The sequence below is a fragment of the Haemaphysalis longicornis genome, unplaced genomic scaffold (assembly GCF_048455015.1).
Source record: "Haemaphysalis longicornis isolate Haplotype H1 unplaced genomic scaffold, Haemaphysalis longicornis Haplotype H1 scaffold_8, whole genome shotgun sequence".
NCBI classification, from domain to species: Eukaryota; Metazoa; Arthropoda; class Arachnida; order Ixodida; family Ixodidae; genus Haemaphysalis; species Haemaphysalis longicornis.
Genome location: NW_027526445.1, coordinates 105,012,252 through 105,083,982, shown reverse-complemented (window position 1 = coordinate 105,083,982; position 71,731 = coordinate 105,012,252). Strand labels below are relative to the sequence as shown.

Below are 71,731 nucleotides of genomic sequence, written 5' to 3'. Positions count from 1 at the left end.
TCTTGGTTGGCCTGGAGTAGCCTGAATAGCCATTCTAGAAAAAGCAGCTACAGCGGGTCTGATGCCGAGGTTGTACGGTATAGTCGACTTAGGCAGGAGTTGACTTGCTGAGAAATCATGGGACAAGAAACGCTTTCGCAAATACATTTGCTGTCAGATCGTGCAACAGTTTAGGGGCGAAGCTCCTAAAGCCATGGGTCTGTCCATCCCTTGTGTCTCGTGGTACGTGACCGCCGCATGCTTTCGGAGATGTCGCAAAGTGGGCCGCGTTGCACGCGCAAGAACCAGCTGCAACCGGCAGCGCAAACTTGGCACCGGGAGCGCGAGCTTGTCTGTGTTCGCCAACGGAAGCGCGAGCGCACGTGCACTGCGAGGGGGAGATCACGCAAGAGATCACGCCACGAACGCAGGCAGTCGTTCTCGGAGATCGAACGAGACGCAAGGACCTTTGCTCGTTTCCTCTCGTCTTGTTCGGGCACAAGTTCGCCCTAAATAGACTTAGTGTTTGCAAGCTTCCCATTGAAGCCAGTACAAGAACCTCTCTCGCTTCATTTCACAGATCATAAAGCCGTCGTAATGAAGGGACTTCGCAATCCAGTCATGACAATGACGAAATGAAAAGAACAAACGAAGAAACGAAACAACAAACGAACAAGAACAAAATAAAAGAACAAAATAAAAGTTTATTTGTACAATGTTCGCACACAGTGTTACGTCTTTCTTAATGATGTAATGGGTGAACTTTCACGGGAGAGTTACGGTTACCGATGATCTCCCCCTCTCGAGCTTTGCCCCACTTATCATCATTCATTCCGTGGATATGGCGTGATTTTTTTGCATGGTACTCTCAGTGAAGATATCTCACGCGATGCAATTTGTGGCGTACCGAAGGGAAAGGCCGGCAGGCGAACGGTATGGCCAATTCGTTTTCACCAGGTTCTGATTGCTTCGGAACGGGGGCAGTTTCTCAAAACGATCTTCCCAACATAGATATGGTGGTCATTTCAAGCATTTACCATGTACTGCTGACATAAGAAACTTTGCCCTTTGTTGGGAATGTAAGCCACCGCGACGGAGCTCGTACAAGCGCGGCGCTCCAGTTTGGTGAAAATTGCGCGCCCGCTGAAAAGGCTGCCCCAAATTAGCGCTCCCTTCGCTAAAAAAGTCAATACTTTCCCGCAAGAATTACGGCGCTTCCACGCACAGAATGACGCTGTAGGCGTGTTTATACAAATTCGAAGCGTCCCTATGACCTTTCGTACGTGCATAGACGACCTTCACCATGAACGCAGGCTCATCGACGAAAAGCGAAAGTCAACGAAGTTTCCACATGTTTACATGAATAAAATGCTGGAAAATAAATCATGGTAGTTGAAAGGGCGAATCTAGTAGCAGTGTGGCTTGCTCTGTACGTTACCGTCCGTATATCTAAGAAACGTGTCTCGACTTAGCCGTGAATTCTGGTTGCTGGCCCTTATTATAGGTAGGGATCGTTGCAATTGGCATTAATTGGGTCTCCGATGGGCTCAAGTGTTACTCCGCTTGTGGTCAATACTGTCAAATTACAATCCTACTTTTTAAAACGAAAACATTGAGCTTGGACACCTCCCACCGTAGTTAGCATGGAGTCCATTTATGATTTCTTACACCTACATTAGCAACAACCGGATGTTAAAATTGCCAACTGATTATAAAACTTTTTTACTCGTATCGCATCCTAGTGGCTGCATTTTAAGTTTCTGTCTGTATGCTAGTTCAGCCTTGTCAATAATTTAACATACTTCTCCAACTACCGCCGCAGGATCCGCGCTACTGCAGTGTACCTGCCCACCGTCGTTCTGGAGAAAACCTTGGCGGTATGCATATAGCGCGAATAAAGTATCACACAGAAAGGCAAAGTCAAGGTTTACGCCCGTATCACCATGGTAGTCGCTTCTTTTGGTGAGCTATAAGCTGAGAGCTGACCACATCAAGAGGAAAAATATTTTGCACACGATAGTTGCTTATGCACTCACCTGGATAGCAACTGGGATGTATCTCTGCGGGGAAGTGCACGTTCACCTTTCCGCTTCTGCGTCGAGGATGAAGCAATATTCACGCATAAAGGTAGAGGACGGCCGCTGCTAGGCACATGTGTGCGGAGTCAGGTTTGAAATGTAGCCTGTCACGGGATGTTTGCTGCCAGCACGAACAAACGCACGTACACATTCCACAAAAAGTCCTACGCATGAAAAGCCAGATTGGATAACACCGGGGGGAAAAGCCAACAGCAACACACTCACCAACGACCGAAATAAGCGAAGCTTGACAGAGTATAGAAGGAATGCACTTGACTGCAGAAAACGATACATTCCTTCCCTTTGTGGCCCAGTTGAATTGTTGAAGCCCCTATTCCAGGAATACTGAGAAGGTAGCACCTCCAGAAGCTCCTCAGTATAGCCAGGTGTATACAAGGTAATTTTATATTCACAGGGTTTCTTTGATCAGTTTTAGAATAAGCTGTACGTCGTGCGCTTTCACAGGGCAAGCCAACTGAGGTAGGTAATAACAGTATAGGCACATAAGGAACAAGACTGCCAAATCTCCAATCAAGCAATGGGCATGTCAATTTTCTGCACATTCATAGGTATGAAGCAACGCCCACTACAACCTATAATTTAAATGGAAACACCTTTCTAAAAATTCGCAACAGTCATTGCGGTCAAGTAGCGTCAACGCAGCGACGCAGTGTCGTCTGTCGTATTACCCTCCGTTGAATAACAGCTATGCCACGAGTGGTGTAATTAGCTTTCTCCTTTCGCCAATTATTTGGGCCTCGCTGTTTTGAGAGCAAAGCGCTGAAAGTAGACTCCCTATATCAGACCACTCGTCTTCTGCAGTGCTTTACAGGGATCTCGCTGCTTCCCTGCGCATAATTATGTTGCGGCCCTACCATGGCCTTCGCATGCTCTAAATTGTTCATTTTGTACAAGACAGATGAAGGCCGTAAATCACCACGTCTCTACGTTATTAGCAAGAAAAGAATGCATCCGAGAACATCAATGAGGCATCGTAGTATAGAAGCGCTCATATTATGTGCTGAGGGAGCTGAAATGGAGAACGCTTTTGACGCTTTCAAGCGTAATTATTTCATCGGCTCATTGATATAGGACAAACTTTAAGATATTAACGAACATGCACAAGTTACTTTGATGATGTCTCTTATTGCCTTATTCTGATGATATTGCATGGTAGTTTTCGTTGCGATCGACAATTATTTCCTTGCCGTGGTCGTAGCTTGGCTGCGTACGGCGCCAGCAGGTTGCGACGCACGCCTTTTTACTTGTTTTCCGCGCATTCCTATCAGTGCACGAACAATACCACTTCGCTATGGGCTATGTAGGGCACAACATGATGCTAGAGATATGCTTTTCTTGAATAAACCACACCGAGTAACGCAAATTCAAACGCCGAACGCCGATGTAGCGCAGCACCAGCTTCACAATCGCCGCTTGTGTAGCTCACTTGATGTTCATTCAGTATATTTTTAATTCTTCGGAGACGAGGCGGAGACGCTAAGACGTTCAACGAAGTAACCGGAGTAGTCTTAAGATCTTGCGTGCAGGTGTCCACAAACATCAACTCCGTGCAGGTGCTCGGGCGAAACGTGGACAGTGCAGGGATTGCAAATACGGTGTAGCCCACACTTTGAATTTCGTTGAGTAGCCACGAGTTCTTCCTTTGAGACAATGTCGCGAACAGTAGATGAAACACCAAAAAAGTAAGGAGACGAGGTAAAAGAAATACAGGAAAGTTACCCAGGCTATTGAGCATTTCAATGTCTCTATGAGACTCCGCGAGCAGATGTAGGGCGTAGAGAGAGTAAGCACGACGGGAACATTCCTCTTGTACCACTAGCTTCGTGTATAGACACAACCAATGGATGGCTTGTGGAGAGAGCAAATTCAGAAATGGCGACCTGCCTTGCAAGCTTTGGGCAATAAAAATGTGGGTCGCAACTAAGAATCTGCGGTTTAAACTAAACGTAGCCCATGTATGCTCGTAGGCATTCGTAATCAGTTGTGTTAGGACTTCCACTTGAGTCGGACTTCCAGTCCTTTGTATGCCTAAGAGTAAGTCAATGTCACTACTATTTCGTTCGAAAAGTTAGTAAAACAATAGTCACTCTTCCCAATATTTCCAGTGGTCCTTGCTTCTATACCCATAGTGTAGGCAGTTTTGTAAAAGCAGCCCTTCACTTTTTACGCAAGCAAGTGTTGAAATAGCAAGCATAAAGCGGGACGGTAAATTTCGCTTCAATCAGTTTTCTTTGATATTTACCATAGTTCTCACAAGTTATTCTTTCAACAAAAACAGAACTGGTCACAGCACGTTTATAATGCCTGAAGTTGGTACCAGCGTAGAAGTTATGGCGGCAGAATATTCCACGATTCTTATTTCAGTGTTTCCTTCACAACAATTCTTAGTAAGTGTTGAGGACTCTGGCTATATGAAGTTGGCTTCGTCACTGATGACGTGGGAAGTCAAGGGAAGGATTTAGCACCTCCGTAACATAACGCTGTATTTCTGGAATATTTCCAATAAACAAGGTACAGGATGGGGATCTTACAAGTATGAAAGGGCGGAATGCTGAAACCTAGGATTAAGCCCAAAATGATATTCATTCTCTATACACTTCGGACATAGCCCACGGTAGCCACAACCATTCTAGATGGATACCACCAAATCACCGACAACTGAAGTTGCCCGCAGTGTGAATGGGTGATGGGGATTACTTTATGTATATTATTTTAGTCTTTATTTTTTATAAATATCACGACTAAACTTTTATTTGTTTATGAATGTGTGGCCATACCCCAATGCATGTATCGTGGTGTTGTAGATTCAGGCCGTCCGTAATTGTTTCAGTTTAAGGATCAATGAAGTTCAGTTAATCAGTTCAGTTAATCAGTTCAGTTAATCAGTTCAGTTAATCAATGAAGTGTTTTGAAGACAGTAGTCAGCATCCCGCTGTCACTGCGAGAATATACATCACAGTTACATTGAGCCCCCAATGGTGCACATGGGGGCTTTCATTATGTGCAGTAATGCCGGCACAAATACATATAATCCCTCAAAATGACAGCAGAAAAAAACGTTCAGCGGTGAACGAACGAGGCGACATGACATTGAAGACATCGACACAGCTGCTACCACATAGGATCCACGTAGGTGCTAATACTTTATTTCTTCGAAGTTCCAATTAGCCTGAACGTTGGTCAAGACAGATTTTAAAAACGCTGATACAGTGATCGTGTATTTGTACGCTGGTACACATATTTATTCTAACGTAAAAAATGGTGCCCGTCCACTGCTGAGAAGACATACGAACACGGCGGAAGGGGCATTCGGGGATAACTATAGATTTTCGTATGGTGAGTTACTGTGACTGACTCAGTAGGCGCTTGACTGACACAGGCGCCTATATTCGTAAAACTTAGTACGAAGCTAATTACAATGCACAATTTGTTTCGGGATAGTTTCAATTAAACAAGACTCACACCAATTTTCTGTAGCAATTTTGCTCCCGTTGGCGGCCATGCGTTGAGAGCAGACAGGGCTTCTCAGTCGTTTGCTATTTCACTGCGGAGTAAATATTTAAGCCGCGTGAATAAAAGTCGGCTTAATCATAATTTCATCGCAGTGACAAAATGCTTTATTGTGTTTCGGAATATTTTTTGGCAAAACAAGAGTTACACTCTGTGTTTCTCATCGCACTCCCTGTGTACACGGCCATGTTTTGACAGCAAATGGGAGTGCTGCCACGTTGTAACAGTGCTGTAACAACGTTGCACATTGTAACAGTGTTACAGCACACAGTGCTGTAACATAGTGGGCTAATTACGACAGCCAACCTGCCGCCGTGGCTCAGTGGCGATGGCATTGTTCTGCTGAGCCCAAGGACGCGGGTTCGATTCCCGGCCGCGGCTGCTGCTTTTCTGATTGAGGCGAAGAACGGGAGCTCCCGTGTGTTCAAGATTTCAGCGCAAGTTTAACATCCCCACGTGGTCACAATTAACCCGCAATCCTCCACTACGGCGCGCCTCATAACCAGTGGCGTTTCAATGCGTTAAACCCCATTATCAGTCAATCAAATTATTGCAACATTTAAATAAAACTCGGCGTATTGACCAAGTCTTCCTCGCGACCAGTTCCAGTACACTGGAGAAACCTTATGCAATTATACCTCATTATGCGCTTCAGCAGCATATAAAATGCAAAAGAATTAGGCTTATAGAAATGTCGGCTACTCTTATTAAAAATATTGATGGACTTGTTTACTGATATACGGCTTACACACATCCATCGTTGAGTGTACCCAACATATGCTTGCATGAAAAGCAACGTAAAGGGGGATGTTTGAAAGAGACACCAGGCACAAAATTATGTACTCGAAGTCGAACCATTACGCGTAAAGGTCACCCCACTTCATTCATCATTATCACCGACAGCCCGTACTGCGGGAACACGTCCTCCGCCATTCACCTCCCCCGCTTCTCTCCTGCGTATAGAGGGGAAATCAAAGCCAGTAAAAGCAGAGGCAATGCAAAATAAACCGAACATCAATTTAGGGGTCAGCTATACCACTGCCATCTATTTTCCCGTACCTAGCGTTCTTTATTCGTCTTTTTATTATGTATTAAGCTTTGAATTTCCGCCACGCATTTTTTGTGCTTATAGGCCCAAGGAAATTCTGTACTTCATGGATGCTGCGAGTTTTTTGTTGTTCGCCACAAAGCGCGACAAATTACGGCTGCTGGTTACGTTTTCTTTTTTACGTTATAGCAATTATTACCTACTTTCCTCTACAGTCTGTGTATGCATGATAAAGACAGATTTTATTTTGCAGCGATCCTATTTTTGTGATTCTCGGCGCCAGTTTTATGAGTTACCACTTGCTGCCATATTAATCAACAGGGACGTTGACTGGAGAAACGCTCTAATGCAGTGTTTTTGCATAGTTTCTTCCCGTATATTGCTCGAGCAAATAACCAAATATTAAGATTTTAAATTGCTTGAAACTACGAAATAAAATGTTTTGTGGGTATAATTTGAACAAAACAAGATGCTGCTATAAATCATAGGGTTAGCAATGCGTCTTTATCATCAAAATCTGATGGTTAGGACCCATTTCGGCGTCGTTCGCTTGTCGGACGAGGCTCACGACGTGCGACTGGCAGGCCAGATGCAGTCGTGCCATCGTTGCCATCCTCGTGAGGCCACAGCCAATGACAGCCCGCTGAACCCGCAACCGGCTTGTGTTGCTCGGGTCGGCTCGGGTATTGGGAACTTTAGGCTTAGCATCCTGGCGGATTTTCGATCGCCGCTGTGTAACTGCGAATGACAATGCGTAACACAACTTTTCACCACACTATCATCCCCTTTATAGAATGTGGAACTTTGTGTCAGCTATAACTGCCGTTTGAACTATCGGTGACCAAGAAATCTGCGTAGCCTGTTTTGATGCTTCTATGCAGGTAGCGCCATCTCTCGGCCGCTCGGCGCACAGCGCACCGCGGCGAACGGTCGGCCGTGCAACCTCCGCGGCCAGTCAGCGTACGCTTAGCATCGCAGCAGATATTTGATCGCCGCTTTTAATATAAGCCCTGACAACAATCCCTAGCACAATTTTTCACCACACTAACGACACGTGCTCGCACGTGGAACTTCGTTTTAGCAATCAGATTGATTGGGAAGAGCAGCGACAAGCGGTTGCTACCGTGGTCTGCGCCGGTTCGAGCCGCTGAGTGTGCCGGGCTAGCAGGAGCGGCCGGCGTGTGCGCGGACTGATTCCGAAGGCAGAAAACGCTTCATGATTGCCTGCTTTATCAATTTCTTGCGAACGAGGCGCGGAGTCTACAAATTCAGCTCAGCGATCGTCGTAGTTGATTGGGTGAGTCGATGAACGAGCCGGAGGTTTCGCTTCAGCCATGGTCACCCGCAGTCTCGCTGGCTGCGAGGCGCCGACGACGCGACGACGTATCGCACGCGCGAATCGGACCATGCGTCTCAAATTCACGCGTACTACTAGTCGTGGCGACAGTCATAACGATCAGTCGCATGCGATTCACATGCACCAATCGTCTTTGTGTCTCCCGCTTAAACCGACTGAGCGGACGCCAGACGCCCTGCAGTGGAATTGCCGGTCACTCAAGTTCTGCGCTGGCGAGCTTGGAGCCCTTTTCAGACACGTAGAGCAACCGGCGGCCGTTCTTGTACAGGAGGAAAGAAGTACTAATTTATGCATCCAGAGATACGAAGGGCAGTTTCAACTTACGATTGTGCACACATAGACAAACAAGAAGCAAGGTCAGCAGCAAGACGAGGTAGTCGAAGCACAGGCGGCAATCTTCATACGTCGAGATGTTCCGCATGTCAAACGCGCACTGGGAAGTACTGCAACACAATACAAGAGGTGGTTGCCGGGAGATGTGAGCTTGGCGGTTGCCAGGCCATCCTGGTGTCTGCCTACCAACGTCCCGAGAGCAGCTGCTACAGAAAGGGTAATTCGGAGACTGCAAATTTCGCTTGGCTACGCGAACTCCGGCATCAGTACACCAAAGACTGATTCCTCGCCGGGGGGGGGGGGAGGGGTTAGCGGAGGCTTCAACGTTCGACACAACAGCTGGGGATGCGACAAGGAATCACAGAGGGGGCGCCGCCGACATTACGAATAGGCTGAAGCGGCAGGACTTACCTCGGCCAACCAAACAGACCATCCTACTCGTCACGCACTTCACTTTAGGGAGAGCGAAACTATACCACATCTGATTTGGACAACGTCCAGGCTTGTAAAGGACTGGAGGTTCGGTCCCGACGGAATGGGTAGCGACCATTAACCCATCTGAATTGAACATGAAGTACGAGCCACCTTGCGGAAAAAACGGACGACCGCAGCTGTCGACGGGGACAGATTTCGATCCGGCTTTGACGCTTACGACAAAAACGTCCCGTTTATTCAGAAGCTTTCCAGAGCTGCCCTGGAAGCCACTAGAGAGATTGAGATGGATGAACATCTTCCTACACCAGACAAGCACCTTCTCAACCTTTGGGACACCCGAAGCCACGTGCATCGAGTTTACCTCGAAAGAGGGAAACGGCATGTTGACCATGTAAACGTGCGCAATAAGACCGCACAAGCGCGCCGTTACGCCAGAATCCTCTCGCGGGAACTATGGCACAACCACTGCGCCTCGTTGAATGAACGGACTGGCGGGCGCAATGTCTGGCAGACCTACAAGGCTATGTCAGGCAACCGCAAGACTGGGAACACCGTCAAAAACGTCACGCGCGCGACCGGCGACTCGGCGTCCGACTTCAAAGAAAAAAATCCCGCCATCTCCACGAAGTGAATGATGATGAGAGGGGCGAAGCTAAAATGCTTATCGGTAAAACCGTGAAACATTCGCCCACACTTCATATAAAGACTCGACACTTCAAGCTTTCCACCGCTCCGATGACAAGACCGTCGACGACATCGATGTTTGTGGTGATTATATAGGGCCTGTTTGGGACGATGAGAATCTTCATGGGTAAGTTGGCGAATTCGGTGTGTGACATTTTAGACACCTTGGCCGTCGCCTTCTGCAGAGCGTCTTGTGTCGCGTACTTCAGCTCGCAGGCAACGAACGACAACCTCCTCTTCTTCATCACCTCCTTGCTGGGCAGCCACGAATGCGTTGAACGTTTTGACCTCTTCGGCCAATCTTTGGTTGGCCAATCCCTAGGGGAATCCTGCCACAATCATCATCATTCCGGCGTGTATGGCAGCAACGAGGGACTGGGCCGGGCCCGAGCAAGAGTCTTGAGCTCGCAGGTGACGAACGACAACCTCTTTTTCCTCTCCTCCTTGTTGGGTGGCAACGAACACGTTGAACGTTATGACCTCTTCGGCCAATCTTTGGTTGGCCAATCCCTAGGGGGATCCTGCCACAATCATCATCAATGTGCCGTGTACGGCCGGGACAGGGCCCGAGCAAGAGGAGCTTCGCCCCTAAAAAGGCAGCAGAGACGCTCTTCCCACCGCCAGCAGTGCCACCAGACCCCAGCATTTATCAACGCACAGCACCTACTTCCTACAAAGATACTGAGTCGCCTTTCACAATGCAAGAACTAGTGATAGCTCTCGAATCCGTCAACACCAAGATCACCCCAGGAAGGATGGCATCACCTGGCAGATGGTGAGCAACCTTAACGAAGACGGGAAAATGCAGTTACTCAAAGAAATTAACAAGGTGTGGCTGTCCGGCAAAATTCCTGCTGAATGGAAGCACTCCATGGTGAGCCCCATTCCCAAACCAGGGAAGCCAGCCATTAGCATCAGTAGCTTGAGACCCATCTCGCTTACCTCAACACTCACCAAGCTCTTAGAGCGGATGGTTCTTACCCGGCTTAATTACCACCTTGAAGAGGCACAGAAAGAACCCAACTTCGACCTGGGCCAGACAGGATTCCGACCAGGCCTCTGCGCACAGGACAGGCTTTTCGTGTTCCGTCGTCGTCGTCTTAAAAAGCGTAGAGGAGGCTTCCGCGGATCTGCGGAAGCCGTTCGATACCGTAATGCACGATGCAGTAATCTCCGCACTCGAAGACACGAAGCCAGGAGCCCGCATCGTCAGCATCGTCAGGTCATTCCTGGAGGGATGCACCTTTGAGATTCAGAGTGAGAATAGGAACCCTAAGATTTACAGCACCAGCATTGGCTTTCCCCAGGGGGCCATACTGTCGCCCACACAATTTAAACTGGTGAGGCGAGGGCTGGCTACACGTCTGCGGCGGCGAATTCATGGTGTGCGCCTCACCATGCACGCCGACGATGTGACGCTGTGGACGGAGCCCGGTGACCCTCTCAGAACAACAGGCCAATGCTATACAAGACGCCCTCAATACTTTAGGTGACTAATTGAATATCACGGGAATGAAAGTGTCTCCGGAAAAAAACAAAATACATTCTCCAGGGCGGCTCCACGGCTGAAAACGGAAAGTTCAAGCGCTGCCTCGGCGGCCAGACACTCGAGAGGGCTCCAGGCTGGCACATCAAGATTCTTGGCATCCCGATACATGAAAGCGGAGGTGCGGCAACGCGGCTGCGGCAGTTAGAGGCTAATTGAAAACAGCTTCTGCATCTTGTAAGACGCATAGGCCACAAATCCGGAGGTGCCAGCACACGCAGAGCTCGTACCCTCACAATGTCAATACTAAGGTCAAAGCTTGCTATGGAGCTCAGTATTTTTACCTGACAAAATCGCAATACAACAAGCTGGAAAGTGTACACCGGGAATGTCTTCGGGTGATAACGGGCCTGCCTCGCCATGCCCGGGTCGAGGAGCTGCACCGCTACTCTCACATTCCGCCGCTCAGAGACATCATGGCAAAACACAAGGCAGGACATGATCGCCGCCGTGTCTCCACGCGAGCGGGTCAGTCCCTGCTAGAGCTGAACGGGGAACACCTGGGTGAACAGATAGAAGTGCTCCGCGGGATCGCTCCCTGGGATGACGTCCAGATTCGTGTCACGAAGCCAGTCACGCGCCGACGCACGCAAGAGGATCACACGGCCCAACGAACAGTCCTTGCTCAGAGGGCTGACTTCAAGGACAACGCCACCTTCACGGACGCCGCCTGGGATCCAGGTACCTTCCGGAGAGCGGTCGCTGCCGTCCTAGGACTGCAGCGGGATGCGCAGGCATTTCAATACTGCCAAGAGCCACCTGTGAGGTCACTTGAACTGCAGGCCATCCTTTATGCACTAGAGACGTTGACTGAATGGGCAAGGACCATCCTACTTTCTGTGCGAGGACAAACCTTCACTGTTTTTACCGAGTCATTGGACGTCCTCAAAATCAGACGAAGACACCTAGAGCCGGCACTTCGGCGCACAGCGTGAAAGTCGCTTGCGCAACCCTTCACGAGCTCTACGGCGAGACGGTGCGGGTGGACTGTGTCCCGGGGCATGCGGGCAGCATCGGTAACGGCGCCGCCCATGTCGTGGCGAGCGACCTGGTACGTCTCCGCTTGCCCCCCTCCCCCCCCCTCCCCTGACGTAGTCCCTCAGGCTCCGCTGCTCTTTTACCCGGACGAGGAATGCGAGCGGATAAAGGTGCAAGTTAAATGAGCACGGAGGGCGAAGGGGCCGCCCAATCACAACCCACTTCCCAAAGGGCTTCCGCGCGGTGCGGAAGTGCTAATCTAGAAGGCTAGGACAGGTGCTGCCCTTACGCAAGATGTTCTGGCAAAGTGGCGAGCACACGCTGCATCCAAAAGAACTCGTGGCGGTGACCCACAGCCGGACATCACCGATCAGAACGCAGAGGGCGACCAGGCAGCCTCTGCGACGTGCTGCACGTGCAATACCGGTGCCTCTCCAACGTTAAGGCATCTACTGTGGGTCTGCCCCGGCCTTTCACCGCTGAGGAACAGGCACAAGGGCGCCGGCGTTACCTCATTGGTGTTATGGACAACCCAGCCCCCTCACTTGGACGCCGCGAGCACGATTCTTTCCTTGTGGGAGTTCGTGCGAGCGGCACACCTGACCGGACGACTCTGAAGGCCGTTCTACATGGTGCGTTTTTCGCCTGCGAATTCGGTGGAACGAACATTCGCACTTGCGAAGTTCGCAGTCTCTAGAAATGTCGTCTACATGGCCTGCGAGCGTCGCGATTTTCGCACTTTAGAAACACATTGTTTGCAGAACGAATTAGGTCTGCCACGGGCAAAGCTTTCGGGATGTCAAAAAATTAGTTTTATTTTACTTTCTGGGGAAGCTGTTTCAGATTGTTTTGCAGTAAATATGAGTTTATCAGCGGTTTCATTTAACAATCGCCAATTATTTTTCAATATAAGCACGCATAGCAGAGAAGACAAACGCAGCAAGCAACCCTGGGTTCGCTTGTTGTGCGTTCCTAGCACATTTTGGTGTACCTCGGACGGGACTTCTTCGGTTCTTATGTACTTTTTCCGAACTGCTGTGATGTCCGCGACATGCGCGGACACCGATTAAGCATTCGTTGAAAACGGCTCGCGACACCGCGTTGTGAACGCGCGTACGTTTGTGTTGGTCCGCCCACGCTTACGCCGTGCGTATCCAAGCAACGCTATCTGGTTGCTAAGCATGCAAATGATGATGACGTGACGTGGCCGTGACGTTCACCTAGCTGTGTTCCTATTGGCCGCAAGTTCCGGCCTCTCTACCGCCTCCACGCAGCACGAGCGGCGTTCGCCAGGGATGCTCGATCGTTCCAAACATTTGGCACTTTGCCGCAGTAACAAAAAAAGGTAGTTTTGCCGCACGAGCGGCGCCGCATCTGCGAATTCGCAAGAAAAATCGCATCATGTAGAACGGGCTTGACGGGCATCGCACTCCCTTTCCCGTCTTCCCTCTTCTTCAACTAAGCTACCGAGCCCCTCGTATCGTTAATAAAGTTTCATTCATTGCTCCCACACTCTAAGGCAAAAAGTACTAAAATAGAGACCAAAATGCAGCTGTTAGTCTTCGCGGGCAACAGTTCATCTTCAAGGGGAGTATCTGTAGCAGAGTGTGTGCCGTTGTCACAAATGCGGACTAACTGTGAATCCCCCCCGATCTATATGAGTAACGGGAACACGCAACGCATGCATTTATTCTCGTTGCTACGTCGTTAATCCCCTGTAATGGCGTCGTCGTTGCCCTTTCGCGCACGTGTCTATGGCCACTGGACAGTTTCAGATTTAAACAACACAAGTCATTGCAGTCAGTGGGTTCTTTACATGGTACCACTGCAGAAATATCCACGTTATTTATTAAAAAAGCACCTAGCATCAATCGAGCGGCTGGTAATAGCAAGAAGCGGCGGAGTGCGATTGACAGACGCTTCTCGGTGAGGTCATGGTTATACGCTGCGTTGCATACGATTCGGGCGAGGTAATAAAGGCCAATGAAAGATTTAAAGCCCGTCAACAATAACACAAATATTATTGATAATAGCAAACGTTGGCCCGCAAGCTAAATGAATATGTACACGTTTAACAGACGAGAAAAAAACGCATTAGGTGCTGATGACAACTGCAAAATAAAAAGCTCACTACAGGTGCGCGTCTTGAAGTTATCTTTTACATTCGGTACGTAATTGCCTTGTGCACCAAAGCTATGACAATGCCGCAGCTGCTGTAAACCCCAGTCGCATTTCCCAGTCCCGATCATCAAGAGACGCTAACATAAAGAATTCAGGCAAAGCAAGACCGAATTTGATTTCGCCGGCGCAGGAAAATATGGTCTGTTTCCCTGTTCTGACACTCACATAGACGACCGCTTTCACCCACAATACCTGGAGCACTTAACACATGTATCGAACATTAGGAATACAGTTACTTTGCGCTAATTTAAGAGGAAAAAATGAGTCGTCCGATAACCCTGCCATCTATCTCCACTAGGCGACGAGTTGATTCCTCTTTACGAGAAAACAACTATGATTGTGAAACTGGACATAGAATGGAACGGAGCAATAGTCCCTAAAGTTAGCAAAGCACAAAGCGTGGTGACGGTCGCTTGCACGGATAGAAATTCTGGAACCAGTTGCAATGAATCCATCACCTGCCACAGCACTACACGCTATACACTTGAAAGTTATCTACCCGCGCCTGCTCCGGCGGTGTAGTGTAATGAGCATATACGGAGGTATAAGCTGGGAACAGACGCCTCCGAAGTATCTCGGTGTGCCACTAGAAAACTACCGCGATAGCGATCCTTACTGGCGAAGGCAGGTGACAGAGCTGCGCAATAGGACGGAAAAGTGGGAAGGGAAAGGAAAAATGCTGTCAATGTTCGCTCGCGCTACAGCGTGTAATCTGTTTTTCGCGGCTAGAGTGTGGTACGTGATGCAAGTGCTCCACTGTGCGCGAGCAAATGTGCAAAGGCTGCACCGCGTGTTTGCCGTATTTATTTGGGGGTCTACTTGGGAGCGGACGAGTCGCACGAACTTGTTTCGACGTGTCCGCTCCGGGGGTCTGTCACTGGCACATCTTTTTTTGCGTCAAGTTGTAAACCGCCTTTTTTTTCTGCGCGAGGTGCAAGATCCTTTCTTACGCACCGTTATTCAGGTACGCTTGGGCAGGGTCTTACCACAGTATGTTGTTAGTTCAACCCAACCATTAGCCGGCGGTATTCATGGGTATTTGCGTGAAGTTGTCCAAGCGGCTCAATTTTTGTGCACACGATTTTCCATGGAATACTTGTGCAATGTAAAGAAGAAAAAGTTGTATAGAGATCTCCTTGATGTTTGTTTGCCAGTTCCACTGTATAGAACGTTGTACCGTGCAGGAACTGGCCAAGATGTACTGAAACGGGTCAAAGCAATGGCGGTTCCACCTGGTGTCAAATCCTTTTTCTTTAAATTGCACGCCGGTGTTTTACCTGTGAAAACGTGGATGCAGGAGAAGGGCCTATTTGTCCCGTGGGGTGTGGACTGTACCCTGTGTAAGAAGCCCGAAACAATTGAACATGTGTTCCTGGATTTCTGGGACGCGGTCTTTCTTTGGGACGTGCTACAGCGTACCCTGAAAAAGGATTTCCCTCTTGATTGTCACGGCATACGTTTCCTGTGTGTAGAAGACTGTAATGGTGTACCTTATGATTTGTTAATGCTTTTGGTCTTGCACGGCATATGGAGGTCTCGCATGGCTTTCCGCAACAGTGATATCGATGCCAGGCCACCGAGGCAGTACTTCTGCGAGAACGTCAGACGGATAGTAGAAGTGCGGAAGGTCCAGCCGTGTGTACCGGACTGGATTTTGGAGGTGGAAAAAGTATTGAACATGCCGCGTTTTTAATTTGAGCTACGCTAGCGACCATAGCGTTAGCGGTTTTACCTTTGTTGTTCATGCCTTTTTGTTTTAGTTGATGTCCAAACCCGGCAATAAAGAAAAAAAAAAAAAAAAGGTGTAGTGTAATGGTAGCGCGTCGGGTGTCTTTTGTATAATTGCGGGCGTCGGTGGTTCGATCCCTCGTGGTGACAATCTTTTCTTTTCTGAACTCTAGCAGTTGGTTGTTGGGGAGTATCGGAACGGACCAACCGGGTGGCGGATAACCGTTCGTCCCCGCACATTTAGTCCGCAAAGGGAGTAATGATTGTGGCAAAGGCCGTTAGACCCCCAAAGGACGAACTTTTAGTCCTTTTTGCCTAGAAGTGCACCCGGCGCGTCGGTTGTCAAGCTCGGGCGCGGACCGGAAGCGGCCGGTAGTAAATCGCTGGGCAGAGTCGGCGCAAAGGCGCGAATTGTCAAACTGGTGGCGGCCCCTTTGTTTAAACAAATTACGACAATGTGCAGGTCTGTTTGGAAATGGGGAATTCTGGTAATGACCGTAACATCTGCAGTTGGCAGCTGGGAAGCGGGGATGAAGCGATGGCGGCAATATCCTGTAAATACACTGCGCCAGCACGACACCAATGTGAATTGGAACGACGGTTGGGGATCTATTGCTTTTGGGCCCTGTGAGGCTCCTCCTAAATCCTACTAAACCCGTCAGACTTGGGCAGTTTGTTGGTTTTCAGTGTCGCGGCTTCCGGTGGGAATCTTTTTTGAGTATTCATGGCTAGTTTGCGTTAGAATGGGAAAGTAGTTTAGGACAAGGGGTGGGGCGTTTGCGTAATTATGAGCTCCGCCTGTTGGTGGCTGTGCGGCCTATAAACGGCCAGAACTGTTAAGTATGCGTCCTTCTCTCTTTCGTGGGTTCCGCCCTCTTTGTGGACGGGTTTTTCTCAATAAAATCATGGTTTGGGGGGATGTTAAGGGGCTACTGAACGGACAACGTGGAGCCCGCCAGCTAACTTACCATGCCTTCTAAACTGCAACTGTAAACTAATTGTAAATAGTCGTCGGTTATGTGCCTCTGATCATCGAGCCGTCTTCAACATCTTTAATCCATCGACCGATCCTCCGCTAGCGTCCAGACTAGTGGGAACCTTAACTGACGCCTTCGACGTATGAGCAGGGGCACGTCCACTGTTTACACGGTGTCGCGCCATAGAGCGACGCTCGCTTGTAGAGGATTTATGCCACCTCTGGAAACACTGGCGATTATTACATCCCTGGATAGGCGCTGTTCCTGGGGATTTTCTTGTAGGTGGGCGTCCTTTCTATTCTAGAGGTACTGCCATGTTGAATTCTAGTAGCTATAAGAGCATGCCGTGAAGGGGTTTAGTCGCGCAAGTGGGTGACGGCTTCTGACATGGTGACTTAGTAGCCAGCCTTCATCATCTTCATACTCCTCCGGTGAGATGCCGTCTCCTACCAGTTTTGCATTATTTGTGTGTACCTCTGCCGATCTCGCATGGGCATACGAGAGCGCATTCTGTTGCGCAACTGCTTTTGCCGTTCCTTCGGTGCCAGTTGTCACCATCCGTCATCGCTGGCAAGGCGACGACGTTACGGCTGCGCTTAGGCTGAGCGCAACCTCAGAAAACCATTCTTTGAGGCCACAAAAAATCAGATCTGGTTTACACGATACATACAAGAACGTAGCCTGTGCGACTGATATTAGAGAGACAGCTCCGCTGAAAGTTTCAAGGTCATTCATGACGTCGCGAGAGACCTTTAGCCCACGAGCACAAGCTGCTACTTTTTTGTTTATCGCTTCACTCCCACGAGGCTTCGCCGCTGCGGCTCCGAGTGACGGAAAGTTGGGCAATTTTTTCATAAAATACCACTTGACTAAGCGATAGTAAAATAGCCGCATTGCTTACAGTGAGTCACTTAGCGCCGGATTCGATCTCTATGCATGCGCTTCAGCCCATGCGAATCACTTGACGAGCCAAGGGTGTGACGCCTGCTCTCACGATACTTTCTCCCTCAGCGGTGCCATAGATTCCGTTCCGGCTTGGCTCTCTGTGCGTGCGCGTCAACGGAAGCGAAAGGTTCAATCCATTAATATAGTAGGTTGCAGCTAGATGACAGGCTGCGAAATCTGAAGCAAAAGATACTTTGAAACAAAACTGCGTGCATAGTATTTTCTTTTGATACCGATAACTTAAAGCTCAGACATTTTTCTTACTATACACAGTATGAAACTGGCATCCTTAGGAAAGCACAACTTTGATACGCAGCCTTTTTTATCGGAGAATAAAAAGAAGTATTAAACTACATTAGGCAACTATCTTTAAAGTTCTGAAGTGAAATGTTGGGTTTTTTACAAGGGATTCTTGTTTGCATATGCGGTGTCCTCACCAAAGGATAAGCAGACTAGCGCCGCCCAATAACAAGCGGGTCAAACTAATTTTCTTGCTAATGAAGCAATGAATACTAAAAAACCTTATTACGTTCCTATACTAACAGCCTATAAAAGATTCGCGGATGGGCTTCTTTCTGCCAAAATATAAGTGCTTCCCTTTGACGGTTTCGACCCTCAAACCTTTGGATCATGCTGGCAGCACGTTACCTCCGGTGGCACCTATGGACAATGGTGCCACTGGACATAATGGTTGGGTTGGTGAAACGATGCTCGGGATGGCTGCTAGTGGCTGTGGCCACCTTAGTTCTATGATGCCTTGCACGTGAGGCCGCATCGTTGCTGGGGGGAGTTCTATCCACATCTCGCCTTGTCGTGGATGTCGCTTTTGCAAGGACGCGCCGAATGCGGAATGATGAGAACATTGTTTCCTTGGACTGAACTGCATTGGATTCAGACAGCAACTGCTGCGACATTATAACAATGAAAAACTAAACGTAGCTTTGGTCGCATGTGCATTTCTGCGCTCCATAGATATGAAGCCCAGTTGACAAGCGGTAATTAGCCCTCACTTTTTTGACCTACTCGAGAAGCAGATCAGTTAAATGTCCTGAAGCCCAAGCTTTGCACTAAAGCTTTAAACGTGTCTTTACAGGATGCACTATGACACTTATTTGAAACAGGTGCTAACATGAGGAAGTAGAGGTCAAATCTCTTAGAAAACACAAATTTCACAGCTGTGTGCAGCTAAATCATCAATAAACAGAATCGGACCAAGTGGGTTTCTTTATTAAAAATTTAACGCGCCAATTTGTAACGTATAGATACACACTAATCAAATGTATGCGTGTTACAGAAATGGCTCTAGTGTTAACTGAGAAAAGCCGGTCTCTTTTGTTTTTCACTTGCACAGCATTTGCGGTATTTTATCAGCGGCGGATAGTTCTGTAAAACACGAAGTGAAACATCATGCAAAGCCAGGAATGCAGGGCGAATATTTGCAGTTAGTCTACCCGTCTGTGGGGCAGTTTAGCGCATCGTAGCAAAGCAAAATATTATTCCCATTTCGCTTTTCCAAATCTGTCGCAAAGCCTTGAGGATTCAATCGCGCGCCAGTTCCCTTTGAAAAACACTACAATCAAAGATCAAATAGTTCCCGACTAACTCCTGGAGATAACTAGCACTCTAGCTTATAATGTTTATCCAGAACGTCCGTGTTTGTACTCGGAAACTGAATTTATAAATGAGAAAAACACTAGCAGATTGTCGTTTTCAAAGACTGGAGCCTTGGTGGCGGCTTTTATGAGAACGACATTGATCCACTAATAAAAGATTAAGGGAGGTCGATACTACTCCAAAGGTTCATCACGTCACTGCCTCTGGTATTTTCTGCAATCCACTTTTTGGTGCGTGTAATCTGGTCAGGAGTGAAGGAGTTTTGCCAGTCTCCAACGATTCCCTTTCGCACAAAGCCAGAGCCTTCATGCGTTTCCCGCGCCACTCTTAGGGGGCTTTCCACCGGCTCCTTGGAGTCTCCCGACAATTTGGAGGCACGCTGAAGCATTTTCTCTAGCCTCTCTTGGAGACTCTCCTTGAAGAAAATTCTCATGCTTTCGCGGCTGCATGCGTCCAGGACTCGCTTGAGAAGTTGTCTGTCTTCGCGCAGAGGTTTTCCGTGTTCCTCCCCGAGGAAGTCCGCAACCCTGATCACTTGCGCTGCAGTGTCCGCCTTTAGCTCTTCGTACGTGACGAACAGTACGTTGACATCGTGTCGGCGTTCGTACCACGGAAGGAGATGGTCGAAGTAGTTGCCATAAATTACCTGCAAAGTACAGAAATTTTGTCACTAGAGTATTTTAATAGAAATCAATGGAAATGCGCGAAGCTTCGTGTAAATGGCAAACCATATAGCTTTGATACCTTCAGTCATCAAAACGCCGGGCACTGCCACATTAGGTCGCTCTCTGGTGCATTCACGTGAGCTCATCTTTTGACACCGTTATACAGCAGGAACGGTGTTTTCGTGAAATAGCTGATATCAAGCTAGTAGAATTATTGCGCTGTGAGAAGTCGAATTCACACGGGCGCTCAAATTCACACCAGCTTACACCACACCCCGTATCCCGTGTGTGCCCGCTACGGATTTGTGAATAAGCATGAAAGGCAGGCGTGAATAGCTGAGTGGTTTTTTTCATGCTCAAAGATCACTGGTTCGGTGCGCTGTTGGAGAATTTTGTTATATCGCAAAAAGCCGGTGGTTGGTTGTACAAAGACTCGGTGCCTAACAGAAGCCAACCAATGCCAGCCATTAAGTTTCCCCGCCATGTTCACCACCTCCGTCATCAACAGGAGCTCAGGTAACAGCGAGCAAAAGAAAGCCACGAACCCATAGGAAAACACGAGGAGCAGACAACACAAGAAGAGAAAGAGAACGCTTAGTCCAAGCTGCAGAAACCACTCTCACCTTGCTAGGGATTTCTCTAACACTGCCGAAATATTTCTATGCCGTTCGGCTTTTTTGCAGGCAGTGCTCTGCGGAATAGACTATGGCGGTCACACTTAGCGGGAGAACGCGGTCGCGTGGCGCGATCTGCTACTAGAGCTTCTTAACGGCGCCGCACGGAAACGGCGCGCGTGGGCGTTGTGAGGGTCGGGGGAGTACAGAGCGCATCACGCGCATCGCGTCACCGCACGGCAGCGCGTCGTCTGCCGCACGAGTGCGGCCGGCGCTAAACAAGTACCCGACGTTGCTAGTGGCCGTGAACATAAAATAAATACTGCGTGGTAGAAGAAGTTCAGTGCTTCTTTTTTTTGTGCATAGATGCAACTATTAATACTGGAGCTCAAGAACATATCACGCCTTTTTCCTCGGAGGAAAGCCATTCCGTCACCTTGGCGTTCCACAGCAAGAACCGTCACTGCGAGCTGATGAATCTTTCATTTGTGACTACGCACTGCCACTTCAAGCATTATCAGTGGGGGTGTCATCTATGAGGGAGGTTTTACCTTTGTGTGTGTAAATATGCATGAAACACCGGTGATGTTTAACTACGTTTTACGCCAGTCGAGTGGGGATGCGCGCTGCCTCCGTTTTCTGGAAGTTAATTGGGTGGAAAGACGCCATAAAAGGGCCACAATATTGCCCCAGCAACACAAAGGCCGTATCATCTCAAATGTCAAGAGTTCCTGAAGGAGACAGGTGCCAGATTGTCGAACTGTCGGAGAAGGACTACTCCCGGCGATAAATCAAAGAACCCATGAGTAGTCCCCGGAAAACGGTGAATAGTATTGCCCAATAATGTACTGTTGGGTAGGCAAAAAAAAAACAGCGCAATTTTCGTCAACAGTTACGGTTTCATATCTGGGATGGCGAAAGAATATGAAAATTAGAAAAAAATTAGTTGGTACCTTTCCAGAGATGAAGATGTCCAAAAAACTCTCGAATGAAACATCAGTAGCTGACTTCGGCGTCATTCCCAAGGCGAAGTGGTAGTAGGACACTGCGCAATCGTACGGGTTTCTTGTTACGTAAACGTACTTTGCCCTTTCCACTGGCTTGAACACAGACGGGGGCAGATGCGTAGTGATGGGACCCGTTCTCGATGGAATTTCGGCGGCTTTGGCACCCGTCATGTCAATGTATGGTGCCATAATGCTGAATTCGCCGATGTCTGTGGGGGGAATACCACGGGTCAGGATGTTCGAAATGATGTGCTGCATCCACGTGGTGCCGCATTTGGGGTACGTAACGAGAAAGACGTCTCCGTCTCGGGGCTTGTAGTTTATAGCCGAACGCACATTTTCCTCCTTGAAGAACTTGTTCAACCACACGCCCTCGATGTACCGACAGGACTCGTCATACACGCTTATTTCGCGTGGGTCTGAAAGAAACGAGAAGGAAAAGAAATAATTCCTGAGAAGACACGTTTGTCAGTGTGAAAAAATTGGGACTCAAATATCATCCCACAACGGCTGAAACAAAGACACTATAGACGACTACACAAAAGGCCAAATAATTACAGCACCGTTTTGCCTTGTATTTGGATGGGGATAGAGATTACGACACGTAAACAGACCCCCATCAAAAGCGGTGTAATATGATCACTGTCAACCGTCAACGATCTCTATGTCTGAGGAACCTTGCAAAATGAATTTCAAATTGCCCCAGATTTAGGCTTCTTTCGCTGAATTACATACACCCAGGAGGCTTACCTTCTGCCTTAGTTTTCCATCTCTGTCAGAAATGCAGTGCGAACTAAGTCACTTACGTGATTCCTTAATAGGGACAGTTAATTTCAGAAAAATAGCGATCATTATCAAATTCAGGAATGGCAACTAGGCCTTTTTAGCAGCTCTACAACCACCGCAATATAGCAGTAAGAATGCCTACTTTACTATACAAACACAAGAAACCCTGGTAGGCAGATTTCAACAACTATTCAGTTTAGTACACTGGAATGGCATACAGCTCCCGCTTGCCTGCTGCCATTTGTATATCTCAATATCAATTCTAATAATGACGATTATTATAGTAATGTAAAATGGTATTTATAAAATTATCTCTCATTGAGTAGGACACCCGGAAAGTCCTTGAGCGAATCCCGCTTGCTGCGCCCATTGAAAGCAAATATTCTGGATCTCTAATAAGCAGACTAATACAGCAAAACAGGAGGCTAATACAGCATATTTCTGGGAAACAGTGAGTGAAAAAGTAAATTATGTGTAATGAAACTGAATTTAACGGTGTCAAAACAAATAACTAAACTAAAATGCTCTGAGAAATTATCGAGGAAGACGAAGAAAATTAGGCGAAATTAAGGGTAATATAAAATAATGTGAAATATTTTAAATCAAAGTTAATTAAATGAGAAGAGAAAGTTCATTTGGTATATCAAATTGAATTAGGTCGAATAGGAGTGAAATAATTTGGATTAGGAATAAACTGAATAAAGTGACTAAATAATTCGTTTTGTAGTAATAAAAATGAGTGAAGTACGAATTAAGTGAAGCACCGGGTGCTAGGACGAACAATGGAAATTCGAGTATTCGGCCAATTAAGATTAAAGAATAAGCGAATAAAGTAAATGATTCGGCCAATTAACACACAGTGGCAAAGGAGAGGCATCAACAGTAAAAATAAGCAATCGCTACGTGAAATAACCCAATAGAAATGCGTATATGTTAATACTGAATAAGAACGTATAATTAGGCTGAAGAACTACTTTGTGGAAATATGGATGACAAGGGACTATTTTTGCGGACTTCAAGTGTTGGTAGCAAATTTGTCACATCGGAAGGGAAAAAAACATGAGTCGACAGTGGATCTGAACTTGAAAAAGGAGACTAGGAAAAAAGTAAACCACATGTGTGTATTTCAGTTATTGCCACTCAGGGTTTCGCGTTAGGTCTTCTAAGGAAGAACATAAGATTCTCTGCGAACTTTCAAAATATCGCTCATCAACATATACCGCAAAGCCACTACCTTTTTCTTGATGCTCCAAAATAATTGTACGTATTGTTACCGCAGCAAACTCGTAAGGATCAGGGCCAAACTGTTTAAAAAAGCAGTACGTCAGTATCACAGGGCTGTGAGGTAAACATAAATCATCCAGTGTCATTTGTTTGTGATGCTTCGGATACCGTTGAAAGTAGGAAATTATTCATTCCAGTTACTGGGAGCTATATTAAAAATTATAAGTATCTCAGGCAGTCACTACAGTTGAACAAAGCGTTATGAAAACATCGAATGATGAGCTGGTTGTAGAAGTAATGCTGTTATCTACGCATGAAGACCTGATCTGATGCTCTTAATATCTTTAGAGCGTCCACGGGTTCGTCTTTCCATGCAAAGACATTGCCTTCCTGAGTTAAGACAACCATTCATGGCATCCTGCAAATGCGGCACAAAGCAGCTGTTTGCTAGTCAAGGTAAAATGTTCATTGATGTGTAAAAGGTGTCAGCCCCAGATGAGAGAAGCCGGTCATTTGTGACCTTGCTGTCTAGTGTTAGAAAGAAACGCCTTGCGCTTATCCCTACAGATAAGGCGAACAAACAAACTTTATTCTGCCTAAAATCCGCGTCAGACTCCTATGCCCCTAATCGATATCGTGGTTTGAAACCGCTATTTCGACAAAGCGTCTAATGTTCTTGGCAATGTCAACATAATCCTCATTTGGCTTGATACATATTATTTCCAGTGTATTTAACCAGCAGACTGTTCGAGTTCTTAACGTTGCCTAGCTAAGGCTATGTTTTAGTAAGTCGAAGTGTTTTTACGTGTTCTCACTTATGGCGTCTGTAACGTGAAAACGCCGCGTGAAGTGAAAGACAAAACAATTGCACCATCTCCCCGAAGGGAACTATGTGGGGATGCAAAGCATGGGGGTTCCCTGCAGGTTCCACATCGGAGCAGAACCGGCGCAGCCGATGTCTCGGAGCAGGCTGAACGCCACGCAGCGCGCGCACCTGCTTTTATACAGCTGGAGGAGAGGAGAATGGAATAGAGACGCGCATGCGCAGTGGGGGTGTGGACGGCGCAAGAAGGGAGGGACATAGCCCCCACCATGAGATGGCTCCTAGAGCGACAGTGTTGCCAGTTTCTTCCTGAGCCGGCACGAGACGAGCCGAGGGGCGAGGGGGAGAGCAGCGTTATCACAGCTGGTTAGGGCTCCTGGCGCGACCGTGTCTCCGGTGTCTTCCTGAGCCGGCATGAGACCAGCCGAGCGGCGAGGAGGAGAGCGGCGCTATCACAGCTGGCGTGGTGAGGGGGACGACTAGGAGAGGTGCGGACGCCGGACGACGGAGGGTCGACTAAGAGATGTTCTGCATCTAAAAATTACACCATCTTCCCACGTGGGAACCCTGAGGGGATGCGAAGCCGTGGAGTAGTAGCGGGGTAATTGGTTGTTAGAGTAAAGACACGTGTAGTAGCGTATTATGTCTTCTTTATTTATCGAGTAGTGAGGAACGTTTTGCGGCTTCTTGTTCTCGAGGCGAGGAATCCGCTGTTAGACGCTGGCGTTTCGAAGCGTTGTCACGTTGCCGAACGCCATTTGGATCAGCTACTCGCCGCTGGCGTTTCAAAACGGCTTCTCGTTCTCGAAGCGAGGAATCCGCTGCTCGACGCTGCCGTTTACGTTCGGCGTCGCGAGCTCTCCTCTGTGCAGCCTTGTCTTCGGAGGTGCTCGCGATTCTGACAGTGTGCTGGCTGGCGCTAGTTCAAGGTTTGCCAGCCAGTTCGCTGACGGAATCGTTGGCGTCCATTTGCAGTCATCGGATAGCGCAGTACCGAAGAAGCAACTGAGCGGAGTGCGGACGGGTTTATTTGCAGAGCAGAGAGAGTGGAGCGGAGGACCAGCGCGCATGCGCGGGAATAGAGAGCTGGGGTGCAGAGGGGAGAGGATGAGCAGGTGGTGTGGAGAGGAGGAGAGGTGCGGACGCCGGACGACGAAGGGTCGACTACGAGATGGTTGGCATCTAAAACCACATCCAGTAGACGGAATCGAACCTGAGTGCCTCACGTTATGAATCCGGCGTCTACATAATTGCTCCATTTCGATATGGCCGAAACTCAGTCCAACCTAAGACAAACCCAAAGAATCCGTCACGAGAAAGCCTTGCGCTCAACAGTCGTTGTCGTTAAACGAAGGGGTGCAAGATTTTTCAATGTTTTACTGATCTTTATCACCTCGGCCATTGCCTGTCGAAGTTCCGCCACATCAGCACAAAGTGCAGTTGTTTTTCCGCAGGCATTCCGACAAAATACCTCCAGCACTGCTCCTCGTATTACGCACGTTACGCGCCCCTAGCCTCGTTTCCTGCTTGAGATCTTCAAGAGCCTTTATATGGTCCCTCGGTTTTCAAGCCCCGGTAGAAGGTGTCATCTAGAAACGCACACCCACTTTTGCAGCAGTGCGCAAAAATGGAACGAGTTAGTTCTTTAAGAATACGCAAACCTCTCCTGCACACAAACGGCTGAGTGAGCGAAGTTCTCGAGCGGTTCCAAACCAAACCGCTGCAGGTTGCGCTGTGACGCGTGGTGGCGACGTCTATAATGACAGACGAAGCGAGCTTTCACGCCCACTTGTGGCCTTGGAACACGATGCACCGAGTAGCTTGGTATCCATTCCGCTGAACCGGCGTCAGGGGTCAAGGTTTGCGCTGCGTCGGACGATATGAATGCTCAGTTTGTACGCAAATGAAGCTGCGCCAATTTCTCGGCGTAGACGGTGTGGTCAGTAATCCCACAGCTGCTTGTTTATGTGCGAAAGATGAAGCGTCCCCACAAAACAGGTATCGTAAGCGATGTTTTCGACTCTTGCGGACCGCTGCTACCAACACGCACTTCCTCACGTTTGTAGTACACACGCTATCAACCGATTATTGAAAACCGATTTCTATAGCGCGCGAGGCAGTCGTGGGGACGTAAATGATTCGGACGTATGGCGCTTGAAAAAGAGGCTAGGGGACCGTATCTGTGGCGGAGGTTTCGGCCGTCGTTTCGGGTTTCGCAAACAACCGCCACCCTGGGGAGAGCAGCTCCTTGAAAGAAAACAGCCTCGTGCAGCTGCCGAGTTTCGCCGATAGGAAAAGGAGGCTAGTGAAGATAGGCAGCGGCGGCTGGGAAATCTGGCTTGTTTATGCGGGTGACGCCGATTATCGTCCTGCAGAACGCGTCGCACTTTCACACAGCCTGCATATTTCCTTCTGCTCGCCTTTTTTTTTAAATGCAGAGCATTTCTTTAAAGGAGCCATGAAGAGAAAACACAAGTTTGGTTCATTCAAAAGATCGTCTTGTTAGAATCAGACTGACACCACTTTTAACGTAAACTTCGCTCAAATTTTAACATAAACGTAAACTTTTAACGTAAACTTCGCTCAATAGGAAAAACGGGAATGGTCATGCGACCCACCACCTCATTTCCCGCAGCAAAACCTATGATGTCACATGAGCTAAGCTCTACGATTGGCGGAGGCTGGCAGAAGCAGACGCAAATTAGGTAGAGCTTACAAACTAGACGAACGAGCGATTTGCGCTTAAATTTAGGGCACATTCTTTACAAAGCAATAAGAATGATGGGGAAAACAGTGGAAGTTACGAAAGCACATGTAAACATAGAAGCACTGATGTGTTCTGCTGTTCGTACTGCGCACAGCATGCTTGGTGTAGCTGCACAGCACTACGGGGCTTGGGGTTGTCTCAGACGGCACTGGCCGATTGACGCAAGCAACGGTGTCTTACGTGACCCCATTTGTCGAGCGAGCACTGTTTCAGGGAACGAATATTTTCTCCCAGAACAAAAACAAGCCAGGTTTAAATGCGGGCAAAAACAAACCAAACGCTTGCAACGGTATGGTGGCGCCATCTAGGTTACGGAACGTAAAGAAACGCGGGAACAAACAAACACCGCTGTACAGGGTGGAGACAACCTTTGAACCGTCCCGTGCCGCCGAAATTGGGCCAACGGGCTCAACGCGTTATTCTTTTCGTTTCCCACGAGACCTAGCAACGCGAAACAGACAATATGATTCAAACTTCTTCAGTAAACCGCGTTGCGGCCATAATTTTAGCGCGGTTTTGACACAATGACTTGCTTCGGCGGCGAGCGAGCAACCGAAAATGGCGGCGCCAGCGTATACGTGTCTCTACCCTGTACGGCGGATGCGTGAATGAAGTTACTCTAGGCTGCAGAGCGGTCGGTTCCTGTGATGTCATTTGGGACCACGAAAACGCATGATTGAGCGGGAAAATCAAAATTTTTAAACTAAATTGTTTAATTTCTCAGTGAATAAAGAACCGTCTGTATCCGGACAAGCGCTGGGGGCACCATAAAACACGAAATCTTTCGAATAAAACCAACTTGCATTTTCTCTTCACGGCTCCTTTAACTCACGATGTCACCCGTTCTAGTTGTCCGTAGTGGTCCGCACCCCTCCCCCTACACTATATAAAAAAATAATTCTTACCAGCGCCTGGTTCCGATCCCACGACCCTGCGGGCGGAACGCAAGGTACATGGTGCTCTACCCACTGCGCCACAAAGCCGACACAGAATGGAGGGCTACGAACGCGCCTTATATCCTTGACTCATTCAAACTACGTCAAGAAGCTGCTGATACAACGCATTCACTACCTGTGGGCGGAACGCAAGGTACATGGTGCTCTTCCCACTGCGCCACAATAATCATACCGACCTGCTAATAAATGATGTCACGTGACCACGTAATTACGTCTCCTCATTTAATTAAAATACAACAACCAACAGCAACAAGTGCAACAACATTAACGTAACGCAAACTACTTAACGCCTTGCACCCCCGGAAATGGTCTGCATTTGATCGTGCCCCTCGCGAGGGAGATGTTTAGTTTCCTGCCGCAGCAAGAACCAGGCGGCCTCCTGCGCAGATATTTCCACGCCCCTGAGCACGTTCACTTGCAGCTTGCAGAGCAATTCCTTGTAGTCGTCGTTGGGGTTCTCCTTGAGCATTTGTGATTTTTTTTTCTTATACTCCAATCAGATAATTCCTCCATTAGAGCAGTAAATACTATGGGAATCGTTTTGACAAGCTTTTTGGCCCTACGTTGGGCTTCATGTGGCCATCGTGTCTGAATGACAACGAGTTTTATGGATAGCGACCTGTCAATTCTCCCCGATTCCGCGTGCCTAATTTGTTATTTCTTGTATGGCGATGTTAGTTCTTTTTGGCGCCACTAAACCAGCTGGCGCTGCAGTTTATCCCGATTTCTCCGCTACATACGCGTTTGCACCACCTGTTCTCGTTCTTATTTTGTCTGTTCCACGATCCGCGTTGCTCAGTGTTTGTCGATTCACACTGGAAGAAGTGCACCACTTCTGTCGGCTCGAAGGTGCACCCAAATAAGAATTTTGTCACGCGAAATTGTTACTTGACTAGAATGGCGAAAGCATGCACCAGGCCGGCGTGCACTGTACGCGCACGTACCGAGATATCGTCCTCAAGAAAGTGCCCACAGCTCACAACCCTTTGCTGACGAGTACCATGGCATTCCACTGGTTCGATAGCGCCCGTACATACGAAAAAATAAAACCCCTACAAATAATCAGGGCTCGTTGTTCAATAACATAATTAAGAAAAAAAAGAACAGGAGAAGACGTTTGTGCACACTGTTTCATATAGTGAATTATAAGAAAAATGAAAAACAGAAAGAAACCCCCCGGCGCACTGTGAATTTCCGTTGGCTAACGACGCATATCCCGGGTACAACAACAACAACAACAGCAGCAACTCAACAACAACAACAGGGACAACAAAAATACGTTCCGTGTGGGAGAAATTTCCCGGCAGTCTTGGTTGGCCTGGAGTAGCCTGAATAGCCATTCTAGAAAAAGCAGCTACAGCGGGTCTGATGCCGAGGTTGTACGGTATAGTCGACTTAGGCAGGAGTTGACTTGCTGAGAAATCATGGGACAAGAAACGCTTTCGCAAATACATTTGCTGTCAGATCGTGCAACAGTTTAGGGGCGAAGCTCCTAAAGCCATGGGTCTGTCCATCCCTTGTGTCTCGTGGTACGTGACCGCCGCATGCTTTCGGAGATGTCGCAAAGTGGGCCGCGTTGCACGCGCAAGAACCAGCTGCAACCGGCAGCGCAAACTTGGCACCGGGAGCGCGAGCTTGTCTGTGTTCGCCAACGGAAGCGCGAGCGCACGTGCACTGCGAGGGGGAGATCACGCAAGAGATCACGCCACGAACGCAGGCAGTCGTTCTCGGAGATCGAACGAGACGCAAGGACCTTTGCTCGTTTCCTCTCGTCTTGTTCGGGCACAAGTTCGCCCTAAATAGACTTAGTGTTTGCAAGCTTCCCATTGAAGCCAGTACAAGAACCTCTCTCGCTTCATTTCACAGATCATAAAGCCGTCGTAATGAAGGGACCTCGCAATCCAGTCATGACAATGACGAAATGAAAAGAACAAACGAAGAAACGAAACAACAAACGAACAAGAACAAAATAAAAGAACAAAATAAAAGTTTATTTGTACAATGTTCGCACACAGTGTTACGTCTTTCTTAATGATGTAATGGGTGAACTTTCACGGGAGAGTTACGGTTACCGATGATCTCCCCCTCTCGAGCTTTGCCCCACTTATCATCATTCATTCCGTGGATATGGCGTGATTTTTTTGCATGGTACTCTCAGTGAAGATATCTCACGCGATGCAATTTGTGGCGTACCGAAGGGAAAGGCCGGCAGGCGAACGGTATGGCCAATTCGTTTTCACCAGGTTCTGATTGCTTCGGAACGGGGGCAGTTTTTCAAAACGATCTTCCCAACATAGATATGGTGGTCATTTCAAGCATTTACCATGTACTGCTGACATAAGAAACTTTGCCCTTTGTTGGGAATGTAAGCCAACGCGACGGAGCTCGTACAAGCGCGGCGCTCCAGTTTGGTGAAAATTGCGCGCCCGCTGAAAAGGCTGCCCCAAATTAGCGCTCCCTTCGCTAAAAAAGTCAATACTTTCCCGCAAGAATTACGGCGCTTCCACGCACAGAATGACGCTGTAGGCGTGTTTATACAAATTCGAAGCGTCCCTATGACCTTTCGTACGTGCATAGACGACCTTCACCATGAACGCAGGCTCATCGACGAAAAGCGAAAGTCAACGAAGTTTCCACATGTTTACATGAATAAAATGCTGGAAAATAAATCATGGTAGTTGAAAGGGCGAATCTAGTAGCAGTGTGGCTTGCTCTGTACGTTGCCGTTCGTATATCTAAGAAACGTGTCTCGACTTAGCCGTGAATTTTGGTTGCTGGCCCTTATTATAGGTAGGGATCGTTGCAATTGGCATTAATTGGGTCTCCGATGGGCTCAAGTGTTACTCCGCTTGTGGTCAATACTGTCAAATTACAATCCTACTTTTTAAAACGAAAACATTGAGCTTGGACACCTCCCACCGTAGTTAGCATGGAGTCCATTTATGATTTCTTACACCTACATTACCAACAACCGGATGTTAAAACTGCCAACTGATTATAAAACTTTTTTACTCGTATCGCATCCTAGTGGCTGCATTTTCAGCTTCTGTCTGTATGCTAGTTCAGCCTTGTCAATAACTCTAACATACTTCTCCAACTACCGCCGCAGGATCCGCGCTACTGCAGTGTACCTGCCCACCGTCGTTCTGGAGAAAACCTTGGCGGTATGCATATAGCGCGAATAAAGTATCACACAGAAAGGCAAAGTCAAGGTTTACGCCCGTATCACCATGGTAGTCGCTTTTTTGGTGAGCTATAAGCTGAGAGCTGACCACATGAAGAGGAAAAATATTTTGCACACGAGAGTTGCTTATGCACTCACCTGGATAGCAACTGGGATGTATCTCTGCGGGGAAGTGCACGTTCACCTTTCCGCTTCTGCGTCGAGGATGAAGCAATATTCACGCATAAAGGTAGAGGACGGCCGCTGCTAGGCACATGTGTGCGGAGTCAGGTTTGAAATGTAGCCTGTCACGGGATGTTTGCTGCCAGCACGAACAAACGCACGTACACATTCCACAAAAAGTCCTACGCATGAAAAGCCAGATTGGATAACACCGGGGGGAAAATCCAACAGCAACACACTCACCAACGACCGAAATAAGCGAAGCTTGACAGAGTACAGAAGGAATGCACTTGACTGCAGAAAACGATACATTCCTTCCCTTTGTGGCCCAGTTGAATTGTTGAAGCCCCTATTCCAGGAATACTGAGAAGGTAGCACCTCCAGAAGCTCCTCAGTATAGCCAGGTGTATACAAGGTAATTTTATATTCACAGGGTTTCTTTGATCAGTTTTAGAATAAGCTGTACGTCGTGCGCTTTCACAGGGCAAGCCAACTGAGGTAGGTAATAACAGTATAGGCACATAAGGAACAAGACTGCCAAATCTCCAATCAAGCAATGGGCATGTCAATTTTCTGCACATTCATAGGTATGAAGCAACGCCCACTACAACCTATAATTTAAATGGAAACACCTTTCTAAAAATTCGCAACAGTCATTGCGGTCAAGTAGCGTCAACGCAGCGACGCAGTGTCGTCTGTCGTATTACCCTCCGTTGAATAACAGCTATGCCACGAGTGGTGTAATTAGCTTTCTCCTTTCGCCAATTATTTGGGCCTCGCTGTTTAGAGAGCAAAGCGCTGAAAGTAGACTCCCTATATCAGACCACTCGTCTTCTGCAGTGCTTTACAGGGATCTCGCTGCTTCCCTGCGCATAATTATGTTGCGGCCCTACCATGGCCTTCGCATGCTCTAAATTGTTCATTTTGTACAAGACAGATGAAGGCCGTAAATCACCACGTCTCTATGTTATTAGCAAGAAAAGAATGCATCCGAGAACATCAATGAGGCATCGTAGTATAGAAGCGCTCATATTATGTGCTGAGGGAGCTAAAATGGAGAACGCTTTTGACGCTTTCAAGCGTAATTTGACGCTTTCAAGCGTAACATGATGCTAGAGATACGCTTTTCTTGAATAAACCACACCGAGTAACGCAAATTCAAACGCCGAACGCCGATGTAGCGCAGCACCAGATTCACAATCGCCGCTTGTGTAGCTCACTTGACGTTCATTCAGTGTATTTTTAATTCTTCGGAGACGAGGCGGAGACGCTAAGACGTTCAACGAAGTAACCGGAGTAGTCTTAAGATCTTGCGTGCAGGTGTCCACAAACATCAACTCCGTGCAGGTGCTCGGGCGAAACGTGGACAGTGCAGGGATTGCAAATACGGTGTAGCCCACACTTTGAATTTCGTTGAGTAGCCACGAGTTCTTCCTTTGAGACAATGTCGCGAACAGTAGATGAAACACCAAAAAAGTAAGGAGACGAGGTAAAAGAAATACAGGAAAGTTACCCAGGCTATTGAGCATTTCAATGTCTCTATGAGACTCCGCGAGCAGATGTAGGGCGTAGAGAGAGTAAGCACGACGGGAACATTCCTCTTGTACCACTAGTTTCGTGTATAGACACAACCAATGGATGGCTTGTGGAGAGAGCAAATTCAGAAATGGCGACCTGCCTTGCAAGCTTTGGGCAATAAAAATGTTGGTCGCAACTAAGAATCTGCGGTTTAAACTAAACGTAGCCCATGTATGCTCGTAGGCCTTCGTAATAAGTTGTGTTAGCCTCTCACTTGAATTGGACTTCCAGTCGTTTGTATGCCTAAGAGTAAGTCACTGTCTCTACTATTTCGTTCGAAAAGTTAGTAAAACAATAGTCACTCTTCCCAATATTTCCAGTGGTCCTTGCTTCTATACCCATAGTGTAGGCAGTTTTGTAAAAGCAGCCCTTCACTTTTTACGCAAGCAAGTGTTGAAATAGCAAGCATAAAGCGGGACGGTAAATTTCGCTTCAATCTGTTTTCTTTGATATTTACCATAGTTCTCACAAGTTATTCTTTCAACAAAAACAGAACTAGTCACAGCACGTTTATAATGCCTGAAGTTGGTACCAGCGTAGAAGTTATGGCGGCAGAATATTCCACGATTCTTATTTCAGTGTTTCCTTCACAACAATTCTTAGTAAGTGTTGAGGACTCTGGCTATATGAAGTTGGCTTCGTCACTGATGACGTGGGAAGTCAAGGGAAGGATTTAGCACCTCCGTAACATTACGCTGTATTTCTGGAATATTTCCAATAAACAAGGTACAGGATCGGGATCTTACAAGTGTGAAAGGGCGGAATGCTGAAACCTAGGATTAAGCCCAAAATGATATTCATTCTCTATACACTTCGGACATAGCCCAAGGTAGCCACAACCATTCTAGATGGATACCACCAAATCACCGACAACTGAAGTTGCCCGCAGTGTGAATGGGTGATGGGGATTACTTTATGTATATTATTTTTAGTCTTTATTTTTTAGTAATATCACGACTAAACTTTTATTTGTTTATGAATGTGTGGCCATACCCCAATGCATGTATCGTGGTGTTGTAGATTCAGGCCGTCCGTAATTGTTTCAGTTAAAGGATCAATGAAGTTCAGTTAATCAGTTCAGTTAATCAGTTCAGTTAATCAATGAAGTGTTTTGAAGACAGTAGTCAGCATCCCGCTGTCACTGCGAGAATATACATCACAGTTACATTGAGCCCCCAATGGTGGACATGGGGGCTTTCATTGTGTGCAGTAATGCCGGCACAAATACATATAATCCCTCAAAATGACAGCACAAAAAAACGTTCAGCGGTGAACGAACGAGGCGACATGACATTGAAGACATCGACACAGCTGCTACCACATAGGATCCATGTAGGTGCTAATACTTTATTTCTTCGAAGTTCCAATTAGCCTGAACGTTGGTCAAGACAGATTTTAAAAACGCTGATACAGTGATCGTGTATTTGTACGCTGGTACACATATTTTTTCTAACGTAAAAAATGGTGCCCGTCCACTGCTGAGAAGATATACGAACACGGCGGAAGGGGCATTCGGGGATAACTATAGATTTTCGTATGGTGAGTTACTGTGACTGACTCAGTAGGCGCTTGACTGACACAGGCGCCTATATTCGTAAAACTTAGTACGAAGCTAATTACAATGCACAATTTGTTTCGGGATAGTTTCAATTAAACAAGACTCACACCCATTTTCTGTAGCAATTTTGCTCCCGTTGGCGGCCATGCGTTGAGAGCAGACAGGGCTTCTCAGTCGTTTGCTATTTCACTGGGGAGTAAATATTTAAGCCGCGTGAATAAAAGTCGGCTTAATCATAATTTCATCGCAGCGACAAAATGCTTTATTGTGTTTCGGAATATTTTTTGGCAAAACAAGAGTTACACTCTGTGTTTCTCATCGCACTCCCTGTGTACACGGCCATGTTTTGACAGCAAATGGGAGTGCTTCAACGTTGTAACAGTGCTGTAACAACGTTGCACATTGTAACAGTGTTACAGCACACAGTGCTGTAACATAGTGGGCTAATTACGACAGCCAACCTGCCGCGGTGGCTCAGTGGCGATGGCATTGTTCTGCTGAGCCCAAGGACGCGGGTTCGATTCCCGGCCGCGGCTGCTGCTTTTCTGATTGAGGCGAAGAACGGGAGCTCCCGTGTGTTCAAGATTTCAGCGCAAGTTTAACGTCCCCACGTGGTCACAATTAACCCGCAATCCTCCACTACGGCGCGCCTCATAACCAGTGGCGTTTCAATGCGTTAAACCCCATTATCAGTCAATCAAATTATTGCAACATTTAAATGAAACTCGGCGTAATGACCAAGTCTTCGTCGCGACCAGTTCCAGTACACTGGAGCAACCTTATGCAATTATACCTCATTCTGCGCTTCAGCAGCATATAAAATGCAAAAGAATTTGGCTTATAGAAATGTCGGCTACTCTTATTAAAAATATTGATGGACTTGTTTACTGATATACGGCTTACACACATCAATCGTTGAGTGTACCCAACATATGCTTGCATGAAAAGCAACGTAAAGGGGGATGTTTGAAAGAGACACCAGGCACAAAATTATGTACTCGAAGTCGAACCATTACGCGTAAAGGTCACCCCACTTCAATCATCATTATCACCAACAGCCCGTACTGCGGGAACACGTCCTCCGCCATTCACCTCACCCGCTTCTCTCCTGCGTATAGAGGGGAAATCAAAGCCAGTAAAAGCAGAGGCAATGCAAAATAAACCGAACATCAATTTAGGGGTCAGCTATACCACTTCCATCTATTTTCCCGTAACTAGCGTTCTTTATTCGTCTTTTTATCATGTATTAAGCTTTGAATTTCCGCCACGCATTTTTTGTGCTTATAGGCCCAAGGAAATTCTGTACTTCATGGATGCTGCGAGTTTTTTGTTGTTCGCCACAAAGCGCGACAAATTACGGCTGCTGGTTACGTTTTCTTTTTTACGTTATAGCAATTATTACCTACTTTCCTCTACAGTCTGTGTATGCATGATAAAGACAGATTTTATTTTGCAGCGATCCTATTTTTGTGATTCTCGGCGCCAGTTTTATGAGTTACCACTTGCTGCCATAATAATCAACAGGGACGTTGACTGGAGAAACGCTCTAATGCAGTGTTTTTGCATAGTTTCTTCCCGTATATTGCTCGAGCAAATAACCAAATATTAAGATTTTAAATTGCTTGAAACTACGAAATAAAATGTTTTGTGGGTATAATTTGAACAAAACAAGATGCTGCTATAAATCATAGGGTTAGCAATGCGTCTTTATCATCAAAATCTGATGGTTAGGACCTGTTTCGGCGTCGTTCGCTTGTCGGAGGAGGCTCACGACGTGCGACTGGCAGGCCAGATGCAGTCGTGCCATCGTTGCCATCCTCGTGAGGCCACAGCCAATGATAGCCCGCTGAACCCGCAACCGGCTTGTGTTGCTCGGGTCGGCTCGGGTATTGGGAACTTTAGGCTTAGCATCCTGGCGGATTTTCGATCGCCGCTGTGTAACTGCGAATGACAATGCGTAACACAACTTTTCACCACACTATCATTCCCTTTATAGAATGTGGAACTTTGTGTCAGCTATAACTGCCGTTTGAACTATCGGTGACCAAGACATCTGCGTAGCCTGTTTTGATGCTTCTATGCAGGTAGCGCCATCTCTCGGCCGCTCGGCGCACAGCGCACCACGGCGAACGGTCGGCCGTGCAACCTCCGCGGCCAGTCAGCGTACGCTTAGCATCGCAGCAGATATTTGATCGCCGCTTTTATTATAAGCCCTGACAACAATCCCTAGCACAATTTTTCACCACACTAACGAAACGTGCTCGCACGTGGAACTTCGTTTTAGCAATCAGATTGATTGGGAAGAGCAGCGACAAGCGGTTGCTACCGTGGTCTGCGCCGGTTCGAGCCGAAGAGTGTGCCGGGCTAGCAGGAGCGGCCGGCGTGTGCGCGGACTGCTTCCGAACGCAGAAAACGCTTCATGATTGCCTGCTTTATCAATTTCTTGCGAACGAGGCGCGGAGTCTACAAATTCAGCTCAGCGATCGTCGTAGTTGATTGGGTGAGTCAATGAACGAGCCGCAGGTTTCGCTTCAGCCATGGTCACCCGCAGTCTCGCTGGCTGCGAGGCGCCGACGACGCGACGACGTATCGCACGCGCGAATCGGACCATGCGTCTCAAATTCACGCGTACTACTAGTCGTGGCGACAGTCATAACGATCAGTCGCATGCGATTCACATGCACCAATCGTCTTTGTGTCTCGCGCTTAAACCGACTGAGCGGACGCCAGACGCCCTGCAGTGGAATTGCCGGTCACTCAAGTTCTGCGCTGGCGAGCTTGGAGCCCTTTTCAGACACGTAGAGCAACCGGCGGCCGTTCTACTACAGGAGGAAAGAAGTACTAATTTATGCATCTAGAGATACGAAGGGCATTTTCAACTTACGATTGTGCACACATAGACAAACAAGAAGCAAGGTCAGCAGCAAGACGAGGTAGTCGAAGCACAGGCGGCAATCTTCATACGCCGAGATGTTCCGCATGTCAAACGCGCACTGGGAAGTACTGCAACACAATACAAGAGGTGGCTGCCGGGAGATGTGAGCTTGGCGGTTGCCAGGCCATCCTGGTGTCTGCCTACCAACGTCCCGAGAGCAGCTGCTACAGAAAGGGTAATTCGGAGACTGCAAATTTCGCTTGGCTACGCGAAATCCGGCATCAGTACACCAAAGACTGATTCCTCGCCGGGGGGGGGGAGAGAGCGGAGGCTTCAACGTTCGACACAACAGCTGGGGATGCGACAAGGAATCACAGAGGGGGCGCCGCCGACATTACGAATAGGCTGAAGCGGCAGGACTTACCTCGGCCAACCAAACAGACCATCCTGCTCGTCACGCACTTCACTTTACGGAGAGCGAAACTATACCACAAGTGATTTGGACAACGTCCAGGCTTGTAAAGGACTGGAGGTTCGGTCCCGACGGAATGGGTAGCGACCATTAACCCATCTGAATTGAACATGAAGTACGAGCCACAGGGCGGAAAAAACGGACGACCGCAGCTGTCGACGGGGACAGATTTCGATCCGGCTTTGACGCTTACGACAAAAACGTCCCGTTTATTCAGAAGCTTTCCAGAGCTGCCCTGGAAGCCACTACAGAGATTGAGATGGATGTACATCTTCCTACACCAGACAAGCACCTTCTCAACCTTTGGGACACCCGCAGCCACGTGCATCGAGTTTACCTCGAAAGAGGGAAACCGCATGTTGACCATGTAAGCGTGCGCAATAAGACCGCACAAGCGCGCCGTTACGCCAGAATCCTCTCGCGGGAACTATGGCACAACCACTGCGCCTCGTTCAATGAACGGACTGGCGGGCGGAAGCTCTGGAAGACCTACACAGGCTATGTCAGGCAAGCGCAAGACGGCGAACACCGTCAAAAACGTCAGGCTGGCGACCTGCGACTCAGCGTCCGACTTCGAAAAAAAGGCAGCAGAGATGCTCTTCCCGCGGCCAGCAGTGTCACCAGACCCCAGCATTTGTCAACGCACAGCACCTACTTATGACAAAGATACTGAGTCGCCTTTCATAATGCAAGAATTAGTGATGGCTCTCAAATCCGTCGACGCCAGAAGCGCACCAGGAAAGGATGGCATCACCTGGCAGATGGTGCGCAACCTTAACGAACACGGGAAAATGCAGCTACTCGAAGAAATTAACAAAGTGTGGCTGTCAGGCGAAATTCCTGCTGAATGGAAGCCCTCTATGGGGAGACTCATTCCCGAACCAGGGAAGCCAGCCATTAGCATCAGTAGCTCGAGACTCCTCTGGCTTACCTCAACACTCAGCAAGTTCTTGGAGCGGATGGTTCTGGCCCGGCTTAACTGCCACCTTAAAGAGGCACAGAAAGAACCCTACTTCGACCTGGGCCAGACAGGATTCCGACCAGGCCTCTGCACACAGCACAGCCTTTTTTGCTCCGTCTTTGTCTTCAAAAGCGGAGAGAAGGAAAAAAGATTCCTGGCGTACTGGTAGTCGTCGACCTGGGGAAGGCGTTCATACCGTAATGTACGATGCAGGAATCTCCGAACTCGACGACACTAAGCCAGGAGCCCGCATCCTCAACATCGTCAGTTCATTCCTGGATGGATGCACGTTTGAGATTCGGAGTGACAATAGGAACCCTAAAATTTACAGCCGCAGCACTGGCGTTGCCCACGGGGCCATACTATCACCCACGCAATTTAACCTGGTGATGTGAGGGCTGGCTACACGTCTGCGGCGAATTCATGGTGTGCGCCTAACCATGCATTTAGCCTCTTTGCTGCGTCGTTAATCCCCGGTAATGGCGTCGTCGTTGCCATTTCGCGCATATGTCTGTAGAAACTGGCCACTTTCAGATTTCCAGAACACGTCATTGCAGTCAGTGGGTCCTTTACATGGTGCCACGGGAGAAAATATCGATGTCAATTATATGAAAAGCGCCTAGCGTCAATCGAGCGGCGGGTAATGGCAAGGAGCGGCGAAGCGCGATTGACAGACGCTTCTCGGTGAGGTTATATTGATACGCTGTGTTGCATACGACTGGGGCGAGGTGATAACGGCCAATGAAAGATTTAAAGCCCGTCAACAATAACACAAATATTATTGACAATAGCAAACTTTGGCCCGCAAGCGTAATGAATATGTATATGTTTAACAGAGGAGAAAAAAACGCATTATCCGCTGATGACAACTGCAAAATAAAAATGCTCACTACAGTCACGCGTCTTGAAGTTATCTTTTACACTCGGTACGTAATTGCCTTGGCACCAAAGCTATGACAATGCCGCAGCTGCTGTAAACCCCAGTCGCATTTCCCAGTCCCGATCATCAAGAGACGCTAACATAAAGAATTCAGGCAAAGCAAGACCGAATTTGATTTCGCCGACGCAGGAAAATATGGTCTGTTTCCCTGTTCTGACACTCACATAGACGACCGCTTTCACCCACAATACCTGGAGCACTTAACACATGTATCGAACATTAGGAATACCGTTACTTTGCGCTAATTTAAGCGGAAACAAATGAGTCGTCCGATAACCCAGCCATCTATCTCCACTAGGCGACGAGTTGATTCCTCTTTACGAGAAAACAACCATGATTGTGAACCTTGACATAGAATGGAACTGAGCAATAGTCCCTAAAGTTAGCAAAGCACAAAGCGTGGTGACGGTCGCTTGCACGGATAGAAATTCTGGAACCAGTTGCAATGAATCCATCACCTGCCACAGCACTACACGCTGTACACTTGAAAGTTATCTACCCGCGCCTGCTCCGGCGGTGTAGTGTAATGGTAGCGCGTCGGGTGTCTTTTGTATAATTGCGGGCGTCGGTGGTTCGATCCCTCCTGGTGACAATCTTTTCTTTTCTGGACTATAGCAGTTTGTTGTTGGGGAGTATCGGAACGGACCAACCGGGTGGCGGATAACCGTTCGTCCCCTCACATTTAGTCCGCACAGGGAGTAATGATTGTGGCAAAGGCCGTTAGACCCCCAAAGGACGAACTTTTAGTCCTTTTTGCATAGAAGTGCACCCGGCGCGTCTGTTGTCAAGCTCGGGCGCGGACCGGAAGCGGCCGGTAGTAAATCGCTGGGCAGAGTTGGCGCAAAGGCGCGAATTGTCAAACTGGTGGCGGCCCCTTTGTTTAAACAAATTACGACAATGTGCTGGTCTGTTTTGAAATGGGGAATTCTGGTAATGACCGGAACATCTGCAGTTGGCAGCTGAGAAGCGGGGATGAAGCGATGGCGGCGATCTCCTGTAAATACACTGCGCCAGCACGACACCAATGTGAATTGGAACGACGGTTGGGGATTTATTGCTTTTGGGCCCTGTGAGGCTCCTCCTAAATCCTACTAAACCCGTCAGACTTGGGCAGTTTGTTGGTTTTCAGTGTCGCGGCTTCCGGTGGGAATCTTTTCTGAGTATTCATGGCTAGTTTGCGTTAGAATGGGAAAGTAGTTTAGGACAATGGGTGGGGCGATTGCGTAATTATGAGCTCCGCCTGTTGGTGGCTGTGCGGCCTATAAACGGCCAGAACTGTTAAGTATGCGTCCTTCTCTCTTTCGTGGGTTCCGCCCTCTTTGTGGGCGGGTTTTTCTCAATAAAATCATGGTTTTGGGGGATGTTAAGGGGCTACTGAACGGACAACGTGGAGCCCGCCAGCTAACTTACCATGCCTTCTAAACTGCAACTGTAAACTAATTGTAAATAGTCGTCGGTTATGTGCCTCTGATCATCGAGCCGTCTTCAACATCTTTCATCCATCGACCGATCCTCCGCTAGCGTCCAGACTAGTGGGAACCTTAACTGACGCCTTCGATGTATGAGCAGGGGCACGTCCACTGTTTACACGGTGTCGCGCCATAGAGCGACGCTCGCTTGTAGAGGATTTATGCCACCTCTGGAAACACTGACGAATATTACATCCCTGGATAGGCGCTGTTCCTTGGGATTTTTTTTAGGTGGGCGTCCTTTCCATTCTAGAGGTACTGCCATGTTGAATTCTAGTAGCTATAAGAGCATGCCGTGAAGGGTTGTAGTCGCGCAAGTGGGTGACGGCTTCTGACATGGTGACTTAGTAGCCAGCCTTCATCATCTTCATACTCCTCCGGTGAGATGCCGTCTCCTACCACTTTTGCATTATTTGTGTGTACCTCTGCCGATCTCGCATGGGCATACGAGAGCGCATTCTGCTGCGCAACTGCTTTTGCCGTTCCTTCGGTGCCAGTTGTCACCATCCGTCATCGCTGGCAAGGCGACGACGTTACGGCTGCGCTTAGGCTGAGCGCAACCTCAGAAAACCATTCTTTGAGGCGACAAAAAATCAGATCTGGTTTACACGATACATACAAGAACGTAGCCTGTGCGACTGATATTAGAGAGACAGCTCCGCTGAAAGTTTCGAGGTCATTCATGACGTCGCGAGAGACCTTTAGCCCACGAGCACAAGCTGCTACTTTTTTTTATCGCTTCACTCCCACGAGGCTTCGCCGCTGCGGCTCCGAGTGACGGAAAGTTGGGAAATTTTTTCATAAAATACCACTTGACTAAGCGATAGTAAAATAGCCGCATTGCTTACAGTGAGTCACTTAGCGCCGGATTCGATCTCTATGCATGCGCTTCAGCCCATGCGAACCACTTGACGAGCCAAGGGTGTGACGCCTGCTCTCACGATACTTTCTCCCTCAGCGGTGCCATGGATTCCGTTCCGGCTTGGCTCTCTGTGCGTGCGCATCAACGGAAGCGAAAGGTTCAATCCATTAATATAGTAGGTTGCAGCTAGGCGACAGGCTGCGAAATCTGAAGCAAAATATACTTTGAAACAAAACTGCGTGCATAGTATTTTCTTTTGATACCGATAACCTAAAGCTCAGAAATTTTTCTTACTATATACAGTATGAAACTGGCATCCTTAGGAAAGCACAACTTTGATACGCAGCCATTTTTATCGGAGAATCAAAAGAAGTATTAAACTACATTAGGCAACTATCTTTAAAGTTCTGAAGTGAAATGTTGGGTTTTTTACAAGGGATTCTTGTTTGCATATGCGGTGTCCTCACCAAAGGATCAGCAGACTAGCGCCGCCCAATAACAAGCGGGTCAAACTAATTTTCTTGCTAATGAAACAATGAATACTAAAAAACCTTATTACGTTCCTATACTAACAGCCTATAAAAGATTCGCGCACGGGCTTCTTTCTGCCAAAATATAAGTGCTTCCCTTTGACGGTTTCGAACCTCAAACCTTTGGATCATGCTGGCAGCACGTTACCTCCGGTGGCACCTATAGAAAATGGTGCCAGTGGACATGATGGTTGGGTTGGTGAAACGATGCTCGGGATGGCTGCTAGTGGCTGTGGCCACCTTAATTCTATGATACCTTGCACGTGAGGCCGCATCGTTGCTGGGGGCGAGTTCTATCCACATCTCGCCTTGTCGTGGATGTCGCTTTTGCAAGGACGCGCCGAATGCGGAATGATGAGAACATTGTTTCCTTGGACTGAACTGCATTGGATTCAGACAGCAACTGCTGCGACATTATAACAATGAAAAACTAAACGTAGCTTTGGTCGCATGTGCATTTCTGCGCTGCATAGATATGGAGCACAGTTGACAAGCGGTAATTAGCCCTAACCTTTTTGACCTACTCTAGAAGCAGGTCAGTTAAATGTCCTGAACCCCAAGCTTGGCACTAATGTTTTAAACGTGTCTTTACGGGATGCACTATCACACTTATTTGAAACAGGTGCTAACATGAGGAAGTAGAGGTCAAATCTCTTAGAAAACGCAAATTTCACAGCTGTGTGCAGCTAAATCATCAATAAACAGAAACGGACCGAGTGGGTTTTTTTATTAAACATTTAACGCGCCAATTTATAACGTATAGATACACACTAATCAAATGTATGCGTGTTACAGAAATGGCTCTAGTGTTAAGTGAGAAAAGCCGGTCTCTTTTGTTTTTCACTTGCACAGCATTTGTGGTATTTTATCAGCGGCGGATAGTTCTGTAAAACACGAAGTGAAACATCATGCAAAGCCAGGAATGCAGGGCGAATATTTGCAGTTAGTCCACCCGTCTGTGGGGCAGTTTAGCGCATCGTAGCAAAGCAAAATATTATTCCAATTTCGCTTTTCCAAATCTGTCGCAAAGCCTTGAGGATTCAATCGCGCGCCAGTTCCCTTTGGAAAACACTACAATCCAAGATCAAATAGTTCAGGACTAACTCCTGGAGATAACTAGCACTCTAGCTTATAATGTTTATCCAGAACGTCCGTGTTTGTACTCTGAAACTGAATTTATAAATCAGAAAAACACTAGCAGATTGTCGTTTTGAAAGACTGGAGCCTTGGTGGCGGCTTTTATGAGAACGACTTTGATCCACTAATAAAAGATTAAGGGAGCTCGAAACTACTCCAAAGGTTCATCACGTCACTGCCTCTGGTATTTTCTGCAATCCACTTTTTGGTGCGTGTAATCTGGTCGGGAGTGAAGTAGTTCTGCCAGTCTCCAACGATTCCCTTTCGCACAAAGCCAGAGCCTTCATGCGTTTCCCCCGCCACTCTTAGGGGGCTTTCCACCGGCTCCTTGGAGTCTCCCGACAATGTGGAGGCACGCTGAAGCATTTTCTCTAGCCTCTCTTGGAGACTCTCCTTGAAGAAAATTCTCATGCTTTCGCGGCTGCATGCGTCCAGGACTCGCTTGAGAAGTTGTCTGTCTTCGCGCAGAGGTTTTCCGTGTTCCTCCCCGAGGAAGTCCGCAACCCTGATCACTTGCGCTGCAGTGTCCGCCTTTAGCTCTTCGTACGTGACGAACAGTACGTTGACATCGTGTCGGCGTTCGTACCACGGAAGGAGATGGTCGAAGTAGTTGCCATAAATTACCTGCAAAGTACAGAAATTTTGTCACTAGAGTATTTTATTAGAAATCAATGGAAATGCGCGAAGCTTCGTGTAAATGACAAACCATATAGCTTTGATACCTTCAGTCATCAAAACGCCGGGCACTGCCACATTAGGTCGCTCTCTGGTGCATTCACGTGAGCTCATCTTTTGACACCGTTATACAGCAGGAACGGTGTTTTCGTGAAATAGCTGATATCAAGCAAGTAGAATTATTGCGCTGTGAGAAGTCGAATTCACACGGGCGCTCAAATTCACACCAGCTTACACCACACCCCGTATCCCGTGTGTGCCCGCTACGGATTTGTGAATAAGCATGAAAGGCAGGCGTGAATAGCTCAGTGGTTTTTTTCATGCTCAAAGATCACTGGTTCGGTGCGCTGTTGGAGAATTTTGTTATATCGCAAAAAGCCGGTGGTTGGTTGTACAAATACTCGGTGCCTAACAGAAGCCAACCAATGCCAGCCGTTAAGTTTCCCCGCCATGTTCACCGCCTCCGTCATCAACAGGAGCTCAGGTAACAGCGAGAAAAAGAAAGCCACGAACCCATAGGAAAACACGAGGGGCAGACAACACAAGAACAGAAGGAGAACGCTTAGTCCAAGCTGCAGATACCACTCTCACCTTGCTAGGGATTTCTCTAACACTGCCGAAATATTTCTATGCCGTTCGGCTTTTTTGCAGGCAGTGCTCTGCGGAATAGACTATGGCGGTCACACTTAGCGGGAGAACGCGGTCGCGTGGCGCGATCTACTACTAGAGCTTCTTAACGGCGCCGCACGGAAACGGCGCGCGTGGGCGTTGTGAGGGTCGGGGGAGTGCAGAGCGCATCACGCGCATCGCGTCACCGCACGGCAGCGCGTCGTCTGCCGCATGAGTGCGGCCGGCGCTAAACAAGTACCCGACGTTGCTAGTGGCCGTGAACATAAAATAAATACTGCGCGGTAGAAGAAGTTCAGTGCTTCTTTTTTTGTGCATAGATGCAACTATTAATACTGGAGCTCAAGAACATATCACGCCTTTTTCCTCGGAGGAAAGCCATTCCGTCACCTTGGCGTTCCACAGCAAGAACCGTCACTGCGAGCTGATGAATCTTTCATTTGTGACTACGCACTGCCACTTCAAGCATTATCAGGGGGGGTGTCATCTATGAGGGAGGTTTTACCTTTGTGTGTGTAAATATGCATGAAACACCGGTGATGTTTAACTACGTTTTACGCCAGTCGAGTGGGGATGCGTGCTGCCTCCGTTTTCTGGAAGTTAATTGGGTGGAAAGACGCCATAAAAGGGCCACAATATTGCCCCAGCAACACAAAGGCCGTATCATCTCAAATGTCAAGAGTTCCTGAAGGAGACAGGTGCCAGATTGTCGAACTCTCGGAGAAGGGCTACTCCCGGCGATAAATCAGAGAACCCATGAGTAGTCCCCGGAAAACGGTGAATAGTATTGCCCAATAATGTACTGTTGGGTAGGCAAAAAAAAAACAGCGCAATTTTCGTCAACAGTTACGGTTTCATATCTGGGAAGGCGAAAGAATATGAAAATTAGAAAAAAATTAGTTGGTACCTTTCCAGAGATGAAGATGTCCAAAAAACTCTCGAATGAAACATCAGTAGCCGACTTCGGCGTCATTCCCAAGGCGAAGTGGTAGTAGGACACTGCGCAATCGTACGGGTTTCTTGTCACGTAAACGTACTTTGCCCTCTCCACTGGCTTGAACACAGACGGGGGCAGATGCGTAGTGATAGGACCCGTTCTCGATGGAATTTCGGCGGCTTTGGCACCCGTCATGTCAATGTATGGTGCCATAATGCTGAATTCGCCGATGTCTGTGGGGGGCATACCACGGGTCAGGATGTTCGAAATGATGTGCTGCATCCACGTGGTGCCGCATTTGGGGTACGTAACGAGAAAGACGTCTCCGTCTCGGGGCTTGTAGTTTATGGCCGAACGCACATTTTCCTCCTTGAAGAACTTGTTCAACCACACGCCCTCGATGTACCGACAGGACTCGTCATTCATGCTTACTTCGCGTGGGTCTGAAAGAAACGAGAAGGAAAAGAAATAATTCCTGAGAAGACACGTTTGTCAGTGTGAAAAAATTTGGACTCAAATATCATCCCACAACGGCTGAAACAAAGACACTATAGACGACTATACAAAAGGCCAAATAATTACAGCACCGTTTTGCCTTGTATTTGGATGGGGATAGAGATTACGACACGTAAACAGACCCCCATCAAAAGCGGTGTAATATGATCACTGTCAACCGTCAACGATCTCTATGTCTGAGGAACCTTGCAAAATGAATTTCAAATGGCCCCAGATTTAGGCTTCTTTCGCTGAATTACATACACCCAGGAGGCTTACCTTTTGCCTTAGTTTTCCATCTCTGTCAGAAATGCCGTGCGAACTAAGTCACTTACGTGATTCCTTAATGGGGAGAGTTAATTTCATAAAAATAGCGATCATTATCAAATTCAGGAATGGCAACTAGGCCTTTTTAGCAGCTCTACAACCACCGCAATATAGCAGTAAGAATGCCTACTTTACTACACAAAAACATGAAACCCTGGTAGGCAGATTTCAACAACTATTCAGTTTAGTACACTGGAATGGCATACAGCTCCCGCATGCCTGCTGCCATTTGTATATCTCAATGTATCAAATTGAATTAGGTCGAATAGGAGTGAAATAATTTGGATTAGGAATAAACTGAATAAAGTGACTAGATAATTCGTTTTGTAGTAATAAAAATGAGTGAAGTACGAATTAAGTGAAGCACCGGGTGCTAGGACGAACAATGGAAATTCGAGTATTCGGCCAATTAAGATTAAAGAATAAGCGAATAAAGTAAATGATTCGGCCAATTAACACACAGTGGCAAAGGAGAGGCATCAACAGTAAAAATAAGCAATCGCTACGTGAAATAACCCAATAGAAATGCGTATATGTTAATACTGAATAAGAACGTATAATTAGGCTGAAGAACTACTTTGTAGAAATATGAATGACAAGGGACTATTTTTGCGGACTTCAAGTGTTGGTAGCAAATTTGTCACATCGGAAGGGAAAAAAACATGTGTCGACAGTGGATCTGAACTTGAAAAAGGAGACTAGGAAAAAAGTAAACCACATGTGTGTATTTCAGTTATTGCCACTCAGGGTTTCGCGTTAGGTCTTCTAAGGAAGAACATAAGATTCTCTGCGAACTTTCAAAATATCGCTCATCAACATATACCGCAAAGCCACTACCTTTTTCTTGATGCTCCAAAATAATTGTACGTATTGTTACCGCAGCAAACTCGTAAGGATCAGGGCCAAACTGTTTAAAAAAACAGTACGTCAGTATCACAGGGCTGTGAGGTAAACATAAATCATCCAGTGTCATTTGTTTGTGATGCTTCGGATACCGTTGAAAGTAGGAAATTATTCATTCCAGTTACTGGGAGCTATATTAAAAATTATAAGTATCTCAGGCAGTCACTACAGTTGAACAAAGCGTTATGAAAACATCGAATGATGAGCTGGTTGTAGAAGTAATGCTGTTATCTACTAATGAAGACCTGATCTGATGCTCTTAATATCTTTAGAGCGTCCACGCGTTCATCTTTCCATGCAAAGATATTGCCTTCCTGAATTAAGACAACCGTTCATGGCATCCTGCAAATGCGGCACAAAGCAGCTGTTTGCTAGAGAAGGTAAAATGTTCATTAAAGTGTAAAAGGTGTCAGCCCCAGATGAGAGAAGCCGGTCATTTGTGACCTTGCTGTCTAGTGTTAGAAAGAAACGCCTTGCGCTTATCCCTACAGATAAGGCGAACAAACATACTTTATTCTGCCTAAAATCCGAGTCAGACTCCTATACCCCTAATCGATATCGTGGTTTGAAACCGCTATTTCGACAAAGCGTCTAATGTTCTTGGCAATGTCAACATAATCCTCATTTGGCTTGATGCATATTATTTCCAGTGTATTTAACCAGCCGACTGTTAGAGTTCTTAACGTTGTCTAGCTAAGGCTATGTTTTATTAAGTCGAAGTGTTTTTACGTGTTCTCACTTATGGCGTCTGTAACGTGAAAACGCCGCGTGAAGTGAAAGACAAAAAAATTGCACCATCTCCCCGAAGGGAACTATGTGGTGATGCAAAGCATGGGGGTTCCGTGCAGGTTCCACACCGGAGCAGAACCGGCGCAGCCGATGTCTCGGAGCAGGCTGAACGCCACGCAGCGCGCGCACCTGCTTTTATACAGCTGGAGGAGAGGAGAATGGAATAGAGACGCGCATGCGCAGTGGGGGTGTGGACGGCGCAAGAAGGGAGGGACATAGCCGCCACCATGAGATGGCTCCTAGAGCGACAGTGTCGCCGGTGTCTTCCTGGGCCGACACGAGACGAGCACGCTTCCCCTTTAAGGGCTCCTGGAGCACCGGTTTGCCAGTTTCTTCCTGAGCCGGCACAAGACGAGCCGAGGGGCGAGGGGGAGAGCAGCGTTATCACAGCTGCTTAGGGCTCCTGGCGCGACCGTGTCTCCGTTGTCTTCCTGAGCCGGCATGAGACCAGCCGAGCGGCGAGGAGGAGAGCGGCGCTATCACAGCTGGCGTGGTGAGGGGGATGACTAGGAGAGGTGCGGACGCCGGACGACGGAGGGTCGACTAAGAGATGTTCTGCATCTAAAAATTACACCATCTGCCCACGTGGGAACCCTGAGGGGATGCGAAGCCGTGGAGTAGTAGCGTGGTAATTGGTTGTTAGAGTAAAGACACGTGTAGTAGCGTATTATATGTCTTCTTTATTTATCGAGTAGTGAGGAACGTTTTGCCGCTTCTTGTTCTCGAGGCGAGGAATCCGCTGTTTGACCCTGGCGTTTCGAAGCGTTGTCACGTTGCCGAACGCCATTTGGATCAGCTACTCGCCGCTGGCGTTTCAAAACGGCTTCTCGTTCTTGAAGCGAGGAATCCGCTGCTCGACGCTGCCGTTTACGTTCGGCGTCGCGAGCTCTCCTCTGTGCAGCCTTGTCTTCGGAGGTGCTCGCGGTTCTGACAGTGTGCTGGCTGGCGCTAGTTCAAGGTTTGCCAGCCAGTTCGCTGACGGAATCGTTGGCGTACATTTGCAGTCATCGGATAGCGCAGTACCGAAGAAGCAACTGAGCGGAGTGCGGACGGGTTTATTTGCAGAGCAGAGAGAGTGGAGCGGAAGACCAGCGCGCATGCGCGGGATTAGAGAGCTTGTGTGCAGAGGGGAGAGGATGAGCAGGTGGTGTGGAGAGGAGGAGAGGTGCGGACGCCGGACGACGGAGCGTCGACTACGAGATGCTTGGCAACTAAAAGCGCATCCAGTAGACGGAATCGAACCTGAGTGCCTCACGTTATGAAGCCGGCGTCTACATAATTGCTCCATTTCGATATGGCCGAAACTCAGTCCAACCTAAGACAAACCCAAAGAATCCGTCACGAGAAAGCCTTGCGCTCAACAGTCGTTGTCGTTAAACGAAGGGGTGCAAGATTTTTCAATGTTTTACTGATCTTTATCACCTCGGCCATTGCCTGTCGAAGTTCCGCCACATCAGCACTAAGTGCAGTTGTTTTTCCGCAGGCATTCCGACAAAATACCTGCAGCACTGCTCCTCGTATTACGCACGTTACGCGCCCCTAGCCTCGTTTCCTGCTTGAGATCTTCAAGAGCCTTTATATTGTCCCTCGGTTTTCAAGCCCCGGTAGAAGGTGTCATCTAGAAACGCACACCCACTTTTGCAGCAGTGCGCAAAAATGGAACGGAGTTAGTTCTTTAAGAATACGCAAACCTCTCCTGCACACAAACGGCTGAGTGAGCGAAGTTCTCGAGCGGTTGCAAACCAAACCGCTGCAGGTTGCGCTGTGACGCGTGGTGGCGACGTCTATAATGACAGACGAAGCGAGCTTTCACGTCCACTTGTGGCCTTGGAACACGATGTACCAAGTAGCTTGGTATCCATTCCGCTGAACCGGCGTCAGGGGTCAAGGTATGCGCTGCGTCGGACGATATGAATGCTCAGTTTATACGCAAATGAAGCTGCGCCAATTTCTCGGCGTAGACGGTGTGGTCAGTAATCCCACAGCTGCTTGTTTATGTGCGAAAGATGAAGCGTCCCCACAAAACAGGTATCGTAAGCGATGTTTTCGACTCTTGCGGACCGCTGCTACCAACACGCACTTCCTCACGTTTGTAGTACACACACTATCAACCGATCATTGAAGACCGATTTCTATAGCGCGCGATGCAGTCGTGGTGACGTAAACGATTCGGACGTATGGCGCTTGAAAAAGAGGCTAGGGGACCGTATCTGTGGCGGAGGTTTCGGCCGTCGTTTCGGGTTTCGCAAACAACCGCCACCCTGGGGAGAGCAGCTCCTTGAAGAAAACAGCCTCGTGCAGCTGCCGAGTTTCGCCGACAGGAAAAGGAGTCTAGTGAAGATAGGCAGCGGCGGCTGGGAAATCTGGCTTGTTTATGCGGGTGACGCCGATTATCGTCCTGCAGAACGCGTCGCACTTTCACACAACCTGCATATTTCCTTCTGCTCGCCTTTTTTTTTAAATGCAGAGCATTTCTTTAAAGGAGCCATGAAGAGAAAACACAAGTTTGGTTCATTCAAAAGATTGTCTCGTTAGAATCATACTGGCACCACTTTTAACGTAAACTTCGCTCAAATAAGCCACATAATTAGGAAAAACGGGAATGGTCATGCGACCCACCAGCTCGTTTCCCGCAACAGAACCTATGATGTCACATGAGCTAAGCTCTGCGATTGGCGGAGGCTGGCAGAAGCAGACGCAAATTAGGTAGGGCTTACAAACTAGACGAACGAGCGATTTGCGCCTAAATTTAGGGCACATTCTTTACAAAGCAATAAGAATGATGGGACAAACAGTGGAAGTTACGAAAGCACATGTAAACATAGAAGCACTGATGCGTTCTGCTGTTCGCACTGCGCACAGCATGCTTGGTTTAGCTGCACAGCACTACGGGGCTTGGGTTGTCTCAGACGACACTGGCCGATTGACGCAAGCAACGGTGTCTTACGTGACCCCATTTGTCGAGCGAGCACTGTTTCAGGGAACGAATATTTTCTCCCAGAACAAAAACAAGCCAGGTTTAAATGCGGGCCAAAACAAACCAAACGCTTGCAACGGTATGGTGGCGCCATCTAGGTTACGGAGCGTAAAGAAACGCGGGAACAAACAAACACCGCTGTACAGGTGGAGACAACCTTTGAACCGCCCCGTGCCGCTGAAATTGCGCCAACGGGCTCAACGCGTTATTCTTTTCGTTTCCCACGAGACCTAGCAACGCGAAACAGACAATATGATTCAAACTTCTTCAGTAAACCGCGTTGCGGCCATAATTTTAGCGCGGTTCTGACACAATGACTTGCTTCGGCGGCGAGCGAGCAACCGAAAATGGCGGCGCCAGCGTATACGTGTCTCTACCCTGTACGGCGGATGCGTGAATGAAGATACTCTAGGCTGCAGAGCGGTCGGTTCCTATGATGTCATTTGGGACCACGAAAACGCACAATTGAGCGGGAAAATCAAAATGTTTAAACTAAATTGTTTAATTTCTCAGTGAATAAAGAACCGTCTGTATCCGGACAAGCGCTGGGGGCACTATAAAACACGAAATCTTTCGAATAAAACCAACTTGCATTTTCTCTTCATGGCTCCTTTAACTCACGATGTTACCCGTTCTAGTTGTCCGTAGTGGTCCGCACCCCTCCCCCTACACTATATAAAAAATAATGCTTACCAGCGCCTGGTTCCGATCCCACAACCCTGCGGGCGGAACGCAAGGTACATGGTGCTCTACCCACTGCGCCACAAAGCCGACACAGAATGGAGGGCTACGAACGCGCCTTATATCCTTGACTCATTCAAACTACGTCAAGAAGCTGCTGATACAACGCATTCACTACCTGTGGGCGGAACGCGAGGTACATGGTGCTCTTCCCACTGCGCCACAATAATCATACCCACCTGCTAATAAATGATGTCACGTGACCACGTAATTACGTCTCCTCATTTAATTACAATACAACAACCAACAGCAACAAGTGCAACAACATTACCGTAACGCAAACTACTTAACGCCTTGCACCCCCGGAAATGGTCTGCATTTGATCGTGCCCCTCGCGAGGGAGATGTTTAGTTTCCTGCCGCAGCAAGAACCAGGCGGCCTCCTGCGCAGATATTTCCACGCCCCTGAGTACGTTCACTTGCAGCTTGCAGAGCAGTTCCTTGTAGTCGTCGTTGGGGTTCTCCTTGAGCATTTGTAATTTTTTTCTTATACTCCAATCAGATAATTTCTCCATTAGAGCAGAAAATACTATGGGAATCGTTTTGACAAGCCTTTGGGCCCTACGTTGGGCTTCATGTGGCCAACGTGTCTGAATGATAACAAGTTTTACGGATAGCGACCTGTCCATTCTCCCCGATTCCGCGTGCCTAATTTGTTATTTCTTGTTTGGCGATGTTAGTTCTTTTTGGCGCCACTAAACCAGCTGGCGCTGCACTTTATCCCGATTTCTCCGCTACATACGCGTTTGCACCACCTGTTCTCGTTCTTATTTTGTCTGTTCCACGATCCGCGTTGCTCAGTGTTTGTCGATTCACACTGGAAGAAGTGCACTACTTCTGTCGGCTCGACGGTGCACCCAAATAAGACTTTTGTCACGCGAAATTGTTACTTGACTAGGCTGGTGAAAGCATGCACCAGGCCGGCGTGCACTGTACGCGCACTTACCGAGATATTGTCCTCAAGAAAGTGCCCACAGCTTACAACCCTTTGCTGACGAGTACCATGGCATTCCACTGGTTTGATAGCGCCCGTACATACGAAAAAATAAAACCCCTACAAATAATCAGGGGTCGTTGTTCAATAACATAATTAAGAAAAAAAAAGAACAGGAGAAGACTTTTGTGCACACTGTTTCATATAGTGAATCATAAGAAAAATGAAAAACAGAAAGAAACCCCCAGGCGCACTGTGAATTTCCGTTGGCTAACGACGTATATCCCGGGTACAACAACAACAACAACAGCAGCAACTCAACAACAACAACAGGGACAACAAAAATACGTTCCGTGTGGGAGAAATTTCCCGGCAGTCTTGGTTGGCCTGGAGTAGCCTGAATAGCCATTCTAGAAAAAGCAGCTACAGCGGGTCTGATGCCGAGGTTGTACGGTATAGTCGACTTAGGCAGGAGGTTATCTTGCTGAGAAACCATGGGACAAGAAACGCTTTCGCAAATACATTTGCTGTAAGATCGTGCAACATTTTAGGGGCGAAGCTCCTAAAGCCATGGGTCTGTCCATCCCTTGTGTCTCGTGGTACGTGACCGCCGCATGCTTTCGGAGATGTCGCAAAGTGGGCCGCGTTGCACGCGCAAGAACCGGCTGCAACCGGCAGCGCAAACTCGGCACCGGGAGCGCGAGCTTGTCTGTGTTCGCCAACGGAAGCGCGAGCGCACGTGCACTGCGAGGGGGAGATCACGCAAGAGATCACGCCACGAACGCAGGCAGTCGTTCTCGGAGATCAAACGAGACGCAAGGACCTTTGCTCGTTTCCTCTCGTCTTGTTCGGGCACAAGTTCGCCCTAAATAGACTTAGTGTTTGCAAACTTCCCATCGAAGCTAGTACAAGAACCTCTCTCGCTTCATTTCACAGATCATAAAGCCGTCGTAATGAAGGGACCTCGCAATCCAGTCATGACAATGACGAAATGAAAAGAACAAACGAAGAAACGAAACAAAAAACGAACAAGAACAAAATAAAAGAACAAAATAAAAGTTGATTTGTACAATGTACGCACACAGTGTTACGTCTTTCTTAATGATGTAATGGGTGAACTTTCACGGGAGAGTTACGGTTACCGATGATCTCCCCCTCTCGAGCTTCGCCCCACTTATCATCATTCATTCCGTGAATATGGCGTGATTTTTTTGCATGGTACTCTCAGTGAAGATATCTCACGCGATGCAATTTGTGGCGTATCGAAGGGAAAGGCCGGCAGGCGAACGGTATGGCCAATTCGTTTTCACTAGGTTCCGATTGCTTCGGAACGGGGGCAGTTTCTCAAAACGATCTTCCGAACATACATATGGTGGTCATTTCAAGCATTGACCATGTACTGCTGACATAAGAAACTTTGCCCTTTGTTGGGAATGTAAGCCACCGCGACGGAGCTCGTACAAGCGTGGCGCTCCAGTTTGGTGAAAATTGCGCGCCCGCTGAAAAGGCTGCCCCAAATTAGCGCTCCCTTCGCTAAAAAAGTCAATACTTTCCCGCAAGAATTACGGCGCTTCCACGCACAGAATGGCGCTGTAGGCGTGTTTATAGAAATTCGAAGCGTCCCTATGACCTTTCGTACGTGCATAGACGACCTTCACCATGAACGCAGGCTCATCGACGAAAAGCGAAAGTCAACGAAGTTTCCACATGTTTACATGAATAAAATGCTGGAAAATAAATCATGGTAGTTGAAAGGGCGAATCTAGTAGCAGTGTGGCTTGCTCTGTACGTTGCCGTTCGTATATCTAAGAAACGTGTCTCGACTTAGCCGTGAATTCTGGTTGCTGGCCCTTATTATAGGTAGGGATCGTTGCAATTGGCATTAATTGGGGCTCCGATGGGCTCAAGTGTTACTCCGCTTGTGGTCATTACTGTCAAATTACAATCCTACTTTTTAAAACAAAAACATTGAGCTTGGACACCTCCCACCGTAGTTAGCATGGAGTCCATTTATGATTTCTTACACCTACATTACCAAAAACCGGATGTTAAAACTGCCAACTGATTATAAAACTTTTTTACTCGTATCGCATCCTAGTGGCTGCATTTTCAGCTTCTGTCTGTATGCTAGTTCAGCCTTGTCTATATTTCTAACATACTTCTCCAACTACCGCCGCAGGATCCGCGCTACTGCAGTGTACTTGCCCACCATCGTTCTGGAGAAAACCTTGGCGGTATGCATATAGCGCGAATAAAGTATCACACAGAAAGGCAAAGTCAAGGTTTACGCCCGTATCACCATGGTAGACGCTTTTTTGGTGAGCTATAAGCTGAGAGCTGACCACATGAAGAGGAAAAATATTTTGCACACGAGAGTTGCTTATGCACTCACCTGGATAGCAACTGGGAATTGTATCTCTGCGGGGAAGTGCACGTTCACCTTTCCGCTTCTGCGTCGAGGATGAAGCAATATTCACGCATAAAGGTAGAGGACGGCCGCTGCTAGGCACATGTGTGCGGAGTCAGGTTTGAAATGTAGCCTGTCACGGGATGTTTGCTGCCAGCACGAACAAACGCACGTACACATTCCACAAAAAGTCCTACGCATGAAAAGCCAGATTGGATAACACCGGGGGGAAAAGCCAACAGCAACACACTCACCAACGACCGAAATAAGCGAAGCTTGACAGAGTACAGAAGGAATGCACTTGACTGCAGAAAACGATACATTCCTTCCCTTTGTGGCCCAGTTGAATTGTTGAAGCCCCTATTCCAGGAATACTGAGAAGGTAGCACCTCCAGAAGCTCCTCAGTATAGCCAGGTGTATACAAGGTAATTTTATATTCACAGGGTTTCTTTGATCAGTTTTAGAATAAGCTGTACGCCGTGCGCTTTCACAGGGCAAGCCAACTGAGGTAGGTTATAACAGTATAGGCACATAAGGAACAAGACTGCCAAATCTCCAATCAAGCAATGGGCATGTCAATTTTCTGCACATTCATAGGTATGAAGCAACGCCCACTACAACCTATAATTTAAATGGAAACACCTTTCTAAAAATTCGCAACAGTCATTGCGGTCAAGTAGCGTCAACGCAGCGACGCAGTGTCGTCTGTCGTATTACCCTCCGTTGAATAACAGCTATGCCACGAGTGGTGTAATTAGCTTTCTCCTTTCGCCAATTATTTGGGCCTCGCTGTTTAGAGAGCAAAGCGCTGAAAGTAGACTCCCTATATCAGACCACTCGTCTTCTGCAGTGCTTTACAGGGATCTCGCTGCTTCCCTGCGCATAATTATGTTGCGGCCCTACCATGGCCTTCGCATGCTCTAAATTGTTCATTTTGTACAATACAGATGAAGGCCGTAAATCACCACGTCTGTATGTTATTAGCAAGAAAAGAATGCATCCGAGAACATCAATGAGGCATCGTAGTATAGAAGCGCTCATATTATGTGCTGAGGGAGCTGAAATGGAGAACGCTTTTGACGCTTTCAAGCGTAATTATTTCATCGGCTCATTGATATAGGACAAATTTTAAGATATTAACGAACATGCACAAGTTACTTTGATGATGTCTCTTATTGCCTTATTCTGATGATATTGCATGGTAGTTTTCGTTGCGATCGACAATTATTTCCTTGCCGTGGTCGTAGCTTGGCTGCGTACGGCGCCAGCAGGTTGCGACGCACGCCTTTTTACTTGTTTTCCGCGCATTCCTATCAGTGCACGAACAATACCACTTCGCTATGGGCTATGTAGGGCACAACATGATGCTAGAGATACGCTTTTCTTGAATAAACCACACCGAGTGACGCAAATTCAAACGCCGAACGCCGATGTAGCGCAGCACCAGATTCACAATCGCCGCTTGTGTAGCTCACTTGACGTTCATTCAGTATATTTTTAATTCTTCGGAGACGAGGCGGAGACGCTAAGACGTTCAACGAAGTAACCGGAGTAGTCTTAAGATCTTGCGTGCAGGTGTCCACAAACATCAACTCCGTGCAGGTGCTCGGGCGAAACGTGGACAGTGCAGGGATTGCAAATACGGTGTAGCCCACACTTTGAATTTCGTTGAGTAGCCACGAGTTCTTCCTTTGAGACAATGTCGCGAACAGTAGATGAAACACCAAAAAAGTAAGGAGACGAGGTAAAAGAAATACAGGAAAGTTACCCAGGCTATTGAGCATTTCAATGTCTCTATGAGACTCCGCGAGCAGATGTAGGGCGTAGAGAGAGTAAGCACGACGGGAACATTCCTCTTGTACCACTAGCTTCGTGTATAGACACAACCAATGGATGGCTTGTGGAGAGAGCAAATTCAGAAATGGCGACCTGCCTTGCAAGCTTTGGGCAATAAAAATGTGGGTCGCAACTAAGAATCTGCGGTTTAAACTAAACGTAGCCCATGTATGCTCGTAGGCCTTCGTAATCAGTTGTGTTAGCCTCTCACTTGAATCGGACTTCCAGTCGTTTGTATGCCTAAGAGTAAGTCACTGTCACTACTATTTCGTTCGAAAAGTTAGTAAAACAATAGTCACTCTTCCCAATATTTCCAGTGGTCCTTGCTTCTATACCCATAGTGTAGGCAGTTTTGTAAAAGCAGCCCTTCACTTTTTACGCAAGCAAGTGTTGAAATAGCAAGCATAAAGCGGGACGGTAAATTTCGCTTCAATCAGTTTTCTTTGATATTTACCATAGTTCTCACAAGTTATTCTTTCAACAAAAACAGAACTGGTCACAGCACGTTTATAATGCCTGAAGTTGGTACCAGCATAGAAGTTATGGCGGCAGAATATTCCACGATTCTTATTTCAGTGTTTCCTTCACAACAATTCTTAGTAAGTGTTGAGGACTCTGGCTATATGAAGTTGGCTTCGTCACTGATGACGTGGGAAGTCAAGGGAAGGATTTAGCACCTCCGTAACATTACGCTGTATTTCTGGAATATTTCCAATAAACAAGGTACAGGATCGGGATCTTACAAGTATGAAAGGGCGGAATGCTGAAACCTAGGATTAAGCCCAAAATGATATTCATTCTCTATACACTTCGGACATAGCCCAAGGTAGCCACAACCATTCTAGATGGATACCACCAAATCACCGACAACTGAAGTTGCCCGCAGTGTGAATGGGTGATGGGGATTACTTTATGTATATTATTTTTAGTCTTTATTTTTTAGTAATATCACGACTAAACTTTTATTTGTTTATGAATGTGTGGCCATACCCCAATGCATGCATCGTGGTGTTGTAGATTCAGGCCGTCCGTAATTGTTTCAGTTAAAGGATCAATGAAGTTCAGTTAATCAGTTCAGTTAATCAATGAAGTGTTTTGAAGACAGTAGTCAGCATCCCGCTGTCACTGCGAGAATATACATCACAGTTACATTGAGCCCCCAATGGTGGACATGGGGGCTTTCATTGTGTGCAGTAATGCCGGCACAAATACATATAATCCCTCAAAATGACAGCACAAAAAAACGTTCAGCGGTGAACGAACGAGGCGACATGACATTGAAGACATCGACACAGCTGCTACCACATAGGATCCACGTAGGTGCTAATACTTTATTTCTTCGAAGTTCCAATTAGCCTGAACGTTGGTCAAGACAGATTTTAAAAACGCTGATACAGTGATCGTGTATTTGTACGCTGGTACACATATTTATTCTAACGTAAAAAATGGTGCCCGTCCACTGCTGAGAAGATATACGAACACGGCGGAAGGGGCATTCGGGGATAACTATAGATTTTCGTATGGTGAGTTACTGTGACTGACTCAGTAGGCGCTTGACTGACACAGGCGCCTATATTCGTAAAACTTAGTACGAAGCTAATTACAATGCACAATTTGTTTCGGGATAGTTTCAATTAAACAAGACTCACACCCATTTTCTGTAGCAATTTTGCTCCCGTTGGCGGCCATGCGTTGAGAGCAGACAGGGCTTCTCAGTCGTTTGCTATTTCACTGGGGAGTAAATATTTAAGCCGCGTGAATAAAAGTCGGCTTAATCATAATTTCATCGCAGCGACAAAATGCTTTATTGTGTTTCGGAATATTTTTTGGCAAAACAAGAGTTACACTCTGTGTTTCTCATCGCACTCCCTGTGTACACGGCCATGTTTTGACAGCAAATGGGAGTGCTGCAACGTTGTAACAGTGCTGTAACAACGTTGCACATTGTAACAGTGTTACAGCACACAGTGCTGTAACATAGTGGGCTAATTACGACAGCCAACCTGCCGCGGTGGCTCAGTGGCGATGGCATTGTTCTGCTGAGCCCAAGGACGCGGGTTCGATTCCCGGCCGCGGCTGCTGCTTTTCTGATTGAGGCGAAGAACGGGAGCTCCCGTGTGTTCAAGATTTCAGCGCAAGTTTAACATCCCCACGTGGTCACAATTAACCCGCAATCCTCCACTACGGCGCGCCTCATAACCAGTGGCGTTTCAATGCGTTAAACCCCATTATCAGTCAATCAAATTATTGCAACATTTAAATGAAACTCGGCGTAATGACCAAGTCTTCGTCGCGACCAGTTCCAGTACACTGGAGCAACCTTATGCAATTATACCTCATTCTGCGCTTCAGCAGCATATAAAATGCAAAAGAATTTGGCTTATAGAAATGTCGGCTACTCTTATTAAAAATATTGATGGACTTGTTTACTGATATACGGCTTACACACATCCATCGTTGAGTGTACCCAACATATGCTTGCATGAAAAGCAACGTAAAGGGGGATGTTTGAAAGAGACACCAGGCACAAAATTATGTACTCGAAGTCGAACCATTACGCGTAAAGGTCACCCCACTTCATTCATCATTATCACCAACAGCCCGTACTGCGGGAACACGTCCTCCGCCATTCACCTCACCCGCTTCTCTCCTGCGTATAGAGGGGAAATCAAAGCCAGTAAAAGCAGAGGCAATGCAAAATAAACCGAACATCAATTTAGGGGTCAGCTATACCACTGCCATCTATTTTCCCGTACCTAGCGTTCTTTATTCGTCTTTTTATCATGTATTAAGCTTTGAATTTCCGCCACGCATTTTTTGTGCTTATAGGCCCAAGGAAATTCTGTACTTCATGGATGCTGCGAGTTTTTTGTTGTTCGCCACAAAGCGCGACAAATTACGGCTGCTGGTTACGTTTTCTTTTTTACGTTATAGCAATTATTACCTACTTTCCTCTACAGTCTGTGTATGCATGATAAAGACAGATTTTATTTTGCAGCGATCCTATTTTTGTGATTCTCGGCGCCAGTTTTATGAGTTGCCACTTGCTGCCATATTAATCAACAGGGACGTTGACTGGAGAAACGCTCTAATGCAGTGTTTTTGCATAGTTTCTTCCCGTATATTGCTCCAGCAAATAACCAAATATTAAGATTTTAAATTGCTTGAAACTACGAAATAAAATGTTTTGTGGGTATAATTTGAACAAAACAAGATGCTGCTATAAATCATAGGGTTAGCAATGCGTCTTTATCATCAAAATCTGATGGTTAGGACCTGTTTCGGCGTCGTTCGCTTGTCGGAGGAGGCTCACGACGTGCGACTGGCAGGCCAGATGCAGTCGTGCCATCGTTGCCATCCTCGCGAGGCCACAGCCAATGACAGCCCGCTGAACCCGCTACCGGCTTGTGTTGCTCGGGTCGGCTCGGGTATTGGGAACTTTAGGCTTAGCATCCTGGCGGATTTTCGATCGCCGCTGTGTAACTGCGAATGACAATGCGTAACACAACTTTTCACCACACTATCATCCCCTTTATAGAATGTGGAACTTTGTGTCAGCTATAACTGCCGTTTGAACTATCGGTGACCAAGACATCTGCGTAGCCTGTTTTGATGCTTCTATGGAGGTAGCGCCATCTCTCGGCCGCTCGGCGCACAGCGCACCGCGGCGAACGGTCGGCCGTGCAACCTCCGCGGCCAGTCAGCGTACGCTTAGCATCGCAGCAGATATTTGATCGCCGCTTTTAATATAAGCCCTGACAACAATCCCCAGCACAATTTTTCACCACACTAACGAAACGTGCTCGCACGTGGAACTTCGTTTTAGCAATCAGATTGATTGGGAAGAGCAGCGACAAGCGGTTGCTACCGTGGTCTGCGCCGGTTCGAGCCGCTGAGTGTGCCGGGCTAGCAGGAGCGGCCGGCGTGTGCGCGGACTGCTTCCGAAGGCAGAAAACGCTTCATGATTGCCTGCTTTATCAATCTCTTGCGAACGAGGCGCGGAGTCTACAAATTCAGCTCAGCGATCGTCGTAGTTGATTGGGTGAGTCGATGAACGAGCCGCAGGTTTCGCTTCAGCCATGGTCACCCGCAGTCTCGCTGGCTGCGAGGCGCCGACGACGCGACGACGTATCGCACGCGCGAATCGGACCATGCGTCTCAAATTCACGCGTACTACTAGTCGTGGCGACAGTCATAACGATCAGTCGCATGCGATTCACATGCCCCAATCGTCTTTGTGTCTCCCGCTTAAACCGACTGAGCGGACGCCAGACGCCCTGCAGTGGAATTGCCGGTCACTCAAGTTCTGCGCTGGCGAGCTTGGAGCCCTTTTCAGACACGTAGAGCAACCGGCGGCCGTTCTACTACAGGAGGAAAGAAGTACTAATTTATGCATCCAGAGATACGATGGGCATTTTCAACTTACGATTGTGCACACATAGACAAACAAGAAGCAAGGTCAGCAGCAAGACGAGGTAGTCGAAGCACAGGCGGCAATCTTCATACGTCGAGATGTTCCGCATGTCAAACGCGCACTGGGAAGTACTGCAACACAATACAAGAGGTGGTTGCCGGGATATGTGAGCTTGGCGGTTGCCAGGCCATCCTGGTGTCTGCCTACCAACGTCCCGAGAGCAGCTGCTACAGAAAGGGTAATTCGGAGACTGCAAATTTCGCTTGGCTACGCGAACTCCGGCATCAGTACACCAAAGACTGATTCCTCGGCGGGGGGTGGGGGGGGAAGGGGTTAGCGGAGGCTTCAACGTTCGACACAACAGCTGGGGATGCGACAAGGAATCACAGAGGGGGCGCCGCCGACATTACGAATAGGCTGAAGCGGCAGGACTTACCTCGGCCAACCAAACAGACCATCCTACTCGTCACGCACTTCACTTTAGGGAGAGCGAAACTATACCACATCTGATTTGGACAACGTCCAGGCTTGTAAAGGACTGGAGGTTCGGTCCCGACGGAATGGGTAGCGACCATTAACCCATCTGAATTGAACATGAAGTACGAGCCACAGGGCGGAAAAAACGGACGACCGCAGCTGTCGACGGGGACAGATTTCGATCCAGCTTTGACGCTTACGACAAAAACGTCCCGTTTATTCAGAAGCTTTCCAGAGCTGCCCTGGAAGCCACTAGAGAGATTGAGATGGATGAACATCTTCCTACACCAGACAAGCACCTTCTCAACCTTTGGGACACCCGAAGCCACGTGCATCGAGTTTACCTCTAAAGAGGGAAACCGCATGTTGACCATGTAAACGTGCGCAATAAGACCGCACAAGCGCGCCGTTACGCCAGAATCCTCTCGCGGGAACTATGGCACAACCACTGCGCCTCGTTCAATGAACGGACTGGCGGGCGGAAGCTCTGGAAGACCTACACAGGCTATGTCAGGCATGCGCAAGACTGGGAACACCGTCAAAAACGTCAGGCTGGCGACCTGCGACTCGGCGTCCGACTTCGAAAAAAAGGCAGCAGAGATGCTCTTCCCGCGGCCAGCAGTGCCACCAGACCCCTGCATTTGTCAACGCACAGCACCTACTTCTGACAAAGATACTGAGTCGCCTTTCATAATGCAAGAATTAGTGATGGCTCTCAAATCCGTCGACGCCAGAAGCGCACCAGGAAAGGATGGCATCACCTGGCAGATGGTGCGCAACCTTAACGAACACGGGAAAATGCAGCTACTCGAAGAAATTAACAAAGTGTGGCTGTCAGGCGAAATTCCTGCTGAATGGAAGCCCTCTATGGTGAGACTCATTCCCGAACCAGGGAAGCCAGCCATTAGCATCAGTAGCTTGAGACTCATCTGGCTTACCTCAACACTCAGCAAGTTCTTGGAGCGGATGGTTCTGACCCGGCTTAACTGCCACCTTAAAGAGGCACAGAAAGAACCCTACTTCGACCTGGGCCAGACAGGATTCCGACCAGGCCTCTGCACACAGCACAGCCTTTTTTGCTCCGTCTTTGTCTTCAAAAGCGGAGAGAAGGAAAAAAGATTCCTGGCGTACTGGTAGTCGTCGACCTGGGGAAGGCGTTCATACCGTAACGCACGATGCAGGAATCTCCGAACTCGACGACACTAAGCCAGGAGCCCGCATCCTCAACATCGTCAGTTCATTCCTGGATGGATGCACGTTTGAGATTCGGAGTGACAATAGGAACCCTAAAATTTACAGCCGCAGCACTGGCGTTGCCCACGGGGCCATACTATCACCCACGCAATTTAACCTGGTGATGCGAGGGCTGGCTACACGTCTGCGGCGAATTCATGGTGTGCGCCTAACCATGCATTTAGCCTCTTTGCTGCGTCGTTAATCCCCTGTAATGGCGTCGTCGTTGCCATTTCGCGCATATGTCTGTAGAAACTGGCCACTTTCAGATTTCCAGAACACGTCATTGCAGTCAGTGGGTCCTTTACATGGTGCCACGGGAGAAAATATCGATGTCAATTATATGAAAAGGGCCTAGCGTCAATCGAGCGGCGGGTAATGGCAAGGAGCGGCAAAGCGCGATTGACAGACGCTTCTCGGTGAGGTTATATTGATACGCTGTGTTGCATACGACTGGGGCGAGGTGATAACGGCCAATGAAAGATTTAAAGCCCGTCAACAATAACACAAATATTATTGACAATAGCAAACTTTGGCCCGCAAGCGTAATTAATATGTATATGTTTAACAGAGGAGAAAAAAACGCATTATCCGCTGATGACAACTGCAATATAAAAATGCTCACTACAGTCACGCGTCTTGAAGTTATCTTTTACACTCGGTACGTAATTGCCTTGTGCACTAAAGCCATGACAATGATGCAACTGCTGTAAAACCCAATTGCATTTCCCAGTCCCGATCATCAAGCGACGCTAACTTGAAGAATTCAGGTGGACCAACACCGACTTTGATTTCGCCGATGCCGGAAAATTTGGTCTGTTTCTCTGTTCTGACAATCACACAGGCGACCGCTTTCACACACGATACCTAGAGCCCTCAACACTTGTATCGAACACTAAGAATACAGTTAGTTTGCGCTAATTTGTGCGGAAACAAATGAGTCGTCCGATCACCCAGCCATCTAAATTCCACTAGGCGAGGAGTTGATCCCTCTTTACAGGAAAAAATTATGATTGTGAGGCTGTACTTTGAATGGAACTGAGCAATAGTTCCTAAAGTTAGCAAAGCACAAATCGCGGTCACGGCCGCTTGCACGGATATAAATGCCGGCACCAGTTGCAATGGATCCATCACCTGGCACAGCACTACACGCTGTACACTTGAAAGTTATCTACCCGTGCCTGCTCCTGCGGCATGGTGTAATGGTAGCGCGTCGGGTTCCTTGTGTATAATTGCGGGCGTCGGTCGTTCGGTCCCTGCTGCAGACAATCTTTTCTTTTCTGGACTCTAGCAGTTTGTCGTTGGGGAGTATCAGAACGGACCAACCTGGCTGCGAATACCCGTTCGTCCCCTCACATTTAGTTCCCAAATGGTGTAGTGATTGTGGCAAAGGCGGTTGGTCCCCCAAAGGACAAACTTTTATTCCTTTTTGCCTAGAAGTGCACCCGGCGCGTCGGGTGTCAAGCTCGGGCGCGGACCGGAAGCGGCCAGTAGTGAATCGCTGGGCAGAGTCGACGCAAAGGGGCGAAATGTCAAACTCGCGGCGGCCACTTTCTTTAAACAAATTACGACACTGTGCCGGTCTGTTTTCAAATGGGGAATTCGGGTAATGACCGGAAGCATCTGGAGGTGGCCGCTGGGAAGCGGGGATGAAGCGATGGCGGTGATCTCCTGTAAACACACTGCACCAGCACGACACAAATGTCTATTGGAACGACGGTTCGGGATTTGCTGCTTTCGGGCCCTGTGAGGCTCCTCCTAAATCCTAAACGCGTCAGACTTGGGTAGTTTGTTGGTTTTTAGTGTCGCGGCTTCCGGTGGGAATCCTTTCTGAGTATTCACGGCTAGTTTGCGTTAGAATGGGAAAGTAGTTTGGGACGGGGGGGGGGGGGGCGGAGGGGCGGGGCAATTGCCTACATATTATCTCCGGCTGTTGGTGGCTCTGCGGCCTATAAACGGCCAGAACTGTTAATTATGCGTCCTCCTCTCTTTCTAGGGTTCCGCCGTCTAAGTGGGTGTTTTTTTTTTCAATAAAATCAAGGTTTTGGAGGGTGTTAAGGGGCTGCTTAACAGAGAATGAGGGGTACGCCAGTTAACTTGTCATGCCTTATAAACTTCAACTGTAAATGACTTGTAAATAGTCGTCGGCTATGTGCCTGTGTTCATAGAGCCGTCTTCAACATCTTTCATCCATCGACCGATCCTCCGCTAGCGTCCAGACTAGTGGAAACCTTAACTGACGCCTTCGATATTTGAGCAGGGCAAGTCCACTGCTTACATCGTGTCGCGCCATGCTCGCTTGTACAGCATTTATGCCATCCCTGGACACACTGACGATTATTACGTCCGTGGATAGGCGGTGTTCCTTAGAATTTTTTTTTTTTTTTTGAGGTGGGCGTCCTTTCCATTCCGGAGGTTCTGCCATGATGGGTTCTAGTAGCTATACGAGCATGCCGCGAAGGCTTCTAGTCGCGCAAGTGGGTGACGACTTCTGACATGGTGACTTAGTAGCCAGCCTTCAGCTTTTTATACCCCTCCGGTGAGATGCAGTCTCCTACCGCTTTTGTAACATTCGTGTGCACGTCTGCCGATCTCGCATGGGCATACGGGAGCGCCTTCTGCTGCACAATTGCTTTCGCCGTTTATGCGGCGCCAGTTGTCACCATCCGTCATCGCTGGCAAGGCGACGACGTTTCGGCTGCGCTTAGGCTCAGCGAGACCTCAGCAAACCATTCTTTGAGGTCACAAAAAACTAGAACTGGTTCACACGATACACACAAGAACGTAGCATGTGCGACTGATATTAGAGAGACAGCTCCGCTGAAAGTTTCAAGGCCATTCATCGCGTCGCGAGAGACCTTTAGCCAACGAGCACAAGCTGCTAATTTTTGTGTGATCGCTTCGCTCCCTCGAGGCTTCCCCACTGCGTCAACAAGTGACTGAAAGTTGGGCAACTTTTTAATAAAAAAACCACCTGTCTAGGCGATAGTAAAATTGCCGCATTGCTTACAGTGAGTTACTTAGCGCCGCATTCGCTCTCTATGCAAGCGCTTCAGCCCATGCGAATCATTTGACGAGCCGAGAGTGTGACGCCTGCTCCCACATTACTTGCTCCCTCAGCGTTGCCATAGATTGCGTGCCGGCTTGGCTCTCAGTGCGTGCGCTTCAACAAAAGCCAAATGTTGAATCCATTCATATAGTAGGCGCAGCTTGACGACAGGCTGCGAAATCTGAAGCAAAAGATACTTTGAAACAAAACTGCGTGCGTGGCATTTTCTTTTGATTGCGATAACTAGGTTTGGAGCTGTTAAATCTCTGCCATTTTTCATACCATTTTAAGGAAACCTGGCAACCTTTGAAAGGCACAACTTTGATACGTACCCATTTTTATCGTTAATAAAAAAACAGGTATTGAGCTGCATTAGACAACTATCTTTGAAGTTCTGAAGTGAAATGTTGGGTTTTTAAGAGGTATTCTTCTTTGCATATGCGGTGTTCTCACCACAAGATTAGCAGACTAGCGCTTCCCAAAAAGAAGCAGGTCAAACTAATTTTCTTGCTAATGCAGCAATGAATACTAAAAAAGCTAATTACTTTCCTGTACTAACGACCTATAAAAGATTCGCGCACGGGCTTCTTTCTGCCGAAATATATGTGCTTCCCTTTGAAGGTTTCGAACCTCCAACCTTTGGATCATTCAGGCAGCACGTTACCTCCAGTGACACCTATGGACAATGGTGCCACTGTACATAATGGTTGGGTTGGCGAAACGAAGCTCGGGACGGCTTCTAGTGGCTGTGGCCACTTCTGTTCTATAATGCCTTGCACGTCAGACAGCATCGTTGCTGGGTGCGAGTTGTATCCACATCTCGCCTAGCCGTGGATGTCGCTCTTGCAAGAACGCGCCGAATGCGGAATGACGAGAACATGGTTTCCTTCGACTGAACTGCATTGGAGTCAGACAGCAACTTCTGCGACTTTATAACAGCAAAAAATCAAACGTAGCTTAGTCCCATTGCATTTCTGCGCTCAATGTATATGCAGCACAGTTGACAAGCGGTAGTAGCCGTCACTTTTTGACCTACTCGAAAAGCAGATCAGTTAAATGGCCTGAAGTCCATGCTTTTCACCAATGTTTTAAACGTGTCATTACACGATGCCCTCCCACACCTATTTGAAACAGGTGCCAACATGAGGAAATAGAGGTCAACTCAATTAGAAAATGCGAATTTCACAACTGTGTGCAGCTAAATCATCAATAGACAGAATCGGACCGAGGGGTTTCAGTAATGTATAGATACGCACTAATCAAATGTATGCGTGTTACAGAAATAGCTCCAGTGTTAACTGAGAAAAGCCGGTCGCTTTTGTTTTTGAGTCGCACAGCGTTTGTAGTAAGTTACCAGCGGCGGACAGTTCCGTAAGACACGAAGCGAAACTTCATGGAAGGCCAGTTAATGTCAGCAAAGCGAATATTTGCAGTTACCGTAAAAACCCGCATATAATACGAGGTTTTTTTCCAAATTTTACTATGTAAAATTTGTGCCTCGTATTATATGTGGATCCCAAAGTTTTCAGCCGAAAATTTGCACTTTCGGTTTCAGAGGAGGGTGCGCCATCTTGCGGTGGCGTTCGCTGGCTGCTGCTTCTCTCAGCCGGCGCCATTTTGATTGTTTTGACCACGCGAAGGATCTCGGCACGTTCACCGCAAGTCTATCACGATGTCGGGTGCACGAAAACAGTATTCGGCCGCAATTAAAAGAAAAGTTATTTTATGTGCCGAGACCATCAGGAATTGCGCCGCAGGACGGCAGTTCGGCGTTCGGGGTCACCGAAGGCAGCATTCGTGGGTGGAGAAAGCAACTGGTGCTTGACTGGATAAAGTCTGTATGTTGTCGCCGGCCTGGAGCACTGTTGTGGATTCCCATCGGTGCTCGTGTTGGATGCCTTTCGCTGCCACCTGGCCGATTCCGTGAAGAAGTTGTTGCGCGAACCTTGCACCCAACTCATTGTCATTCCAGGAGGAATGACATCCCAGCTGCAACCGCTAGACGTTTGCATCAACAAGCCTTTCAAAGACTGCATCAGGTCCTGCTACCAAGAGTGGACGAGGTCAGGAGACCCGTAAGTGACAGCTACCGAATGGCTGACGCGGGTTTCTCCAGCGGTGCTTTGTGGCTGGATCGTGGATGCGTGGGCCAGCATCCCAGAGGAGCTCGTCAGTTGGTCTTTTAAGAAACGCGGCATCTCGAACGCCCTTGACGGCACTGAGGACCACTTTCTATGGGAAGACATTTCCGACAAGGCGACTTCAGGAGACAGCGGCAGCGAACCTGACGATGACTGAACGGGCGTCGGGAGACAGTGCCAGCGAAAACTGACAATGACTGAACGGTAACTGCAGTGCAAATAAATGTTTTCTGTGCTCTTTACCTCGCATTATATGCGGATGAAAACTTTTTTTCTGAATTTGCTGTCCCAGAATTACACCTCGTATTATACGCGGGTCCGTATTATACGCGGGTTTTTACGGTAGTCCACCCGTCTGTGGATCAGTTATTGCATCGTAGCAAAGCAAAATGTTATTCACATTTCACTCTTTCAAATCTGTCGTAACGGCTTGAGGATTCAATCGTGCGGCAGTTCGCTTTGCAAAACGGTGCAATCTAAGATCAAATAGTTCAGGACTGAGTCTTGGAGATAGCTGGCATGCTAGCTTATAATGTTTATTCAGAACGTCCGTGTTTGTATTCTCAAACTCTCATATTATAATGAGAAACACAGAGTTGAACTAGCAGATTGTCGTTTTGAAAGACTGTAGCCTTGGTGACGGCTTTTATGAGAAGTACTTTGATTCACTGATAAAAAATTAAGGGAGGTCGATACGACCCCATAAGTTCATCACGTCACTGCCTCGGGTATTTTCTGCAATCCACTTTTTGGTGCGCGTAGTATGGTCAGGAGTGAAGTAGTTCTTCCAGTCTCCAACGATTCCCTTTCGCACAAAGCCAGAGCCCTCATGCGTTTCCCCCGCCACTCTTAGGGGGCTTTCCACCGGCTCCTTGGAGTCTCCCGACAATTTGGAGGCACGCTGAAGCATTTTCTCTAGCCTCTCTTGGAGACTCTCCTTGAAGAAAATCCTCATGCTTTCGCGGCTGCATGCGTCCAGGATTCGCTCCAGAAGTTCTCGGTCTTCGAGCAGAGATTTTCCGTGTTCCTCCCCGAGGAAGTCCGCAACCCTGAGCACTTGCGCCGCGGTGTCCGCCTTTATCTCTTCGTACGTGAGGAACAGTACGTTGGAATCGCGTCGGCGTTCGTACCGCGGAAGGAGGTGGTCGAAGTAGTGCCCATGAATTACCTGCAAAGTACAGAAATTTGGTCACTACGGTTTTTTTATACAAGCAATGGAAATGCGCGAAGCTTCGTGTAATTGCCAAACCATATAGCTTTGATACCTTCACTCATCAAAACACCGGGCACTGCCACATTAGGTCGCTGTCTTGTGCATTTACGTGTGCTAATCTTTTGATACCGTTATATAGCAGGAATGGAGTTTTCGTGAAATAACTGATATCAAGCAAGTAGAATTATTGCGCTTTGAGAAGCAGAATTTACACGAACGCTAAAATTCACACCAGCTTCCACCACACTCCGTAACCCAAGTGTGCCCGCTACGCATTTGTGAATAAGCATGAAAGGCAGGCGTGAATAGCTCGGAGGTTTTTTTCAGGCTCAAAGATCACTGGTTCGGTGCGCTGTTGGAGAATTTTTTTATATTGCCAAAAGCCGGTGGTTGGCCGTGCAAGACTCGGTGCGGGGTAAAAGTGCCTGGTAAAGCTCAGGTAACCTGGTAAAGCTCAGGTAACAGCGAGCGAGCAAAAGAAGGCCACGAACCCATGCGAAAACGCGAGAGGCAGGCAACACAAGAAGAGAATGAGAACGCTTAGACCAAGCTGCAGAAACCACTCTCACCTCGCCAGGGATTTCTCTGACACTGTCGAAATATTTCTATGCCATTCGGCATCTTTGCAGGCAGTGCTCTGCGGAATGGACTATGGCGGTCACAGTTAGCGGGAAAACGGGGGCGCGTGGCGCGACCTGCTACTAGAGCTTTCTAACGGCGCCGCGGGAAACGTCGCGCGTGGGCGTTGTGAGGGTGGGGGGAGTACAGACCTCATCGCGCGCATCGCGTCACCAGAAGGCAGCGCGTCGTCTGCTGCTTCAGTGCTGCCGGCGCTAAACAAGTAGCCTCCGTGAACATAAAATAAATACTGCGCGGCCAGAGAAGTTCAGTGCTTCTTTTTTAGGGGCGAAGCTCCTAAAGCCATGGGTCTGTATATTCATTGTGTCTCGTGGTACGTGACCGCCGCATGCTTTCGGAGATGTCGCAAAGTGGGCCGCGTTGCACGCGCAAGAACCGGCTGCAACCGGCAGCGCAAACTCGGCACCGGGAGCGCGAGCTTGTCTGTGTTCGCCAACGGAGGCGCGAGCGCACGTGCACTGCGAGGGGGAGATCACGCAAGAGATCACGCCACGAACGCAGGCAGTCGTTCTCGGAGATCGAACGAGACTCAAGGACCTTTGCTCGTTTCCTCTCGTCTTGTTCGGGCACAAGTTCGCCTAATTAGACTTAGTGTTTGCAAACTTCCCATTGCAGCCAGTACAAGAACCTCTCTCGCTTCGTTTCACAGATCATAAAGCCGTCGTAATGAACGGACCTCGCAATCCAGTCATGACAACGACGAAATAAAAAGAACAAACGTAGAAACGAAACAACAAACGAACAAGAACAAAATAAAAGTTGTTTTGAACAATATACGCACAGAGTCCTACGTCTTTCTTAATGATGCAATGGGCGAACTTTCACGGGAGAGTTACGGTTACCGATGATGTCCCCCTCTCGAGCTTCGCCCCACTTATCATCATTCATTCCGTGAATATGGCGTGATTTTTTTTTTGCTGCTTAGACGCAACG

The 71,731-nt window shown here is 47.9% G+C and overlaps 4 protein-coding genes across 9 annotated transcripts in view; all 4 read right to left on the bottom strand.

Moving 5' to 3' along the window:
• The window catches only part of LOC144148172 (amine sulfotransferase-like), a 14,385-nt gene extending 12,202 nt beyond the window's left edge, over window positions 1-2,183 (bottom strand). The window contains exon 1 of the mRNA XM_077679753.1: window positions 2,016-2,183. The gene's annotated coding sequence lies outside the window, so the exon portion shown is untranslated. The remainder of the gene's footprint in view (window positions 1-2,015) is intronic.
• A 16,823-nt stretch (window positions 2,184-19,006) lies between these two features.
• LOC144148420 (amine sulfotransferase-like) lies at window positions 19,007-31,700 on the bottom strand (the record flags this gene model as incomplete). The annotated part of the gene is made up of 4 exons (XM_077679955.1): window positions 19,007-20,060; window positions 21,647-22,119; window positions 28,206-28,231; window positions 31,579-31,700. Coding segments are annotated over 4 exons (1,110 nt in total), but the record flags the coding sequence as incomplete, so codon positions are not given.
• Window positions 31,701-43,587: 11,887 nt separating this feature from the next.
• Window positions 43,588-56,110, bottom strand: LOC144150019 (amine sulfotransferase-like). 3 transcript variants are annotated; one of them, XM_077681797.1, is made up of 3 exons: window positions 55,781-56,110; window positions 46,194-46,666; window positions 43,588-44,608 (listed from the first exon to the last, which is right to left on the bottom strand). In XM_077681797.1, the coding sequence occupies exons 2-3, from the start codon at window positions 46,647-46,649 to the stop codon at window positions 44,120-44,122; spliced, it is 945 nt and encodes a 314-aa protein (XP_077537923.1). In that variant the 5' UTR covers window positions 46,650-46,666; window positions 55,781-56,110; the 3' UTR covers window positions 43,588-44,119. The 3 variants fall into 3 exon arrangements, with proteins under 3 accessions (XP_077537923.1, XP_077537924.1, XP_077537925.1); XM_077681798.1 differs by lacking the exon at window positions 55,781-56,110 and adding an exon at window positions 53,401-54,258; XM_077681799.1 differs by lacking the exon at window positions 55,781-56,110 and adding an exon at window positions 52,408-52,438.
• Window positions 56,111-69,461: 13,351 nt separating this feature from the next.
• The window catches only part of LOC144150018 (amine sulfotransferase-like), a 21,477-nt gene continuing 19,207 nt past the window's right edge, over window positions 69,462-71,731 (bottom strand). For all 4 annotated transcript variants that reach the window (XM_077681796.1, XM_077681793.1, XM_077681795.1 and 1 more), the window contains one exon: window positions 69,462-70,114. In XM_077681796.1, the coding sequence (XP_077537922.1) occupies window positions 69,626-70,114 (489 nt within the window). In that variant the 3' untranslated portion in view covers window positions 69,462-69,625. The remainder of the gene's footprint in view (window positions 70,115-71,731) is intronic.

What these genes read in the sequence shown, in the direction of transcription:
- LOC144150019 (XM_077681797.1), bottom strand. Translation starts at nt 46,649, where the DNA reads ATGAATGACGAGTCCTGTCGGTACATCGAGGGCGTGTGGTTGAACAAG. An exon ending in ACATCTTCATCTCTGGAAAG is followed by an intron (nt 44,609 to 46,193) that starts GTACCAACTAAT and finishes TGTACTTTGCAG; the next exon opens with GTAATTTATGGCAACTACTT.